Consider the following 72,089-nt stretch of genomic DNA (forward strand, 5'->3'; position numbering starts at 1 on the left):
TGAGTTTCGGCTGCTCTTGATGCTACAGCGACAGGCGGCTGCAACAGGACTCTCAAAATGGCGGCCTGTTCTTTGGATTTGGGCCTGGTCCACTAAAATGGCCCTGGGACACCTTAGAACTCGGACGCTCGATTTTTTTTTCCTTTCCTGTACATGCAAAAAAAGGTAAATGCCCGGTACGTTACACGCTTCATCTGCCACGATGAACTCTCTAGAGGAACCGAAAAAAAATATAGTTGTGGTAACTATACCATGCATCGTCATATGGAGAGGTGGCAACAATTAATTATAGTGCTGCATAAAAGAGAGATTTGGAGGAGAACCCCTGACCTGCTAGTACATTCATCAAAGAAGTGGCACTGAGAGCTTCAGAGGCAAGGGAAACGGTCCCAAATATTTAGAAGAAATTTGGAAAGATTAAAATGACATGTTTAGATTGTGGCAAATTTATTTCATGTGGACATCTGAGTGTTACTCTAATAAATACAGCATATGAACATCATCATAGTCGATGGTTGGTAGAGACATTTTGACTATATCCTGGACCTGCCCGTCCTCGCCCAAAATGGCGCCAGAATAAATGGGACTCGTAACTCCTTGTTGTGTACTGGTTGCAGAACCTTGAAATCACGAGATACGTATGCAGTTTTGAAGCACATGGCGGGCGGGGACGAGAATTGATTGAATATTTCGACATCCCTATTGATATTAAGTTCTGATGTGTTATTGATTACTGTACTGTTGAAAGTTCGAATTAACGTCACCCATGGTACTTGCCCGCAAATGTATATCTAGATAATTTTATTGTAACTGGCCCTGTCGTATTTTAATTATAAAATGTACGTCCACCGATTCCGTAACTGTTAGACACCTTAGTTCTTGCAACCTAATGGCCCGCCCGTTACGTTCCTCTACAGTGTAAATGTCTATTTATCATATACGATTACAGTTTGCTCCGTGGCCGGCCCACGTGGTTATAGGCTCGTATTTGTATAATGAAATTTTCACAATAAAGGTTTTTAAAAGAAAACATGGTAGTAGTATATACATTGGTAAAGTTTTTAATAATAGTCACTGTTTTAGAATCATTAAAAGGCAAGTGAAATAAAGCAGACCAATTACATGAAGGGTAAAAGGTATAATACGAAGGAACGCAGTAAAGATAAATGGTCAAGGGCTGTTGTGTTTTCTATTCCTGCAACATAAAGTGATCGATAAGAATCTCATATTCAGGCGTATCGGCGACTAAGACAGCAGGTCGACCCTCTTTTGCTCAACGGCTCCGTCATGGGACGAAGAAACGCTTTTTTCTCGAAAAAAGAATATATTTTACTTGCAGGACAGTTGTAAAATTTCCGGGAAAGTACATTAGCCTGGAACATTATAACATATATTTAAGAAAAAATAATGTTCGGAAGTAATGAAAAGCGTAATTTTTAGGTCATATGATCAAGCCTTTCATCATTACAATAAGAAAAGTAAAATGAACCAATGAAAAGTTTTATTAACAAGTCACATGACTTGTTATGCTTACGTTACGCGCTGCGCGCCCCGGATGACTTCCGGATGCGCTAACGCGGCGCGTCATATGACGCATTACGCGACAACGCAGGTACAGAATATAGTCAAAATGTCTCCACCAACCAGCGGTCGGAACACAACCCCTTTCAGCAGGCTAAATAGTTCTGTTAAATGACAACAGAAGGGACAGGCAACAAGAACCATCAGTCAAAGAGGGGAGGGCTAGTTCTTCTCTACCGGGTTACATTGGGGCGCTACCGGAACTGATCGAATTGGTAGTCTACAGTGTTTCTGGATGTTTCAGACTGAAGCTGGGGTTAGCATGAGAGCAGCACCATTTCGTAGCTCCGTCGTGGTCATTCCGCAACCAATCATGGCAGCCGTTCTTTATCGTTATTTTGGGCGGGGTGGGTGGCGGAGCAGAGCTGTTTTGCAGCCATCATTGTGTGGAGTTCAGTTCATCTCACTAGTTTTGTATTTGTCATGAGGGGTTGTTCCTAATGTTTCTATTTTAGCGAGGTCAAAAAGAGATCCCATTAGTGGCCTACTGATTTTGCTCGATTCCTTTTCTTTTTTTTTTACACGATTTTTCGTTATCTGCAAAGACTAAACAGAGTATTGCGACTCTGTGTTTGTTTGTAAATAGAGAATGAACCAAAGAGAACTAATTCTAAAACAGTAAATACTTGGATAACAATGAATCAAATGGAGAGAGAAGCAGGCACGACGGATTACAATGGGGGCAAAGACCTGCGTTAACTACCTTTCACTATCTGCAAAGAGAGAGTACTCCTAATAGAAATGAGGGGGGGGGGGCACCATTCAAAGCAGATCAGTGTGCATAAACACGAAAATGTTTTCACTTACCACGTACTTGACATTCGACAGCTTATGATATTTGCTATTAAAAAACCATTGAAATTCACTGAAAAAACCATAGGTTATAGACCATATATAGTTAGGAATTAGCATTTACAAAACCTTGAAAATTCACTGAAAAAACCATAGGTTATAGACCATATATAGTTAGGAATTAGCATTTAAAAAACCTTATTTTACTCACACAAAACCATTGAAATTCCATATATAGTTAGTTGCACTAACTATATATCGCGCACCTGCAATCCACTGCTGATGATGTCACATATTACATCATTCATGACATGGTCAGTGACATCACTGATGACATCACTGATGACATCTCAAATGACATCACTGATGACATCACTGATGACAACATCCAGTGACTGTATGTTTCTGTAAAGTTAAAATGTGTCTTACATATTGAAGAATGAGTGGAAGTATAAGTGTCTGGACAAAGGATTTAGTAGGTGCATGACTGAATGCATGAGTGAGTGATTAAATGTGTCTCACTGAGTGCATGGGTTAGTGACTAAAGTGTCTTAATTTGTGCATCATTATGTCTGTTGTTCTGTAAACTGCTGCATGTTTTGATCAGTAGCTATATGATTAACTATATGGGTTACTGATTGATTGTCCAAGTATTTGTATGGGAGACTGAGTGTGTGTGTGGCTGGCTGGGAGGTGTGTGACTCTGTGCAGATCAATGTGTACTTGTATCAATGATTGTATAACAAGGTAAGTATGTGTTAGTATATGTTTGAAAATGTAAGGTGCTCTATGTTTAACTGTATAGACAAGAAAATGGAAGTGTCATTGATTCTTTACAGGACTGACTAGGTGTTTGAGTAACTCCATGGATGAGTGGCAGACTGTGAGTGTCTGTATAGGTGTATGAGTGCATATGATAGTGTTGTAAAGATGAGTGATTGTATGTATGAATGATAGTATGGGTGAATGAGTGAAGGTGTGTGTAGACGTAGGAATCAGTGAGTGCGTATGTAGTAACTAGTATTGGTGTGTCAATGGTTTCAAAAATTATATTCTGTATTTAACACTGGGTGAAACAGAGGTTATATTAAAATGTGAGGAGATGCATTGTATTGTCACATGAATGATATCATCAGTGATGTGGTCATTGATGTCAAATGAGATGTCATCAGTGATGTCATCAGTGATGTCATTTGAGATGTCATCAGTGATGTCATCAGTGATGTCACTGACCATGTCATGAATGATGTAATATGTGACATCATCAGCAGTGGATTGCAGGTGCGCGATATATAGTTAGTGCAACTAACTATATATGGAATTTCAATGGTTTTGTGTGAGTAAAATAAGGTTTTTTAAATGCTAATTCCTAACTATATATGGTCTATAACCTATGGTTTTTTCAGTGAATATATATATATTTATATATATATAACAGGGATGTTATAGTTCAGCTCAGATTTCCCTCATAACCAGTGGAATTCAGCTGTTATAGTTTCATGAGCTTGCCATTACTTACGCCCTTGCAATGCACTGCTTATGACTTCACATATTACATCACTCATGACATTGTCAGTGACATCACTGATGACTTCTCAAATGTCTTAAAGTTGGTAACCCCTGCATATGTTAATATATATTGTGAAAAGAGTAGTATGACATAGTGCTTAATATTCTGAGAAAACATTTATGTTTATATGAACGAATTTAAATAGGATTCTGCTAGTGTTCCCCAGTCACATGGAGTTAAGACTCGTAAAATTATACTTCCTGTATAAGCACTCGCCATTTCATATTTTGTCCCTCAATATTATGTCCATGGTATTAGTGTGTCTTGATATTCCCGGCCTCAATATTCTGTAGTACAATCCATCCTGTTTATATTAGTGAAAATGCCACTCATTTTCCTGCCCATAACCACCGTTCAAGACCAGGAAGAGAGATTAGAAAATTGACCTGGAAGTGGAAGGGGAAAACTCCCTCTGTATCAGAAGCATTGATTTCATAATGAAGAGGCTCAGTTGTTTGGGAGGCTAGATATATACTTACTAGGGGGCCGATTCACAGAACTAACTTACGACTAAATCCTAAACTTACTAAATTTGGTATTCACAGACGGCATTTAGTAGTCATAAGTTAGGATTTTCTCTTAAGTTGGGATTTTGTTTTAAGTTAGGGTTTTGTCCTAAATTAGGGTTTTGTCTTAAATTATGATGTTGTCTTAAGTTAGTATTTTGTCCTAAATTAGGGTTTTGTCTTAAGTTTACCCCGCTCAGCACTCCATGTGCCACTGACTCAGTGCACCGCAACCCATGGACGTTACTGATTGAGTTTTGTGCTGTGGAGAGGTTACAAAGCAATGCCACCTCACGCAGTGTGGGAGACCTGCGACGTTGATGAGGAAGATGATGCAGGTGTAACACACCCCACTGCATGTGCATCAGAAATATCCCACAGGGACACAAACATAGACATTTTCTTCACATGAGCACACTGAGCTTTAGTTCCCCAAACTCAGTGCACTGTAACTCACGGACACTTGTGTTTGCATTTTGGGTGCCCTCTGTACTTGCTCCGGTGACCACCATCATGCTTCGCAGTTGTTTATCTTATGCTGGTGTTTTCTTTTTCTGTTGTAATGGTGATCACTGTTCAGGTTGTTGTCAGCAACAACCACTCCGTGAGGGCTGGCTTACACTCACCCCACACACATCCAGCACAGTTGTCACTGTACATGTGGCCCTGCCAATAAAGAGGCTGGGCGCACGTGCCCGAAGCCAGTTCCACATACTATCTGCGTGTGTCCCTGTGGTCATGTTGTATGCATGAGGGCCCTGGGCCCTATGACATTACATCGTGAAGTGTACAATGGATAAATACATGTCACCGAAGCAGCGGGTTAGAGCTTTGACATGTAGCTTTGTCGTTACCCACTCAATACGTAAGAAGAGTGGACTGGGCCGTCGTGCACAGAGTAAACGTGGGTGTGTGACTGATAATTGCGTGTCCCTGGGCGTGGTACTGTACTGGGAATGTGCACCTGCACGTGTCTCTGTGGCAGTTTGGGTCTCCTTTGTGGGGTGTAGTTGGTCCCTGAAGGGTATTAGTCACCCACGTATGCGATCTGGTTTGTCTTCCATGGGTTCGGACCCCACCCGCACCTGTTCGGCCACCTCCTTTTGGCATTCTGACACCTGGCATTGGGATGCCATGTGTGGGTCGGTGAAATGTTGGGAGCCAGCCGTGCTTGCAGGTGTTTTGCTGCTGTGTGGTCTGTTGCAGGAGCTGTGTTCTACTCTATGTAGCTTGGTTGCCCTGGTCCTGGTGGTGGGGTGTGAGGGATGTCCATGAGCTGTTGTAGGGCATCGGTGTCGAAGGTGTGGTGGTCCTCTCCGGCATCACTGATGAGTGGTCTGCTGTGCTCTGCTGGAGGTGTTGTGTGTCCCTCCACAATGTGAAGGGAAGATGCATGTTGACATTGTGTTGACATGTATTTTGGCACATTGTTCTTGTTTACATGCAGACTGTATGACAATGTAAATTGCGACTGTTTTGGAGGTGCTGGATTTTGAGCCGGACAGTGGACATTTGGCCTACATAATTGATGTGAGGTTGTAAGCGTACATTTCCATCTGACAGTTTCCAGCTCTGTCAGATGTAGTTGGCCTGTTTCTGCGCGTGTGCGGAGCCGGTTGTGTCCTCTGTTCTGCAGCGTCGGGGTTGCACATTGTACCACATTGTTGCTAATGTGGATGTGCTGTTATTGCTATGTGTGTGTGCTGCAGTCTGCCACAGGGATCAGGGACATGATCCAGAGTCATTGTGGGTGTGCAGTGTGCTACACATCGTTGTGCATGTGTGCCATTGTGGCCATCTCCCACCGTCCCCCAGTTCCTGGTCATTACTTACCCTGTTGATGTTGTGTAAGGTCCTTCCGAGCTGTGTCCGGACTCCCGACTCCTTGCACCATCTCACACTGATGACTGTGGCCTCCGCTTTCTCCAGCTCCTCCTGTGGCGCAGGACTCCCACCTCCTGTCGCCGCTGCTGCCTTCCTGTTGGCAGCGATTTTGTACCTAGTTTAGATTTTCACATCATGCCAGCGCCTCTTGGCCTCCTCCATTCGCCTCCTCGACACTCCACCTGCATTCAGGGTAATCTAATTGTGTGTCAGTTGATGGTTGTGTTCTGTCACCTCCGTGACGCTGATTTGGTTTTGCTGCGGACTGCAGCTCGTCTTCCTCTCCCTCTTCTCCTTGGCCTTCCCAGACCCGTTTATTCCTTGCTGGTGGTCTGTGGGGCTTGTGGGGTTCGATTCGGCCGCTGCACTCGGTCAGGGTGCATCCATGTTGCTACGCAGTTTGGATTGTTTTTGTTGTGTTGTTTTTGTTGCTTTTGTAGTGCCTTTCCCCGCCAGACGCGTGGGATTTGCAGGCCTGCCGCTGGTTTTCGCTGTTTTTTGTGTCGCGATTGGCCTCATCGCAAGCTTTCTTGCGTTCGTGTTTCTCATTTTTGTGGCGTCACGTTGACTTTATCACGAACATTTGGCATGTTGTCGGGGGCCTATCACATGGTGCCTCCGAGTAGTGAATACTTAGTTAACATGGCGTAATTTTCCCGCAATAGACTTCGTTGTTGAATGTTGTGTTGTTACTTGTGCAATGGTTATCACACATTCTTGAGAATATGCCCCTCAGTGTATTGTAAAATATTTGCAGTTCACTTCGAATAAAGAGACAGTTGGCAGCTATAAACAATTAGCAGTTGTTAATGAAGCAATTATATTCTGATTGCGAATTTTGACAAGTAAGGAAAACACACTTAATATTGCATTGAATGTTCATAAATGTGACTCCCACTTCTCGTTGATTTCGTAGCACAATGCACATATGCATTACCTTTTCATATGCCCAGCACGTTTATACAGGCCCTAGATTTGACTATTATGAGGCATTGAAGCAGAAATTTATCTCTGTCATTGTCCATATTTTCTGGGGCTCAGAGACTTTTCAGAGTGTAGTACGTTGAAGGCTCCTCCAGACGGGAATGTGAAATCCCCTAAAATGCACTTGCTTCCAATAACATATGTCCCCTTGCAGGTGTGTTAGGGACACATTTTCAAAGTCAGTGGAGCCATAACATAGAGAGCAGCGTGAACACAAGATGGAAGCATGACTGGAACTTTGAACGTTTCCTGGGGTTATAAAAGGTGCTTCTAAAAACATCAAGGGGCTTTTTTACAAGCCCCTTTCGCCGCAGGTGCGTCACTTTTAAAATGGGAAAAAGTGACGTACCGTTTGTGCAAGGGGCTTGTAAAAAAGCCCCCTAAAGCTAATTCCTAAAACTATTGGCGCAGGTCAATTTGACGTAAAGCAGCTTTCGTGCAAGTGCAAAAAACTACTGTTGGATATCATAAAACTTGGCTTTGAGCTCTCAAAAAAGGGTGTGCTTTTTTGTAGGAGTAAATCTATCTCCAAGGGTGCTGAGTGGGTAATCACGACCTATTGGGCCTGAAAGTGTATTCACTCAGATACATATACACGTATGGTTATTGCCAAACATTTGACTGACCCCATTCCTGTGCTGGAAAATGTTGCAGATTTATTCCTGCAAGTTTTGAACTGGACTGTCGGGCAGTCTGGCACTCTGGCGCTGCCAGATGAGCGGGTTTGAAAGGGCCAGGGTCACAGCCCATGGGAATAGAAACACCTATCTACACGCTGGCCGCCTCGTTTGGCAGTGACACAGAGTGCCTGATTGGCACTGAGAAGAAGAGGTGTGCTGCAGCGGCTAGGGCGACTGACTCCGGAATCTGGGGATCATCCGGCACAGGCGGCAGATAAACCCAGCACCCTGTGACTCTGGGCAATAGCTTGCTTAATCTTCCCGACGGCCCCCAGCGCCTAGAGACCCTAACGGGTGGTGTTGGTGCGCTTTTCAAATGTGGATTATTATTATTATAGGCCAGTTCAACACTGACTCGTGCAATGAAGGCGGGTAAATCATTTCCCTGATGGGAAGAAAACGCTCTTAAAATTGTTGTTTTCCCCCACTACAATAATATTTTCCAGACGGAGAAAAATAGTAATGCCATTGCGCAACTGTAATTACATTTCCCCATATGCAATTGTGTCTTCTGCGCAATATACATGTGTCGTTTCCTCACATTAGAAGTTGGGCAATTTTCTGTCTCTGTTCCAACCCTCCCTTCCCCCATGCGTGGACTTTGAGTTGCTAATACCATTCTACAGTAACTTGGAAGGGTGGAAGTACGTCTAGTTACGGAATCGAGTGATAACATATAGGAAATGATGTTTCTCAGCTAATTGCCGCACGCTTTTGCCTAGTATTTCATCACAAGATGTCATCTGCCTTTAACAGCCAAGTCTCTGGACGAGATACTCCTGAATTAGTGAGTTATAGCAGATTTCTTAATCTAAATGAGGCTGGTAGCTATCATTACAGGCACACTTGGGATTAGTGGGGCAGTCAGAATAAGAACCACAATCACAACTGCAAATTCCGAAGAGTATGTCTGGAAACATGGACTTGTTCCAGGTTTCTAGGCATAAACTGGGAAACTTTTGCAAATTGGTACAATGAGGAATTCTATATCCATGCAGTGGCGTTGTAAGGGTGCCAGAGATGGACACACAAGGAATATGGGCCTTCCTGACCTCTGGGTAGAATCAGTCAGCCATAATTCATAAGTAGTGGGTTCCAAAAAACTCTGGGCCTGGTGTCAATGCAGCATCTGTACTAATGAGATCCTCGGTTCTCAGTGCCGGACTGGGAACCCAAAGCAACCTTGACAAATATTGTCAGACCGGCCCACGTACGGCGCATGGCGAGCATGCCCAGCGTGTGAGCTGGACCATTCCAGGGAAGGTTTGGCGGGGGTTCTCCCCCAAGAATATTTGGTAAAAAATAGCAGAAACTGTGCATTCTAGAACACATTTTTCATTATATATTCAATTGTATTAGCTTTTAAGGTATAGTAAATCATTTCCTAACAGTCTACCAGGATATTACAATCTTTGATGGGGCTCTTCAATGATTCGATCACTTTATCCCTCCAACAGTTCCTCCCATCTCTCCATAGCTCCTCTCTCACATGTATTTCATTAGTTTTATAGCATCTCTCATACCAGCGTAGGGTATTGGAGCACTTTACATCACACACACATAGACACAATGATTAGTACGTGTGTAAATAAGTATATAGAAAACATTACAGAAGACAAAGGCGACCATGAGGTGTAGGATTCACATGTCATCCATATTGGTAGGCATTTTTGAAGAGTGCCTGGTCTGGATTAGCACAAGCTCAGGATTCAGAATGTAACACAGTGGTTAGGGTTGGCTTTACTTATTAGAATTTATTTCTACACAAACAAGCCCTTTTTAGTAACATTAGGATAATGAAAGACTAGGAAAGAATATAACCTTTTAACTTGTACCATGCAGTTTTCATGCAGCTCCTTGATGGCAGTTCATAGCTCACTCTGCTAGATAAAAATTGTAACTTCTGAACTGCACAGTAACAAAAGGATTTCTGTGATAAAAGCAGTAATCCATTGAGCTATGCACATAAAATACAGTTCTGTGATCACATGGTGCATGTCTTTTCTAGCTGGCATATTAACCCTCGGCACTACCTTAGATGAGTCAAAACTTTCACTAGACAAAACCCAGATCTCTCTCCAGCAGGAACTTTAATTATCAGAGTAATCTTGAGACTTTCATTGCTGCCTGAGAACTGCTGGATACGCAAGGATTTCAGCAGCAGGTGGTTTTAAAACAGGTTTTAAAACTACTTCACTGCTATAAAACCACCCCCAGTAACAAATCGTCCTCCATCCTTTGAGCCTCCTGTGAAAACGCCTGATGCCTGATAGGGCCAGTCTGGCCTTGACGGCTCCGTATTAATTAGAGGTGGTGAATGTTCGTGGGTTTTGTTAATATTAAGGCACAAAAGGTTTGTTTTCATTGACAATTACACTCAAAGCTGATAGATCAAGTTGAGGCTGATGACATAATTTGTCAATCATGGCACATGTCATAGGGAGCATACTCCTCACCCACCACACCAGTCTCACGCACACAATTACCACCTGCTTATAGCAAATGGAACACTGAAGCATTAATGTGAACAGAATAGGGGATACTTGGGGGTATATTAGCAAGAACCTCATTAAAATTATCGCCGTTTTAGCGGCAGAAAACTGCTGCTAAAACAGCGATAATGGGCTTGCTAATATGCGATACAGAATTCCAATAGAAGCCCAGGTTAGATGTCCTGCACATCTAACCTGGGCTTCTATTGGAATTCTATAACGCATATTAGCAAGCCCATTATCACCATTTTAGTGGCAGTTTCCTGCTGCCAAAACAGCAATAATTTTAACCAGGTTCTTGCTAATATGCCCCTAAGTCTCTGTGTTATTTCGTAATCTGTGGGGATAACTCAGAATTCAGGTTTAGGCGTGCGGATACTGGCTGGAAAAGTTGTTTCAGGCCACATGGTACCCCTCTAGCTAAATCTGCTCTACCTAGAATTGGGGTTGATGGTGTTAGCAGCAGGGATCGAGTCGGGGTACCACGCGGGTGGACGGCGTCCCCCCACTTATTTTACCGGGTGGACGCCGTCCCCCCTGCCAAACAGCTGGATTTCACTCTTTGGCCTCTCTGGGACGAGGAGCTCGAGCTCACAGCACGCTGCTCACATGCTGACTTCTCAGATGCAATCACATCTAAGGGGTGAAGGAGGTGAGGCAATGAGCCCGATGGGGCAAGCCACCTTTCGTGATGTCACTTCCTATCGTGACCTCACTTCCAGTGACAGCGCCCCCCCACTTCTTTTTTTAGGTCTTGTGCCTAGGTTAGCAGAGATAAGAAACACACAAGAGTGTTACATCACAGAGAATGTTGTGGGTGCCTGTTTGTGGTTACATGTCAGTCTGGTTCTATTGGTGATCAGTATGGTGATGTGGTAGGGAGGGCTGGTAAATAAAGTGAAAAGTGTGGGACACACAAAGATGGCCACCTCCGAAGGAACAGGGCTGGAAAAGGAAAAAACTCAAGCAAGTGCTGTTGTATTTTAATGTACATGGACATTGGAGAGTGTTATACCTTGATTCCTACAAGTGCATCTCCTCTTTAGCTGCCCAGCCAGAATTAATGTTATGTCTGCGTGGAATGTTGGAATGCCTGATGTCAGAGAGAGTGGAATATGAGTGTGCCTGCTTGTGTGTGGAGATTGACAGTTGAAGAGAGTGGGCTGAGCAGCAACCATGCAGCTTCTGGTGGGACCTCTACAGGACTTTTACAAAACCTACTCAAGACCTCTATGAAACCTGTAACAAATAACCACTAAACCTCTTACATGGAATAAACCTCCTGGCTACCTGTGGTCATCTTTGGAATTTACCATACAACATTTTGGCGATGATCTGAAGGAAACCCTGTGTGTTTTAGCCACAAGACTAAGGAAGTGAGGAAACTTACAATTTTACAGAACTTTATTTATACAAGAAACAAAGCAAAGCAACTTTAAAAAAAAAAAGGAAGAGAACGCCCTCCAGAGTCCCACCAGTGTCCTCCACCATCTGGACAGTCTACCCAGGGCGCTTCACATTCCTTGTGTTTGTGGATTTATGCTTTAGGAAGGAAATAACAGTGCTAACCTATATACGTCAAGGATTGGCATATGTTATACATGTATGGATATTCTGAGACATTTTACAAACTGTGGTGAAGAGCAGAAATTTTGGTCAATGGTTTCATCGACTGTCAACTACTGAAAACACTGGTCTAAGCTTATTTTGTCAAGTACATTGGGATGAGCACTTTGGATGAGGAGTGGTTAGAGCGCTGCTTCTACATGTACTACTAAGTTTGATAAACTACTTAACCACCAGTAACTTCATTGACTGTGTTTGACAGTGTATATCAAAGTATTTGCCACCTATTGAAGCTCATTGTGAAATAACATTTGGTACACTCGTAAGTTTGATTTCTGGAGGCATAAATACTCAGTCAGCATAAGACTCCCATACCACCATCTGCGCAGTTTCACTAAGACCGTTAGTCTCTACGATTTAAGCTGCAAGAAGAAAGTTATCATGTTGTCTTCGCTTTTGTCATCGGAGGCAATTTAGACTATTTTGTTCATTTATGCAGAGTTTTCACCGTTTTGATTTGTTAAGTCTTTATCTTTTATTTTATGACCGTTATTGTTGCCGTTACTCTATGCGCGGTGCCACGAGCAGCCAGAGTTGAATGCGTGTCTCGAGGACAGATTGAATACAAGTGCATATATGTCTTACATGAGCCTCCAGCATTCGGTGATGTATGAGGGCTGTCTCCGTCTGTTCGAGGATGCGTCATAGTGATGGCCTGCCTGACATAATAGAGGAGCACGTACGCACTGTGAGCCACCCGACCCAAATTATTCCGACGTGCCGCCATCTTGTGTTTCCACTGCTGTTCTGCACTTCAGTGATGCTGTCCTCTGTTGTTCTTCCGAGGGCGTGACATTGGCACAATAAAGTTTAACTTCAATGGTGCTCCTACGCAACCCCAATGCACCAGTTGTACTCATGCTGGCTTCCTGTCAACCTCCGTAGCTTTTCAAAGAAAGTTCCTCGTCTTAAGAAAGGCTGCAATCTACCCACCATCCCGACTTTGGACATTGCATTGGTATGGTCTCAGAGTGAGATTTCGAAGTAAGACTGGCGGAAATTAAGCAGTTCAGCTTAAACAACACTCTTGCTTATTTTAAATAACTGATTTGAATGCTGTGCAGTCAAGTGGGAGAGAGCATTGTGATGAATGACTTGTTTTAATTATTTTATTGCCTGCTTTGTTTGAATTACTATGTTATGCATTTGTAAGCCAATAATATTGAGTTTAGCAATTGGCGTGTAATTGGAAGTGCACTACAGTTGTTATTTTAGTCTTGTGTTATTTACACTGTGTTTTACACAATCCTTTGCTTTACTCTTGCTGTAATTGGGTGTTTTGTTTACGAGATATGCCTTTAGTGTGATCTTCATTTATTGTAGAATTGTCCGATCTAGCCATTTTAGGGCACTGAGTTTGATCTTTTCATGTAGGATAGTGGGGGATAGGAGCTGGTCACCATACATTTGTTCAATTCTTCAATGTGGGTGCTGCGCACACCTTTTCACTGTTTCTACTCTACATAGTTTTTTATGTTGTGCCTAACATTGGTGTTACCCTTCCATCACCCTTTACGTGTGTTCATTCAGCAAAGCGAGTTGTTCCTACCTTCTTACTTCTGCTGTGTTCACACATCAGTTTGTAATGTGCAATGGGTTATTTACTTATATCTTTGTGCCTTGTGCCTTTGTGCTATGGGTTATGTACCCTATACTTTTGTGCCTTCGTGCCTTTTTTGCATGGGTTATTTACCCTATACTGGTGTGCCTTTGTGCCTTGTGCCTTTGAGCGATGGGTTATGTACCTTTACTTTTGTGCCTTTGGGCCTTTGTGCGATGGGGTATCTACCCCATACTTTGTACAATGGGTTGTCTACCCCATGTAGTTAATGAGGTGTGTGGATCAGAGTGAGCATTTAGGTATTTCATCTCCCTTTTGTCCTTCGCTCTCTTAGTCCAGCACTATTTCCTCTATTGTGCGGCGTGTAGAGACATGGTTGGGTGTTATACCTTTTTGTGTTTCTTTTTACCTTTTGGTGTTTCTTTTTCTCAACCTTGAGTTACGCTATTGCCTTGCACCTTTTTCACATATCAAATTTTCTATTTCTCTTCTTCCTTCACTCTCATGACGCTTACTAGAATGTTTTACATGCAATGTTTTACAAGCAACATTTCATTTATTGCTTTTAATTGGGTTTTTTTCTCCAAGGGAAGCGGATGTGCCATCTTGTAACTGTTTGCACTCTTTCATCCTCCCATCATTCTAGTCACTTTCCACTACTTATTAATTTCTTTCTTCCCTATCACTGTACTTATATTCTTTCTTTAATATTAATTTGTGCAATATTGCAAGCATCATCATTTTTACTTTCTAGTTGCAATGTTGCAAATTATTGTAGTTTATTGTTGTCCAAGGGAAGGAGATGTGTTATACTTTGATTCCTACAAGTGCATCTCCTCCTTAGCTGCTCAGCCAGAATGAATGTTATGTCTGCGTGGAATGTTGGAATGCCTGACGACAGAGAGAGTGGAATGTGAGTGTGCCTGCTTGTGTGTGGAGAATGACAGTTGAACAGAGTGGGCTGAGCAGCAACCATGCAGCTCCTGGTGGGACCTCTACAGGACTTTTACAAGACCTACTTAAGACCTCTATGAAACCTGTAACAAATAACCAATAAACATTTTACATGGAATACAACTCCTGGCTACCTGTGGTCATCTTTGGAATTTATCTACAACAGAGAGCTTTAGCAATTTCTGTGATTTGTTTTCTAAATATGCTTTTAGTCCCGTCAGAATTAGATCAAGTTATTATGACCGCTTCTTGATTTTCAAAATGTGACCAAGTTCCTTTCCTGGAGCTCTGAGTTGAGTCAGAGCAGTGCTTCTTTTCTCACCCAATAGTGGTGTGAATGTTGATGCTAAAATAGAATAGCAGATTTACAAGTTTCATTTGTTAGTTCAACATTAGTGGCACAATGATCACCAGGCCCTGTCCTTCAGGCAACAGTTGGGGTGTTAACTTCACTAAACCATCCTCTTTTTTTCTGAAGGATGTCATACCATCTCTCAAAATACATTTATTTGGTTCCAGGGGCCTTCATTTCTGTTTCCGCCTTTCTTAAACTGACAGCTTAGCCTAGGATTTTATTTTCAATGAAGAATAACCTTTAACTACATCTCTTAAAATGACAAAGTAATGGACTACACTGTTGACCATCGACTTAGCAGACACAGGGGAACAACACATTTACAACCCCCTTGATACATGCCCGCTGTCATGAAGGGTTTGTAAGGTGCACCCAGCCTTTCCATTCAAAATGCTGTTTAGCCCATGTCATAGTCGGAGCAAAACGTCAATAGTAAACGTAGTAGCCTAAATGAAGAAAGTGATCAATTGACTTAAAAAAACATAAAAAACCATTGATAGACTTAGAAGCCTCGAATACGATGTGCATGTTACTGGTGTGGCGCAAGATCCGCATATGTAATTACCATTTGGGATCACCCCAAGAACTCTGCGATTATGATTTCAACCCCTTAGAATGGGGAATAACCGCGTGGCCACGGAATTACCATACACTATTGCAATGGGTCTAACACACACATTTATCACTTGCGCTTAGCAGGTGTAAATATGCGTGGGGCTTCTGTCTCGGGTGGGTGTGGAAAAGTGGGACATGGAAGTGGGGAGTAGGAAATAATAGTGTAGCCTGGGGAAAAGTATTGCATGGTCTCACCTTGCCAGAGAAAATGGTCTGTTGGCACTGAGGTGGAGGCCTGGCTGCTGCAGCAGCAGAACATGCAGCACTTTTCTGGCCTGAAAAATTGGATATGGTGTTCCTGTGCCCTGGTGCTGGAACACTAACACTGTCGAGAACGGGTAGTGTGTAGTCCACATAATATGATCTGACCGACTTGTAATAAGGGTCAAAGAAGATTAAAAAAGCAAAATGTAAAAAAACGTATCTTTAAATTTATTTCTGTCGAGCCCAGTCTGTTTTACCTTCAGGCTCCCCATTAACAACCACCGAGCTATCAACAGATTTATTTTAGAATACTGTGAATATAAAAATCATGCTACAAAAATGTAAACAGGACAATTATTGACTACCAAATATTGTGAAGATAAGTATTTGTATTTAAGTTTATAGGCACTATTCTTAACTACACATCTAAGTACCTTGAAGCTATATTAATTTTCATGGTACATATATGTGGATTTAATTAAAGTAAACATACTTATAGATTTACTTACCTCGATGATATTTTAGTAGTCTTTATTTTTTGCTATGAGAACTTTGTATCGTGGGACTAATTCACAAAGGTATACTGACACTTACTGTAGGTTTACTCATTTCGGTATTCACAAACAATTTTTTAGTACGTTTAAAACTGTGGAAACTCCGCAGTTGGAGCAGAGAACTGCGCACGTAAAAATATAGGTCTGTCCTATCTTTTTATGTGTGGAGTTCTCTACCATGACTGAGGCGTTTCTGCAGTTGTAAACTTACTATTAACTCATAGTTTGCGAATACTAAAAAAAAAAAAAAAGTTATACAAAAGTGTAAGTTTACCTTTGTGAATCAGGACCTATATTTTTTCTCTGAAATTATAAAACTACACCGTATCAACATATATTATTAGTGCATAAAAGGAACAACATGTCTATGCCAACCAAAATCACCCAGTGTATCAATTCTCAGATTTTCCCACAAGTTTCTGCTTTGAGGCTGACTGCTGTTTCTTTTACACACGCCCTCATTGGCCCTAGAGAGCACTAGGCATTTTCCTCAGTAGCGGCTGCTCCCGGACGGGATTGCTGTGGTGGGGAGGAAATAACAAAAAAACACATACCTGGCCTGGCTGGCCGCCATCTCTCTTCAGTCCTCTTCCATCTTCCTGTCTCCGCCGGCAGCAGGAAGCACCCGGGCTCCCAGTCTCCCAATAGCTAATCACAATGCAGCATTGTGATTGGTCTGAGAGCCTTGGTCCGGCGCTCAGACGGGTACTGGGAGACTTTGAATGTTCCTCACCAGGCTGTGTAAAGCAAGCCTGCGGGAAAGATGCAAAGTGCACATGACTGTTTGGACGGCCGAAGAGGGTCAGGCAAGCAGTCATGTGCTCTTATTAAGTGCACACCACTCCTTTCCCTGCTCTGGCCAGCCCCGCCCGAGAGCCACTGACTTCCATAGGAAAAATAAAACGATAATAACGATAAGTTATTATCATTTTATTTTTCCTTTTGAAGCGTGGGGGGATGCTTCTCCGCCTTAGTGGAAGAGCCGCCACTGGCTTCCCAAAAAGGTGGGAAAAGTGAGGACAGTTTTATTGCTGTGAAGAGGGCAGTGTCATTGCTGGGGTTTGGTCTGGCCCGTGGACGATTCACAAAGGTTAAGTATGGAGAAAAGTCTGAATTTAGACCAAAAATCTAACTTTACTACTTTTTGTATTCACAAAGGAAAGTTACGAGTAGCATCTTTACGTTTGTGGAGGTTCTGCTCTCGGGCAGAATAGCTACGCTCGGGGGGGGGGGGGAATTCTGCCCTGAGTGTGGAGCCTCCGACCGAGTGCGAAACCTCTGCAGTTCTAAAAATCTTACTTGTAACTTATCTTTGTGAATACCGAAAAGTAGTAAAGTTAGTCTTTTATTCTAACTGTACCTTTGTGAATCAGGCCCCAAGTTTTTTGCAGTGCATCACTGCTTTAAAAAAAACGATTGAAATCAAATGGTTTTAAATTAAGCCCTTCCAAAACAATTTGTTTTTGCACTTGGCTGGTTCCGAATTTCTGAGCAGTGCCTACTGAGTGCAATATCCTATATGATAAAGGCGATTCAAAATTCAAAACAGTGTATATCTTTATAATGCAACCATTTGAGTTTACTAACTTAAATTATATCATCGTTTTGAGTGGCAATTGTTAGAAGTGATATATGCTAAACATGAATTAGAAACATTCATGCCACCAACCCACTGCCCTGATGACAAGAAAGTCAGTTGGCGGTTCTTACTACATATAGAGTAAGATGATGGGCCTGATTATGAGTTTGGTGATGTGGGCGTGGGACATCCCCACCGCCGGATTGCCAAATTGTGTGCACACCACCAACCAGATTATGACTTTTTCGGTCACTTGCAGGCAGCTTTTTGGTGTTCCTGCGGCAGTGCCTATAAAATAGGCCTGCATTGGAAACGTCAAAGGCAGTATCTGCATGGCATGGACTGCTGCAGTCCATGCTGTGAAGGTACTGGGATGCATGCACACAAGCGGACACATCATGTTCCCCGCTGTATGAACCCCATGGTTCCAAGCCTACATGGGATCCTGTACATCCCCCTTTGATTCCTCTCTGCCACCCTTTTCATGGAGTAATACGCTTGGAGGGACTGTGGTGGTCCTACATAGCATGTTGTAGCCTCAAGACCACCACACCACCGTCAGGGATCTCCCGGCGGTTGGGGTGGTGCAAAGGTGGTCCGAACACCCTAGTTGTAATAGGGCAGTTGCTAGATCGTGACCGCTACACCCCCATGACTCTAGCAGTCCGTGAACCGCCAGCACTGTGTTGTGCAGTTACACTCAGAAATTATATATTTCTAGTTGCTTTCATGTGATAATGAAGGAAAATGAGGTACTGTGAAAAAAAGAAATTGCCTAAGATCACATAATGTGGTCATGTGGATGCCAGTGTTGGTGCAAGGTTTCAGGGTGTCAAATGCAGTCAGTAGAGGGTCATATATTTCACTCTCCCACTTCCGATCAAAGTTTAATATTTTGTGTTTAATTCTCTGAGGTGGAAAATCAGTGACCAGTGTCAAATAATCTGCCCTAAACGTAAGACCGATTGCTCCATGTAGCTAAAATTCTTTATCCATTGTTATCCATTCTTGAGTTATTTCATCCACTCACTCCTCACTCATCCAACTATATGTTGCAGCCATGCCTCCTTTCTACATCCATCTTTTGAATGATTGTGAAAAAGTCTCTAATGAAAAATGTTTCGTAAAGTGCACCATATTTGCAATTTCTTTCAAACATTTCTTGGTAAGAGAACTTCCCAATCCCCTCTGCTTTATGGCTGCAAACAGTTTTAGAGCTGTACATATGCACATACTTTGACATAAGAAAAGTAAGCCTGGGTGGTGAACTCCGCTTCGTTCACGGAGTTTGCAGAGTTTCCTGCACGTGGAGTTTTGAAAAACGTTATTCTAGGTCACACTCCCCAATGTCCAGTTGGCCAGCGCGTGTAAGGAAAATCCACCTCCAGGTGAGATTTATCTTGCTCGCGCTCCCCAATGTCAAGTTGGCCAGCAAGAAAAATCCACCTCCCGGCGAGATTTTTCAACGCGGGTGGTTGGATTTCTCAATGAGGGCGGTCGGATTTCTTAATGTGGGTAGTCGCAACCACTCGCGATGAGAAACCCTTGTGCACAATGCATGGTGCCATTCACATTGATTTTCCAGCGCAGGACAAACACCCAGCGCTAAAAATCAACACAAAGAGGCATGACCAAGCACACTCTGCCGCTTGCGGAGCTCCTCGCAGAGTGGCGAAGTTTTTGGGTCACTTCGTGGAGTTCCGCTTAGCGGAACTCTGGAAACTCCACCCAGGCTTATTCAAAAGTGGGTGAGTTTGTGTTGGTTGTTTAGAGAACTTATGTTATGCCAAATGTAAACATCTCTTAAAACCTGGCTCGAATTCACTATGCCAAAAGTAAGCATCTCTTGACCCCAGGCTCAAATTCACTGCACCGAATGTATGCATCTCATTTACCAGGCTCAAATTCACTCCACCTAAACGGAGTACAGAGGACTGGTGTGAAAAAAAAGCTCTAAAACTGTTTCTAGATTACGTATTTAGTGCTATTACAGAGCTTAGTTTCATTTTATGCATGTGTGTTTGCTGTATTATTTGCTCCTTCGTGAGGGTGTATAACATCGTTCCTGCAAGCTTAGCTAAATTTCACAGACTCTTAATTTCTCCTGTTAACGTTTCAGTTTCTCAACTCGCTCCCCCCTTTCCTGAATATTAAATGAAACAACAAACAACCTCTGGAGGTGCCGTTTCATTTCTTAATTAGCCAAGGAGCATCCTCACCAGTGGCGCAGCTGTTTCTTTCCGCAGATGGGTAATGACCCACGGGTGCAGCTCATCAGGTTCAGCGCCATGCCATGGTTGTAAGTGCTTTCGGATACTTATAAACTCATTTGGGGGCAATCACTATCTTCTAAGCTAAGCCTGTCCTCCAAAGAATAAATGCCCCAAATATGACAGACACTGGCAGGCTACCCACTCTGTACCTTACACCACGTATGGCATGTCTGGGTGTTATCTAATTAAATGCTGTATACTGGATTATTTCTCAGTTATTTCTCTGGATTTCAAAGTTAATAACTTAAAAAGTGGTGCATGTTGAATTTAAATATTCCTTAGGTACAAGTATTTGCAGTTTGCCCCGAGGTGAACCTGTTTCCAATTACACAATTGCTAACGTAAGCTTTTCTTAGAACAACAAGAAACTGAACAATTAGTTTTTGCACATCAAATTTAATTATTGAAGTTGTATTTTTTTTAGAAAAGTGGTGATGATTGGAACATTCATTCTATGTACGAAAGGAAAACTCAGATGCAGTAAGAATTTAAGTAATATTTTGATTCTTTGCAGCTAAAGTATGACTTTCCCCAGGTAAAGGGTGAACCTGTATGCATGAAACAGGTTCCTTACAAATCAAACTTCTAGATTCAAAATGCAGACTGACTTAGCAACGTTTCAGTGTTCCACAGTCAAAGGTCTGTGAGGGTCTGGAAGAGGCTGTTGCTGCCAATTTATCTTTTTCTAGTAGAAAAGCATTTAACACAAAAAGTGCAGTGAACGTATATTTGAAAGCAAATGTTGCAGTAGGTAATCATACTTAGACATTATAAGCAATGAATGTATATTTGAATGCAAATTTTGCGGTAATCATACTTAGACATCATAAACACATTAAAGAAAAAATGATGTATTGACTTAAGTTAGCCAAACTGACGATCCAAATTGCTTAATAATAATACTTTTGCATTGAAAGACCTGCTGCTCATGTTGATTTGATGTTTTGCACAAAACGTTTTTCTCTTCTGCTGCAGATGCTGTAACTTTCCAGAAGCCTACTCTTAGCTAGTGAAAAGACTCTTGTTTTGTATTAGACAACTGATAGTGAGGTTCTCACAAGAAGCAGAGGAGTCAACAGGAAGGATGATTCATGAGAAGAACTGTCTGAGCTGCAAAATGTGGACGAAGGACATATGTCTATGGACTATTGTGCAGACACGAGAAGTCAGGGAGTTTGCCTATTGCTAGGAGGTTACTAAAATACTATTGAATGTTGTGGACGATGAAAAGTAGCAAGTTGCCATCTAGAATATTGGGACCCGATTATGATGTACGGCAGCCCCCAGCAACAGGCCATCAGTGGCATCCGGAGTATCAGTCTGACCGCTGGATTACAATTCGGGCTGTCAGAGTGATTTGGGCTGGGGAAAGACCACTGCCTCAGATACACTCAAGGAGCCTGTTGAAGTGGCAGTTAGACTGTAATCCCTTCGATGTTGGTGGTGTATGTGCACGCACCACAGTAGGGTTTATGATGTCCATTTCCCTCTGCCTTAACATGGCGGTTCGACCACCATGGAAAGGTAAATGGAAAGGGACTTTGGGGGCCCCAGCAGGGCCCCTATTCCCTGTAGGCCTCCTCTATGGGGCCCTAGGGGCACATGTGCTGCTCCCCCAAACATCCATGCACTGTGGGCCATGCACTACATGTTGCCTGGCACACGGCGCATGGATGCTCAAAAACATCCTTGTTCCATTGCGGCTTGTGCTACGGCCCTTTTATGGGCCGCAGCACAAGCCGCAATGGAAAAAGGGATGTTTATGACTCTCTGAACAGCGGTCGCATCGTAATTGGGCTGTCAGGACCACTCACTCCTTGTTGGACAGTCTCTAGCTTGAATTGATATATAAAGGCTTTATGCATTTGCATTCATTTCCCTCATTGATACTCTTTATTGGGTATCTAAACTAACACCTTATTCTATACTCATTCCAATTTAATTTAGATTAGAGAACTTCCTTCATGGAACACACTTGCTGTACCATTACAATATCAACTGTAATTGAACAAATATTGTATTCTTCCGTATACTGAAATATTGAATATTGCATTATATTAATTTCAAATGCAGATACTTAAAAGACTAATTTTGATTGAACAAAATAATGAAAAACGCAATACATTGAAAATAAAACCCTTTAACTCACATAACTATCTTTATTGAGTGAACTAAAAGTCTTTAGTGTATTATTGCCTATATGTTTTGGTGTAGATGCTCACTCCTGTTTACTTAAAGTCCATATGATCAATGACAGAGATTATCTAAAGATTACCCTCACAATTACGGTATAGGAAACCTCAAGGGGGATTTCTAATGTCGCCAGAAATCATCAGAAATATTGAACTGCCACAACTATGAAAGTGATTCATCGTCAATTATTACATTAACTAACTGTAAATGTACTACCAGGACAATTACAATCACCAAGCTACAGGTGTGACGGCCATTCCATAGCTTTTAAAAATTGTTGAAGGAAAACTAGAATATTTTAACAAGCTAAGCTCTATAGAGATTTACTGAGGGAATTAATTTAAAGACAAATCAGGCCACAGACAAGTTACAACAGATGCCATTGATCGAACCATACAGAAATGGCTCAAATAAACTTTGCCAAATCGTAGTTAGTTCAAGAAAACACACTTGAATCAATCAAAAAAATAGATGACAAGGTTCACTCATTCCACAATGAAAGCTCATAAAGACACCTGGAATCATGTCCATCAAAATACACTATGAAACAGCACTCCCACATCTATGGCATAACATCTGGGGATAAGTTTGCGAAAATAAACCCATTTACCAGGAAAAGAAGGACAACCGAGAATGAACCATATTCAGAAAAACAGAATGAACATGCACAAACATGGAAACACACCACAATCAAAACACATTTATGAAAGTAAAGTCTCGAAAACCAAGCCACAATGTCTAAACAAAATAATGATGGACATTCCATTTGCAAACACATTCACACACTTGGACTGTCAAGTGAACGTTCACACATGAAATTCACAAAATGTTTTGGGAGGAATGCTTGCAATAAGTCTAACCACTGGCAATCACTTGAGGTAGTATTCCAACCCATCATTCATTTGATGAGCTCTAACTAGGGCGAAACCAGTCCTGGGTTGCTTGTGTACAGGTTAAGGAAGGACCTGGCCTGGCAGTTCGGCTGGACTATTCCAATTGTAGCAAGGTCAAGACTGATTTGCACACGGCTGGGTCCAAACTGAGGTGGAATGGTGGGTGAAAATGATGGATTGGGGTGCAGCCCAAAGTGATCACCAGTGGCTGTGAATCAAGCATTCCATTCCTCACTCTGTTTTCTTAATGTCTATTATTTGACGGGTATGCTTAGATGTGGGTCCCATGCTCACTGTGCCACTGGAACCAAGCTATACTTGGTTGATAAGCACTGAATAAAGCAAAAACATTTCTGGGTTGCTTGTGTTCTGCTTCAGGGAGGACTTAGTTTGGCAGTTCTTGCTGGCCTTTTCCCACTGGAGCAGGGACAAGAATGATTTGCATATGGGTGGGTCTAAACTGAGGTGGCGAGAAACAATGGATTGGAATGTGGCCCGAGCAATTGCCAGTGACTGAGATGAATTAAAACATTCCATCCATCAAATTTTTTTAATGACGTATTGACACATTACCACAACATTTACCCCTAGCTTCACGATCACATGGGTGGCACTAAATCACAGGATCGATTCACTTTGGTAGACTCATAAGGCATATTCTATGGCTGGTTATAAAATACTCAATTAAATTGATTGCTTTTCTGGGTGTTCTGCCTAAATATTGCATAAAAAATAACATCTGCCTTTAATATTATTGCTCTAACATTGTGATGCCATTTATATCATGGAATATTTTATCGCAGGCAACAATATAGTTAGAATTTGTGGGCATATAATCTATGTCCGGGGTTAAAAATATTGCTGCTTTTGCATCCGTTTGCGAGCGAAAAACACGATAATTTGAACGCCCTATCAGCATGGACACACTAACGCGTGAATCCATTCCTAGCGGCCATAAACTTATCGCCTCGCATCGCTAATGAGATGCAAGGTAGGCGTTCCCTAGTGAAATACAGCGATTTCCATTGCTAATAGAGGTTCTCCCTATCAGAAGGGAATCGCTAACCGGCTTAGCGATTTAAAAACAAGCGCTAACTGGCTATATCGCAGGTTTCTTACGCCTGATAATTTTCTGACTTGGCTATGTGTGTAATGGGAGGTAGATCATTTTGCTGAAAAATCATCTCGCTATCAGCAATGTTTAGCTCAAACTCTGTTTTTTTATCGCAGGTATTCCTGCGTTATTGCCCCTTATTGCTGATATTGCCTGAATTTCTATAGCCTCGGCGATGCGCGTTGCTGACAGTGCGCTCACCGGGCGATAGAATCTGGCGATAGAATCCGGCGATATGCGGCGTTATTTGTCTGCACGCTAAATACGGCCAGCGATAATTATCGCTGGCCGTTGATGATATGCCCCATAGTTTTTTTTATTAATTTATAATATTGTTGTAATTAATATCGAGATATGTTGTTGTACATCATTAATGATATGTTTTGTTTTAAGTAATTTTTTTGTATAGCTAGTTTATTGGATATTTTATTATGCACACTATTTTGACTGCTGATATTATAGGAGTAGGTTGTAGAATTAGTGGTGACATTAGGTTTTGTAATTGTTTTTATAATTTAAAGTCAAACACATTCTCCAATATTGTTATATTTGAGTAGCAACAGTAAAAACCTAACTGCTCCCCACCCAAAGTCCATCACTTTACCCAGTATGATTTGGTTTGAGAAGGAATAGTAAATTTAGGTCCCACAAAGTCCATCACTTTCCTCAATGTGGTTAAGATTGTAGTGGGAATAGTAAATATAGCTCACCCTAAAGTCCTATGCTTTCCTCAGTGTGGTTAAGGGGCTGATTTTGATTCTGGTGGAACTGCCACCGACAGGCACTGAGCACACCCATGCACTGTGTGCCACGCACCACGTGGTGCATGTCACACAATGGATGTATGTGCACAAGGTGTTCTTTTACACTGCAGATTGGGCTGCCGCCCTTTTCCTGAGCTGCAGCACAAACTGCCATGTTAAAGCTCACTTTTTCTACTGCCAGCACGGTGGTCGCATCCTATTCAGCAGTCGAACGACCAACTTCTTGTCGGGTGGTCTCCTGACCGTCTTTATAGAGGGGGGTAGTTTGACCGCCGCTATCATAATTGGGCCCCAAGTTTGGAGTGGCAATCGTAAACCTAGCCCCAGTCCCCAGAGCCCAGCCCTTTATCCAGTTTGATTGAGTTTGAAGTGTTATAGTTAACTATAAGCCACTTCACTGCAAATTCGAACAGTTAGTCTAATTTGTCTAAGTTTGGTGTGGTCATACTTACAAAAAATTGTATACATTTGCTAAAGTGTATTATTTTGTGGTCAAAATTATTCATATTTTATTTAGTAGAAATACAAATATTTCCACAAATATGTGTTATTGTTTATCAATAACATTTAACTGTTGAAGTCATATCTAACATATGTTTCTTTGCATATTCAATTTATGTGGATTTTTTATTGCATACTTCCAGTAATGTTGTTCACATTTTTTAACACAGTTTTAAAAATGTTTCTTTTCTATGCTTATATTTGTATTTGTTTATTCTTATAAATGCAAAAATATTTTAAATACATAATTTTACATTCAACTATATTTCTTTTTAAAATACTGTTGATACAGTTACATTTTTATACCATGCTTTTCAAAAGTGTTTATATATATTTACAATGTTTACACACTTTGCAAATTTGTGAGAAACTATAATCATTTGGTGCATGTTTACATTACATTTTTATATTTTAATATCCCAGACAGTTCCAAGAATAAAGGGATGCTGGGAACAGCCTGTGAATTTTTAATCTTTAAAACCCCCTGGCATTATCTTTCAAGAGCTCCCTGAAAATCGGTTGAGCCCACCCTGACCTTTAGGAGACAGGGTGACCCGATGATGAAGCATGACACCACTAGGGTGTGTGAGGGTAATATAAACAAAAGGAATTATTTCCTTCACCACAATCCAGTGGGTAACAACTAGGATGCTTCGTAGAACACCTTCCCCTACCTAACCAGGGTTAGCTAATGTTAGTTGTATAATTGTAGGGTACTTTTGGTGACTCAGTATTTACCACAGGAGTATGTACTCCCACCAGAGATGTCCTCTCTGCCCTTACAATGCAGGAGAAGTTAATCTCCTCTTAGTGTCATAGTTTTATTGTACTTTGAGCAGCGCACACTGTAGGGCTTTTGGAATAATTTTCCAATTGGAAAACGTCCAAGAAATATTAAACATGTAGTTGGAAAACACCTCTTGACTCACTTACTCACTGCACGGTGCAAAATCATTGCCAAGTACACATAACACACATAACAAACCCCATCAACATAACAATAATGGTAGAAGCATTTGGCATTGCCTACTCAGATGAGATGGCATCAGCCATGCTAGTGGCCCCATCTCTTCTACCAGACACTAATATCAATCAAAGCCTTAACCAAGCCCAGAATTGGGACGAGTTAAAGGAACTAAAACGAAATCAGATGAAGGTACTAATGCATGGTGCCATAATGATAGGGTACCTGCACGGCAAAGCTGCACCCTCAGGCCTGTGGGTCACGAAAGCCCCCAGGATATTCCCTCAGTTTAAAAAGGAATGGTCGTTCATTGAGTGGTGATATACAAGCGATTGGCTTATTTTGATAATAAACATGGCAAATCAAATGTCAGAGGCGCTCATGGTAAAGATCAAAACCAGGGAAGAAGCTCTAATAACTGAGATTAAGATCACCCTCTGTCAAAAGAAATTAGAGGAGGTCAAGAAAGAAATAGGAGAACATAATGATTACCTCATGCAGAGCAAAATTAGCAAACTCCAGAAGGACCTTAAAAAGTTCTACCATGAGAGAGTTTATCCATACATAAAGGATGATTATAAAGGACAGCAGGATTCGGACGGTGGATCCTCTTATCAAGGAGACTCAGGGACATTGGACTCAGAATATGATGATTGGTCTAGTGATAATTCATCATCCAAAAATTAGAAGGGCAAACAAAGATGACCACGGAGAGGGGGCTTCAATCAAGGTTACCAACCAGAGTTTGCCAACTTCCATTGCAGGGCCCTCTTCAATATCAAGCACCATCCTTTTTCAAGCCCATCTTTAATCAGAACCGTTATTTAGCCCAATGAGGAAGGAGAGGCAGAGGCGGACGGAAAGTAAACAGAAGGGTCCAAGGGGAAGAAGACAGGATCAGTGTGAGTACCAGGAGGCAGACCCGGGGCCAACTACCCAGCACTAGCATGACAAGGGACTAGTGGTAAATCTCGCAAGTATAACCCTAAGTCCGGATGAACAAAATGTTTTGAACAAAGACTTGTGTTTTTTCCACACGGCCTATTTGGATAAATTCCAACTGAGGTGCGACGGCCTATTTGGATAAATTCCAACTGAGGTGCGAGCTCAGTGAATTCTTCCGCAAAGTAAGGATTAAATGATTCTTTGTAGGGACACAGGAACCAGAGAACGATAACAGACATACCACACTTTGACTAAAATCTACTTTCTGCCCCCCAGCCTCACTTTTGCCATCAGAAATAGTTACTTTTGAAGAAGCAGTAACCAAGAAAGTAGAGGAACTCCAACCAAAGAGAGAGATCTACAACAACCTGAGAAAAAAGGAACAAGATGCCCTGAAAACATTGAGTATGAGAGATGACATCATCATAAAACCGGACGATAAAGGCAGAGCCACTGTTATACAAAGCAACAGTACATACCGAGAAGCGTGTCTGATTCTTTTGGCAGATGAAAAACATTACAGAGGAGTTACAGCAACCCCACCAGCCGTCTCAAAAAAACCATTGAGACACTTACAAAAGATGCATTAGAAGACAACTGGATCACCAAAAAAGAATGCAACTTTCTTGGTCTCAGAAGACCCGAGAATACCCCTCTTTTACACAATACCAAAAATATATAAGAGGAAAACTCCCCCACCAGGGTGGCCCATTGGGTCGGGGAACGGGTCCCTTCTAGAGTCCCTATCAAAATACACAGACTGGTTCTTGAGACCTTTGGTGACCAGAATTAAGTCTTATATACAGGACACAAAACACCTGCTGAATCTCCTGACTGACATGGAATATGATCCTGAGAGGAACATCATGATGTGTCTAGATGTAGAGGCTCTAGAAACCAGTATTCATCAAGAGGAGATCCTGCGTGTCATTGAAGATCTACTACGCAAGGAGTAATGGCAATGGGAGGCACCAGTAGATCGGTCATAAAACTGATGAATTTGGCCCTCACTGAGAATTTCTTTAAATTTGAAGACCAGATGTTCCTCCAAGTCCATGGGACTTCCATGGGCAATACATGTATGCCAAGTATAGCGTGTCTGAGCCATTTTGAAGAGAACACATCTGGTCTGCCAATCCATTCTCAGACAAGATACAGAAATGGGTCAGGTACATAGACAACATGTTTGTCATCTGGAAAGGGGACCAGAGTAGCATGACAGAATTTGCAGTCTGGATTAATGAACTCAACCTACATTTACGGTTGACAAAAACATCTAATTGTGGACAAGTATCCTTCCTCAACATAAACATCATTGCAAGCGGAGGCAGACTAGTGAGTTCACTATACACAAAACCTACAGACAGGAACAGTCTTTTGCACTTTGAGAGTGCACATCCACGGGCTCTGAGGGAGAATCTACCGGTTGGACAGTTTCTCAGGGCCTGTAGGAACTGGACCGAGCTGAATGACTTCTGAAAAGAGTCAGAGAAATTGAGCATTAACTTGCAACAGAAAGCCTATCCTAATAACATCATTGATAGGGCACGCAAAAGATCAATAAACACGCCTAGAGCAGCACTCTTAGAGACAAATCAGAGGCCAGAAACAGACTCATTGATATTTGTCACTACATATAACTCCTCCTCAAACGAAATCAAGAAGATCATTAATAAGAAATGGCCTATTCTAACACCAAATAAATTAACATTTGAAAAACCAATGTTCTCCTTCAAGGGAAATAGGAGTCTTAGAGATTCCCTGGTTCACACAGATACATATAAACCTAAGAATACCACTCAAATGACACTGTGGAATCAACCCCCTGTCATGGGCCACTATCCATGTGGCATGTGCGTCGTGTGCCCATTCACTGAGTACAAGAAACACATTAAGCTAGGCTTAGGTTACCCATGGGAACAACGATCACATACAAATTATAATTCTGACAATGGGGTGTACCTGATTATGTGCCCCTGACGGCTTATGTATGTTGGCATGACCAGAAGGAAGGTGAAGGTATGCATTAGTGAACATCGCAGCACAATAAGGCAGTCTGTAACTGCAACCAAATTGACATCCACCTACTTAGAGAAAATCACACTGACATAGACTTAAAGTGGACAGTGATTGAGCAGATAAAGGGAGGTGGAAATTTGACTGAGACTGCTTGAACGTGAGCAACATTTTGTTTCCCTGAGGAAAGCCCAGGACCATTGACCCTTTATATGCTTTTTATATTTTAATATCCCCGACAGCTCCAAGAATAAAGAGATACTGGGAACTGCCTGAGGATTTTTAATCTTTAAGATCCGCTGGCCTTATCTTTCAAGAGCTCTCTGAAAAAAGGTTGAGCTCACCCTGACCTTCAGGAATAAGGGTGATCCGATGATGAAGCATGACACCACTAGGGTGTTTGAGGGTAATATAAACAAAAGGAACTATTTCTTTCCCCACAATGCAATGGGTAACAACTGGGATGCTTCATAGAACACCTTCCCATACCTAACCAGGGTTAGGTAATGTAATTTATTTAATTGTGGGGTTCTTTTTGTGACTCAGTACTTACCATTGGGGATGTACTTCCACTAGAGATTTCCTCTCTGCCTTTACGATGAGGGGAAGTTCATCTTCTCTTAGTGTCATAGGTTTTTTGTACATTAGGCATGGAAACCATGCCTGAAACCATGCATTGTAATCCAAAGGGCATAAAGGCCCGTACTTTGGCATTATGAACCGGTTCCGACTCCTTGAGCCCATCAGAAGCCAGCCGGATTAACCGACCAGTCTAGTTTCCAACCAACAGCCTTATAATGAAGCGGTCGGCAAGTAAAATGAGAAGGCAGTAACGATGCGGCCCGGAGGGCTCCGACCATCGGTTGGAGCCTTTACAGGCCGCATCGTAATCGGCTCCTAAGTGTGTCTACTTTTTTAAGGTTGGTTAGTTCTATGTTTTTCAATTTTATTCTTCTTTGCATTAGTCCTCTTTTTTAATTGTACTGTTGAGAAAGAGAAATGTTTTAGTTAGTGGTACTTATTTATTTTTTAGCTTGTACATTTTTTGGTTACTTCTAAATTAGAAAAAAAAGGATTTGTTATTAATGAATTGTAGGGATCATGCTTCTTTTAGGTCTTTGTATAGTTAAAATCTCACTTTGTCTTTGTTATGAATATATTTTATAATAGTTTTGTATCTAGGTTTTCTTTTTGTGGTATGTGGTTTCAGTCAGCCTTGGTGCCTGGGTTTTGGAGACATAATTTTGAGCTAATGAATATTTTTTTTGCATCAAAATATTTTAATTAATGTTGTAGTTAAGTCATGTTATAATTCTGTGTTTACTTTCTGAACTCAGGGGATTTATTTTTGCAGAGTATTGCAGCCTTTGAGGTTGTAGTTTTAGGTTAGTGAGTGGTACTCTGAAGCAGTTGGTTGCACGTTTTTGTTTCGTTCTTATGCTATTTTTTTATTTAGGTAAGAGTTTCTGTTTGTTAAATGCTTTTAAGTTCAAACATATAAATATATCCGTTTGGGTTCACAGTATTTTTGTTTTTGTATTTTTGGTCATATTTCATATGTTTTAATATGTTGACAATATTCAGTATTTCTTTATTTTTGTTTTCAATATTTAGGTATTTGCATTTTGGCGTTGTTTTGGCGTTATTTTCTTAACAAACTTTTTGTATGTTGATAATATTTATCTTAATATTGTCATAGAAGCCTATCCTTGTAAACACCTTCTTAGGTGTACGCTATGTCTTGTTACAAGCAAGATCGCAGCTACAGAGAGAAGTGCCCTTCACCTATGGGAACATCCTATTCTTCATAATAAATACAGTTTAAACTGTATGATACAGGCCATTCCAAAAATTATAGATATGCACATGTGTAACTGAGTGTTTTCTCTCAGTTTACTTCTATAACCCTGTTTATTCACAGCTAAATGCATTTTGCAACACCGTTTGAGAAGTTTCCAAAGCAATGGCAAAACATTTCCCTAATATTGCAGTTTGAACTCACACACTTCCTACTCTTTTAGCATCTAATGTTTACGTGTTGTTACTGTCATTACATGCTAGCATAGTTTGGTAACCTCAATGCAAAAACAAGTTGAGGAACACATAAAGAAGTGGTTGACATAAGTACAAGCCGAGACAGATCACGCAAAATCCACAGGTGTTCTTCAACACCACACCCCCTGTTTTCACACAACCAAGGTTCCAAATTTCCATGGACTTTATTCTGAAATTTCTCAGTTCAGATGGCCCAAACACTCTACTGGTGGTTGCTGATTCTTTTTCAAAACTCACCTAATTTATACTGCTTAAGAAGCTTCTATCAGCCAAACAATTACCTGAGGTATTAATAAAAGAAAGAACACTTAATATGAAGGATAATATTTTTTTCAAAAATATAACATTGGATGGGGCTGGCCCTCCTGGCATTTGGCTACACTCCCCAACCTGGCATTGGGTCACACCCTCCACCATGAAAGCCACAATAGTCTTTTTACCTCCATCACCATGAGGTAGATTGAAACATAAAGTAAGAAGGCGGCTGGCCTCACCCCATTTCATGAAGTCCGAATAGTCTTCATGCTTGCCCAGGGAGATTCACGGCCATTATGAGCTCTCCGGAGGAGTAGAAAGCATATTAGATATCAGGGATAGGTTTGGTATTTAAAAAAGGAAGGAGAAGGGGTCAATTAGTCATGGAATTGGGCTACACCATACACACCTAAAGCGCTAACAGTCTTTTTGTGTCTCTGGAGAGCACTTTGAGAGAGTTACATACAATCTGACCTCCCCAGCGCAGGAAGAAAGCACATTAATCACCATGGCCCACATTATGTAACAGGAGCAATGTTTAAAAGTGCGCCTTGAGCAAACAGGGTCAGTACCCCCTATTACAAGTAATCCACTGCTCCAGTGCAGCTGCGAACCTGCACTGCCTACGAAATAAGGAGCAGCTGTTTAAATCAGTCACTCCGCCTTTCTCTGTGCAGACAATTTCCACTTATACACTTTTAAGAGGGGACTTAGATTTCTCTGTAGACAGGTGCAGAAGGAGGGAACGTCCCCTATCCTGCCTTCAGGTCATACCGAACTCCAGAGCATCAACAGTCTTTCTGTTCAATTTGGGTGGTTAGAAAGCCAAATACATTACAGGGATTGACATTTTCTTTCTAAAAATGAATGGGATGTGGCCATTGGCATTGAGGCATACCCAGCACACTAAAGACACAGCTGTACGTCTGCCCTCCAGGGGGCAGATTTTGGAATTAACCCCCTCCCCCAAATTGTTCTCCCATCAGTCTGAAATTACACTAAAGACCAGGGATATTTTGTTTATTTAAAAAAAAAAAATTTGTTTGGAGACAGCCACACTGGCATAGGCTGAATCTGCATTCCCCAAATGCCTCACAGTCCTTCTGCACCCAAGTGCAGCAGATTGGGGGGTTTAGCCTGCCAGGGGGGCAACCAGCACACTAGGCAACAGTGATATATTTTTATTGGAAAAAAAGAACGGAGTGGTGCTTGCCACCACCTTTTCTCTGACTGCACCATCTCTCCCTCTGCCTGCAGCCCTGCACCATCTATCCTCTGATTGTACCAGTTTACTCTCTGTCTGCAGTATCTCATTTTCCGTCTGCACCAACCCTCTCCCACTGCCTGCACCCTCTCATGTGCATCTGCAGAGGCCTATTATGATATGGCTGCTGGTGTGTGTTACACATCGCTTACATGTTAAATCTTTTCCTTCTCTGCCTGTAGTCTCGCACCCTCTGAGTGTACCATTTTATCTCTGTCTTCACTATCTCCCCCTCTGTGTGCTCCAATTAGCCTCTTCATGTAACATTTCTCTCACTGTTTCCAGCATTTCTTCTCTGTTGTACCATTTTATCCTCTGTGTGTACCATGTCTGTGTCTGCTTGCACTATCTGTGTTTCTGCTTGAAACATCTCACCCTTTCTCTGCACCACCTTTTCTCTGACTGCACCATCTCTCCCTCTGCCTGTAGCCCTGCACCATCTATCCTCTGATTGTACCAGTTTACTCTCTGCCAGCAGTATCTCATTTTCTGTCTGCACCAACCCTCTCCCACTGCCTGCACCCTCTCATGTGCATCTGCAGAGGCCTATTATGATATGGCTGCTGGTGTATATTACACAGCGCTACCACATTAAATCATTTATTTTTCTGCCTGTAGTCTTGTACCCTCTGTGGGTACCATTTTATCTTTGTGTTCACTATCTCCCACTATGTGTGCTCCATTTAGCCTCTGCATGTAACTTTAGATAGATGGTGCAGGGCTGCAGGCAGAGGGAGAGATGGTGTAGTCAGAGAAAAGGTGGTGCAGAGAAAGGGTGAGATGGTTTAAATTCAAAATGTATTTTCTGTCTGCACCAACCGTCTCCCTCTGGCTGTACCCTCTGCCTGCACCCTCTCATGTGCATCTCTAGAGGCCTATTATGATATGGCTGCTGGTGTGTATTACACAACGCTACCATGTTAAATCTTTTCCTTCTCTGCCTGTAGTCTCGCACCTTCTGCCTGTACCATTTTGTCTCTGTTTGTACTTTCTCTCCCTCTGTGTGCTAAATCACCTAAATCATGAACTGAGTCATGGTTTAGGTGATGATGTAGTTGTAGAAAGTCCTATGCAGTATGTGTTTCAGGCCTCTTAATTTTCAAATTGTGTTTATGCTGTGCAATTTAGATGCTGGGTGTGCTGTTGAAATGCAAAAGCAACTGTGTCTGTAGCATGTAGAAATCATTTCAGTGAATTTTTATTTGTACATTCTCAGTCCCACCTTAACTCACTACACTGCTTGAAGTTCACTTCATTGTCCTAAACCCTGAAACTCCATTCCTAGAAACATATTCAAAACTCTTGCAACACAACTGCAGTGTTGTAAACCCTAAAAGAATATTCCCAGCGAGACTCCCTTTCATTGTAGTAATCATTTTACTGAATTGGAAGGGATAGTGTTATCTGTTTAAGATCACAGTTTGAGTCAGTTTTCATTTCAGAAGAATGTGGCAGAATAATTTGTGTAGTTGTTGTGTTTAAAAATATGGGAATACATGTACTTGAATGAAATTGATAAAGGTAGTTTTTTTATTATCTATTAGTGAAAATGATATAATTAAGTGTTTATATTTTTTTGCAAGGTACAGCAAAATTATCATATATATAAAATGGATCAGAATCAGGAGAACTTTGCAGTCAAATTTGGCATTTCGTATGAAGTAATAGAGGACTTAAATGGACCTTTTGGAGAGGACATTGATGAAGAAAATGAAGTTTTCTTTGATCAAAGTTTGGACAAAGTTATTAGAAGCAGTGGAAGAAATTGAATTTCAAGATGCAAATTTGGAAATTTAGTACAATGTTAATGAAATACCAGAGGAAGTGATGTTTGAGATTTTATTGGAGTATGAAATGTTTGATAAATTTATGATTTAGAATTCAAAATTATTCGAGTGAGTCTTTTTGTCTTTTTGTACTATTGTAATAATTTGGTTTGTTGATGTGTATAAAAATATAAGAATACATGTTCTGATGAAGTGAGTCAGGGTTTAGGATATGTAGTACTAGAAACTGCTATGCAGCACGTCTGTCTGGCCTCTTAATTTTCAAATAGTCTCTATGGTGTGTACTGAAGATCCTGGCTGTGCTGTAGAAATACCATACTAACTCTTTCTGTAACATGTAGTAATCAATTCAGTGAATTTCAAGGCATATCTTTTTCTTTTTTCATTTAGAATGCAAGTGAGTGTGTTTTTTTACATATTGTGTCAGAATCACATGCTCGGTGTATGTGTTTTAAGACATGGGAAATATTTGTACTCATGGAGTGAGTTAGACTTTAGGACATCCAGTGCTTTTTACTCGTAGGCCTTGCTTGATACCATACACTGCGTACACACAACTGTATTGCTGTAAAGTCAGAAATAACAATCCCACCATGACCCCCTACACTGCCTAAACACCACTGCTCTGTCCTGAAACACCATTCTCAGCAAATTCCCCTATAATGTTGAAACACAACTGCACTGCCATAAAGTCAGGAACAGCACTCACTGCATGATTTCCTACACTGTTCAGACACTCTTGCTGTACCTTAAACTTAATTATGAAGTGAAGCAGTGTTTACATCATATAGTTGTTCTAATTGCTATGTAGTATGTTAGTAGTGGTCTATAACATGTTTTTTTTCTTCACAATAGATTGTTATTATCTACAGAAAGAAAAACCAACATGCCTACAAAGGATGCCAAAACAAGAAAATATAAACAGGCTTACACTTCCAAGAAAACACAATTACAAGATTTATCTAAACAACATTGTACAGAGAAAAAGAAGAATGCTTCTGGTAAGACAACAAAGGATTTTATAAGGAAATTAACTGAAAGAAAAAAAAGTGTGGACAATGTGGAAAAGATAAAAAAAGTATCTGTAAGAACAAAGAAAAAGCAGATTAAAAAGAAGAATGTTGGAAAAGTGTGTGGCGATGAAATTGTCTATAGTAATAGACGTAATAATCTGTTTCTTCAAATTCGCAAGAGAATGTTTTATAACAGAGATGTATTAAATTTATTTAAAATGTAAAGACTTCTAAAAGGAAAACAGCTTTTTATAAGTAAAACAAAAGAATAGAAAGTATTGTTGATCAGGCTTTTGAATTGAAAAATAAATTGTTTATTTTAGTAATCAATAGACTTCGCACACTAGACAACGCAATCAATCTTTGGAAAGCGAAAAGTAAGTGGAAAAGCCTAATTAATAGAACTAATTTCTGTAATGTTTTTTCTGGAGAATGGAAGCATTGTTCAAGTTCTGAGCCATTTTTTAATGAAGAGAATTACTTTCAGACTAATGATTTGTTGCATGCAGTTGACACCAGTGGTCGAGCATATGAGGTGAAGGACAGTTGTCCGGTTAAAAAAGAGAAAATTGTCCCAAGAAGTGCAGAAGAGGTGTTAGCTGATGAAGTTTTAGGGAGACGTCCTAAGGCTCCAGTGTACACTTGGAATTGTAGTAGTATTTGTAGTGTACGACAGGATTCAATTGATTTGTTTCGCAATTTCTTACGTAAGTATACTAAGAAGAGTCTTAAACAAAAGATTAAGATGTTGCAAGAATTAGATCCTTGCAGACTGAGAGAAAAAACGGGTTTGCAAGGGCATTCTCTGGCTTGTCTTTCTAAAAAAGTATGCCAGAGTGTTTTTCAGCATTTTAGGATGTTAGCAGTGCATCATACTGAAGTGAGGAAATTAGTGAGAAGGTTGTATTATGCTAAAAGTCCAGCACTTAAGCTAAAACAGTTAAACATTGCTCTTTTGCATGGATCTGTATTAGATGTAAAGAACATTTGTGAAGAAATTGAGGTTAGTTACTTTGGTGAAAAAGAGGACAGTGCAGAAACTGATACAGTAATAGAAGGAAATGTGGAAGAAAATGTACAGAATTTTAGTACAGAAAATTTTGACCAAGAAATTACAAGGTTTAAGGTCATTTCAAGAGAATGGCCTAATTTTTCTTGTATTTGTTGTAGAAGAATTCATTATAAAAATCAGACCAGGTTAGTTGATCTATATTTAAAAAGTGAAAAGGAAAATAATAATGAGTAGAAGGATTTTGCAACTTATTTGTTGGTAGAGGATTGTTTTGATTTGGGTTCTGATCAACGTATTTGTAAATATTGTTATTATAAATTAAATGATAACAAAATGCCTGCTAGAGATGTACATAATAAACTTGAGTTGGTAAATATTCCATACTGAACTGATGGATTTAAATCACTATGAGTCTATTCTGATTCAATGTGTGCATCCATTTCAGGCTATTGTTCGCATGGAGCCTAAGACAGGGAAATTGCGTCCTTCAGATTTACAGAGAGGATTAAAGGGAAGAGTTGTCTATTTGCCTCTAGATTTAAAGAAAAATACTGAAACAATTGGTGTTGAAAATGTGAAAGAGGAACCTCTAGTTATTCTTGTTAATGGCGTTCCTACAAAGAGTAAGAAAATCTGGCAAGAATTAGTGGATGTTAGGAAAGTCAAAAAGGCAACATTGTATTTGGTAAAACACCATCAATACTACAAAAATGTATAGGTAGGAGAAGAGGAAACAACTGTAGAAGAGGACAGTGAAATGTCAGCTGAGCAAATTGAAAAAGTGGATGTGTCCAGAAGTGAACAAATTTATGAACATTATAGTGTTTATCCTCTGCATTCCAAAGAAGTAATGGGGAATGCTATCGAGTTCTTCCAAATGAAAGAAGCAAAAGGAAGTCCCATTAGTGTATGGGAAGAAAGCTTGGAAGCTTGTTGTTTTCCTCAGTTATTTCCAACTGGTCAAGGTGGACGATATGATGACCGACCTGTGCAGATTCCTGCATCTGAATACCGAACATCAAGATTATATGCAGAAGATCCAAGATTTCGCCAATGTATTCCATATTTGTTTCATCTTCTGTTTGAGAGTGACTTGTCTGGACTTTCTTATGCAGTGAACCATATACTAATAAGTGGAGTACATCTGCAAAATGTTTCGGCAAGGGACTTTATGGATAAAGTCCAACAGAAAGACACTGTTTTGGAATCTCATCTCATTAATCTCATGGCATGTCAGCGTGGTACTAAAGAGTATTGGTACCGTCGTCATGGGGAATTGAAATGTATGCTAAGAAACTTAGGAACTCCTACAATGTATGCAGGTATTTCAATCATAGATTTGAAGCTATGATGTCTTTTATCACAAGCAAAAAAATCTTCCTCTTGGAGAGGTTCTGGATTTCTTTAGGAGAAAGGAGTATCAAGCAATAGGTGCTCCTCACAAACATATGCTGCTATGGATCAAAGATGCCCCCAAATTTGGAACAGATTCGGATGACACAGTGATGAGTTTTATTGAATAGTATTCTACATGGGCTGTTCCTAAAAGTACAGAACAAAAGAATTTAAAACATCAAGTCTTACGGTTTCAAACCCATCGTTGTGAAAAATACTGTAGTCGAAAGTACAAATCAAAGGACAAGTTCTACACAAAATGTCGTTTTGGATTTCCATGACCAGTAATATCAAAAGGAAGAGTGAACAATTTTATGTCTTCTTTGCGACATACTGTCACAAGAAAATCACCGAAAAATACCTACAACTTAAGAAGAAATGAAGAGTCAAAATACATAAATGACTATAACCCAGTCCTTTTGTCCATGTGGAATGCAAACATGGATATTCAATATGTTGCAGACAACTCCATTGAAATCTGAAAAGACAGAACTAAAGGAAATGTGGGAGCAAATTTCTCATGAAAAGAGCCTAAGTAAGAAATTGTACAGCTACAGTTTGAAGATGTTGTCTCATTGAGAAATCGGAGCATATGAATGTTCAGATCGCTTATCATCTGCAAATCTATATGCCAAATCTAGAACAATCATTTGGGTGAGTTTAGGTCTTGCAAGAACACGAAACCGAGTTTTGAAATCTGTACGAGAAATTGAGTATTTAGCAGAGAGAGAACCAGACAGTACAGATATTTTGAAGGCAAATATGTTGGATACATACTATCCAAATAGAAGTAATCATCTTGAGAATGTTTGTCTCTAAGAGGTACTGCAAAGCTACACTTTTAAGAGGAATATTACAGAAGATATCAATAAAGGTGTCTATGCTGTGATTGGATCTGAAGGATGTCTGGTGAAACAAAGAAAAGGACATTTGATTAATCATCGAAAACTGAGTTGCGAAACTCCTGACAAAAGGGAATTTTACTATTTAGCTCTTTTGCAACTCTTTAAGCCATGGCGTACAGAAGAAGAACTACTTGGAGATTCTCTCAGTTATGAAGATTCATTCAACGCAACCAAAAATAATATAGAATGTCCTGTTTATACTAATTATCTGAAAATGTTGAACGAGGAAATACAGCAAGAAGCTACAATTGCATCAGAGATTGCTAGAGACAGTTCTCAAGATAGTCAAAGTTCTGCTTCGTTGAGTCAGAATGCACTAGGAGGACGAATTATCCAAAATGAAACTGCCACTGCCATGGATGAGGTGGAAAGAGCAATGGAACAAGCTCAGGAGGATGTAATAAACTTGGAAGAATTGGAAAAACAGCTAAATGTTGAGCAAAAACAAATATACGATAAAGTGATAGAGCAGTCTGAGCATGGTTGATGTCATGAGAAAAAAGAGTGTTCATGTACGTCATTTAAACCTGTCTGACTGTACGTGAGTGGAGAAGCAGGAACTGGAAAAAGTTTTCTAATTAAAGCAATTGCAACTTATCTACAGAAAAGAACAGAGTCGTCACTCTCTTGTGTTGTTACCGCTCCAACTGGGCTGGCAGCACATAACATTAACCACATTAGTGCTAAGGCAATTCCCCCTCTGTGCTGACTTTTCATTTACTCCATTGTTCATGACGAGCTCAGCTCGTCATCAGCACAGGAGCAGTGTACTGCATGACGAGCTGAGCTCGTCATGAGCATGGAAGGGGTTAAAGGGATTACTTTACATCGTTTATTGATGCTGCCAGTAGAGCACGAAAATAAATTAGAATACCACAAGCTATCTGGAGAAGCTTGTTGTGAAGTTTCCAGAGTCCTGAAAAAAACTGAAACTTCTCATTATTGATGCGGTAAGCATGGTATCAAATTTAATGCTTGCCTTTGTGCATTTAAGAATGCAACAAATTCTTAAAACAGAGTATGATGTGTTATTTGGAGGCAAACACGTCATCATTTTTTGGAGATCTACTACAGCTAACTCCTGTGAAAGGACAACCAGTGTTTAAAACCATTACACATGAAGACACCAGAAAGTGCCTGGGAAGCATTGGAAATGTTAATATTTGGTCATATTTCAAATATTCAGAACTCATTCAAAATATGCGACAAGCAAAGGATGGTGATTATAAAAGTATTCTTCAAGATATTAGAATTGGAAAAGTGAGTGAACAGGGCAAAGAAGCTTTACAGGCACGATTACTTTCAAATTTGTTTCCAAATGAAAATGTTGGTGCAGAGAATATATATAGAAAAATTGCTGAAAATAAATCAGTGATATGCTTGATGCCAACTCTGCAAGAATGTTCAATCTTCAATGAAAAAATGTTAAAGTTAGAAAATCAAGAAATTATAAAAACTGGAAGCTATTGATAGAATAGATCATGAAGGAGCTACTATTATTTTGTCAGAAAAGTTGAAGTCAAAATTGGATTCTTTAGACAAATCAATATCTAAAATGGCTGGTTTAGAAAAGAATCTATATGCATGTTTAAATTGTCGGATAATTTTACGACGTAATTTACATGTGGAAAGAGATTTAGTAAATGGAGCAATGGGTCATGTTGTTGATTTTGTGAATTACCCAAATAGAGATGACATTGAAATTTTGAAAATCAAATTTGATGAAATTGAAGAATTACAACAATTGAGTCGTTGTTCGACTCAATTTTTGCTTGTAAAAGATTTATATGTCTGCCGAAAACAGTTTCCTGTTTGTTTGGCATATGCGGTGACTAGTCATAAATCTCAAGGTTTAAGTGTAGATAGTGCTTTGATGAATATTGGAAGTACTGTGTTCAAGGAGGGTATGGCATATGTTGCTTTATCTCGAGTCAGAACTTTATCTGGATTATACTTGATTGATTTTGATGAGACAAAGATTAGTGCAGATCTAAATTGTGTGAAAGAGTATAATAGGTTAAGAAGAGAATATGCTCCAAATTTACCTCAATATCCTTTATTTGAAAAGCTTGTGGTAGGTCTAAAAAGAAGATATGAGAAAAATTGTTGCGAGGTTGTAGAGAAAAGAAAAAAACTAGATGAACCAGTAATTGTAAGCAAAAAGAAAAAGGATAGTATTGAAGAGGTTGTTGGATTTCAGTTTGAAAACCGTTCTAGTGTCAACTGCTATGCTAATGTAGTGGTTAATGTTGTTTTTTTTCTTCAAACTTTACAACAATAGATTGTTGAAAATCGGGATCAAAGATTTTGTTGTTTGTTGAATTCTGTCATTGAGAAATGTAGCAGTGAGAAAACAAAAATAGAAAGTGTTTCTGATATTGGAAATGTTTTAGACATATGTTCTGGTGTAAATCAATTTTCACAGAATATTCAGCAAGATTGTCAGGAATTTCTACTGTATATGCTTGTTGTATTGCAAGATGAAGGTATAGATATTGAAAATCTTTTTGGCCTTTCTTATAAATGGCAACATGACTGTGACAATTGTTCATTTTCAAGTAGTACTAAAATAGACACTGAAAGATTTATATATTTAACGTTACCAGACTGCAAATCAGTGTCTTTTAATAATCTAGTTAGGGAAGCAAGTCAAAACATGGTCTGTACCCAATGTAACTCTCAAATGTTATCAACATTATTTATACAAAGATATGGACAGTATATAATTTTGATCCTCCAGCGATGCAGACCAGATGGAACAAAATGGACAACTTTAATTAAAAATGTTGTGGCTTTTCAGTTATCAATTTCAGGAAGGACTTTTGTAACTGTAGCAATTATTTTCCATGATAGTCCTTCTACAACATCAGGACATTACACCGCTTACTTAAAATGTGCAAAGGCTGGACTCGTTGTAATGATACTCAATTGACTTTTAAACAACGTTTGCCTTTTGACTTACCAAATTTTTATCTAGTGTTTTTACAACCCAAATTTTAGGAAAAATAATTGGCCTAGGAAGATTAGTGCTGTAAAAAAAGGTTAATCTGCTGTTGAGAATTACTTTGTAAGTGAGGGTGATCAAGATAAAAAAAACTTTTACTTGTTATAGAGGTAGTGTAAGTGCTATCACATAGTGAGTGATATAAGTATTACAGGAAATGTTGATCATGAATGAAGCAGAGGTGTTTTAGATTTGTTGTAGTTGTTAGAGATGTTGGTGACATGTAGAGGTTTCTTTTAATAGTATACAGCTCGTTGGTAAGATAAAGGATGAGCAGAGTGGGATCAGCATTCCAGATGATGTTGAGGTTTTGATAGCATGCTATTTGTTTAAGGTTCTATGTTCATGATAAATAGCATCGGGTGGAGGTATAACCATTGTTAGATGGTCTAAAAGATGTGGGTGCTTTTGTTTCAGAAGGTCGGGAAATGGACGCTTAAGACTACTATTAAGTAACTCCCAAACTAAGGATTTCACAGATACTATTTGGCCATGAGGAATAGTATCTCAAACAAATACTATTTCAGGTAAATGTTATTAGCATATGTTTGGACATTACTTTATTTAGAGTGTATAAGAAAGAAGTAGTAATGTTTTGTTACTTTGTGATTGTTGTTGACTTTCCTTACTTACGTAAGAAATTACTGTTCGAAAAAGACATTTAAGATGTTTTTTCTAATTGTTACATTGTTAATGAAAATGTTGAATGGGTTTTTTCAACACAATCTTTTTGATTGTGTTTTTTTTGCCCGCTGTCATATGATGAGTTGTATTGAATTCACAGTTTTTTAATGAAATTCAATATATTCTGAGAACAGCAAAATGAAATATATAACATATTGTACTAAAAATATTTTGTATTTTGTATTGTGAAATATATATTATAACTCAATTGTTTCTTCTCTTCCACAGATATTATATTTATAAGGTAAGTACGACAAACAAAAAATACTTTTTCATCAATTTCTTACTTCTCTTTCTCTCTATCCTTTCTTCACTGTCTCTCTTACTTCTTTACCTTTCATCATCTTACTCCTCTTCCCTCATTCTACTTCCTCCCCTTCATTCACCTTTACACTCCTTCTCTCACCATTATTACTCTTCCTTCACCCTCACTCATCTTGTCCAACTCCCTCTTACCTCTGTCTGTCCCTCACTTGTCTTTCCTATCTTCATCCATCACTACCCTTGTCTTGCTGTATCAATCAGTCTCTTCTCACTGCCTCCTTACTCTCTTTCCTTCATATCATCACTCAGTGACCTTCACTCACTCACCTTCTTTCACTTCCTCACTCCCTTTCGCTCACTGCCCTTTTCTCTATTCGTCTCTAACTCTCTTCCTCTGTGTCAGTCAGTGTAACTGATTTACTCCTTCACAGTCCGTCACTCTCCATCTGTTTGTCTCTTTTACTGTCTCCCTCTGTCTGCACCAGTCTTCCTTTTCTTTTCTCTCTCTTTCCATAAATCCTTCTTTCTCACTTACTTCTTTTTCCTTTATCTTAATATGCTTCTTTTTCCATCACTGCCCTTCCCTCACTCGTATATCCCTTCCCTCACTATTACTGCCCTTCATTCAATTTAAGTCTTCTTCCTCCACTTCATGTTCTCTTCTCTCTGCATTACTCTCATTCCATTTCTCCTGGACCCATTCCCTCACTCTTCCTCACACTCTTTCGCTCACTCCATCTGTCAATTCCCTTCCCTTATTCCTGTTTCCTCAATCCCTTTTGGTAACTCTCATTCCTAGAGTCTCTCACTCCTTTCACTCCATTACTCAGTTCCTCTCTCCCTTTGTGTTTCTCCTTCACCGTTCCTTTCTTTCCCTTTCTGTTTTTTTACACTTCTACTTTCTTTTGTATTATGAAATATTTATTATAACTAAATGTTTTCTTGTCTTCCACAGATACTATATTTATACAAAAGAATTCTATTAAGTTGTTATTATTTATAAGGAAAGTTTGACAAACAGAAAATACATTTTCTTCACTCTCTTACTTCTCTCTCTCTCTTTCCTATTCTTTAATCTCTCTTTTAATCTTCTTCCTCTACTCATCTTCCTCTCCTTTTCTTATTCTCATTTTTGCCCTTCATTCAGTTTTATAGTCTTTCTGTGATTATCAGTACTCTCTCTTCACCGTCACTCACCTTGTCCAACCCCCTCTTTCCCCTGTCTGGCTCTCACTTCTCTTTCCTATGTTCCTCCATCACTACCCTTGTGTTACTGTATTGTTTAGTCTCTTCTCACTCCCCTCTTACTCTATTTCCATAACATCAACCATCACTCACCTTCACTCACTCCACTTCTCTCACTCCCTCACTCCCTTTTGCTCAATTCTCTTCCTTTATTCCTTCCCTCACTCTTTTTTCCTTCATCTGTCTATAAATCTCTTCCACTGTCTCAGTCACTATAAGTGATTTACTCCTTCACACTCCCTCACTCCCCTTCTGTTTGTCTCTTTCACTGTGTTCCTCTCTCTTCACTACTCTTCCTTTTATTTTCTCTTTCTATAAATATGCTTCTTTGTCAATCACCCCCTTTCCCTCAATCTTATATCCCTTCCCTCACTGTCACTACCCTTCATTTAATATGAGTCCTTTCCCCCCACTTCATGTACTCCTCACTGTAAATCAGTCCTGTTCCCTTTCTCTTGCTTTTATTCCCTTACTCACCCTCACTCTCTTTCATTTACTCCATCTGACAATACCCATCCCTTATTCCCCTTTCCTCATTCCTTTTTGCTAACTCTCATTCCTTTAGTCTGTCACTCCCCTTCACCCCTTTTCTCTCTCTCTCTGTCTCACTTAGTCTAACTATTTCACTCCCTGTCACTCACTTGCTCTCCCTCTCTTACTGTCTAACCCTTTCCTTTTCTCTCTTCCCTCACCCTTCCTTTCTTTCCCTTTCTGTTTCTTTCACTTCTACTTTCTTTTGTATTGTGAATTATATATTATAACTCAATTTTTTCTTGTCTTCCACAGATACTATATTTATAATATAAAGTACTAATAACTTGTCAATATTTATAAGGTAAGTATGACAAACAAAAAAAATACCTTTTCATCACTCTATTATTTTTCTATCTCTCATTCTCTTTCTTCACTCTCTCTTTTACTCACCTTCCTTTTCTTCATCTTACTCTCCTTTCCTCATTCTCCTTACTCCTCTTCATTCACCTTTACACTTCTTCTTTCACTATCAGTACTCTTCCTTCATCCTCACTCACCTTGTCCAACTTTGTATTTTCCCTCTCTGTCCCTCACTTCACTTTCCTATCTTCCTCCATCACTACCCATGTCTTGCTGTATCGCTCAGTCTCTTCTCACTCTCCCCTTACTCTTTTTCCTTCATATCATCCCTAACTCTCTTTCACTCACTCCACTTCTCTCACTCCTCCTTACTCTCTTTCCCTCACTCCATCCGTCACTCCCTTTCCCTTACTCCTCTTTCCTCATTCACTTTTGCTAACTTCCATTCCTTTAGTCCCACACTCTCCTTCACTCCATTTTTCTCTCCCTCTCTCCCTCTATCTCATTCAGTCTAACGGCCTTACTCCCTCGCAGTCACTTGCTCTCCCTCTCTTTCTTTCTCACTCTCTCTCTCTCTCTTTCTCTCCCTCACCCTTCCTGTCTTTCTGTTTCTGTTTCCTTCACTCCCACTTTATCCCTCAGTCCTCTTTCCTCTCTCTTAATCTCCTTCCTTAAATCTCCTTCCCTTTCGTCACCCTCATACCTCTTTTCTCACTGTTACTGCCTTTCACTCATCCACAGTACTTTTTCCTCAGTCACCTTCCCTCACTTCCCTTTCCTCACTGCCTCACTGCATCTCAATTATTTTCCTTTGCTTATTCCTTCCCTCACTTTTTTCATCCATGTTTCTCTCCCTGTTTCCCTCTCTGTCAGTCAGTCTCACTGGGTCACTCCTTCTCAGTTCCTTACTTTTCCTCTCCCTCTCTCTCACTCTGTCCCTCTCCCTCCCTTAGTCTTAAACTCTTTTTCTCTCTCTTTCTATGAATCCTTTTCTATTCCTCACTTAGTTTCCCTGTCTCTTAATTTTCTTCCTTCTCCCTCACTCATCTTCCCTCTTCCTCATACTACTTCCCTAACTGTCACTGCTCTTCACTCACTGTCACTCCCTTTCTCCTTCTGCACTTCATCATATCTGTATTTTTCACCACTTCACTTTCCCACTCCTTTTTCCTCACTCCCCCTCACTCTGCTTCTCTCACTCCCCTTCCCTCACTCTCCTTCCTTTACTCCTCTTTCATCACACCCTCACTCCATCTCACTTACTCCCCTTCATTTATTCCTTCACTTACTTTTTTTTCATCCTTGTTTATCTCCCTGTCTACCTCTGTCTCACTCACTCTAACTGCTTTACTCCTTTTCAGTTAACAGATAACAAAGAATCTCATTGCAGAAGTTGCAACGGAGGTGGACATTGCCGAAAAGTGGGCGGATATTCAGAGCAGTCGATGAAGGAGATGCTCCTGCAGATGAAGTGCTGAGAACAGCAACTGGAGAGTTCGCTGCAAGGGTTTGGTTAGATGCTGTTGAATAGTTGTTAGAATGTACATTTTTACATTTTTTACGTGCCTAATCAATGTGTGTATACTAAAAGACTAGTTTTCTTTCGGTCTCCTCTAGATAGCACACTACCACAGATTTTGCAGGTGAACTTTGGTGTATTTACTTTCTTGTGCCCCTCTAGAAAGGTGAAAAACTTCCAGAGAAAGGACTCCTTGGTCTTCTTACCACGTGGCTGCTCTTCAACAATCTCTACATCTGAGTCAGATGATGAAGTTCCTTTACTCACCCACTCTCCTTCACTACGTTTCTCTCTCCCTCTCTCCCTTTGTCTCACTCAGTGTAACCGCTTTACTCCATCTCAGTCAGTCACTCTCCTTCTCTTTCTCTCTCACTCTATCTCTGTGTCTCTCTCTCCCTCACTCTTCCTGCTTTTCTCTTTCTGTTTCCTTCACTTCTACTTTATCCCTCAGTCCTCTTTCCTCTCTCTTAATCTTCTTCCTTCTCTCTCATTCCCTTTCATCACCTTCATACCCCTATTCTCACTGTTACTGCCTTTCACTCACCCTCAGTACTTTTTCCTCAGTCACCTTACCTCACTCCCCTTTCCTCACTCCCTCACTCCATCTCACTTACTCCCCTTCACGTATTCCTTCCCTCACTTTTTTCCATCCATTTTTCTCTTCTTGTTTCCCTCTGTGTCACTCAGTCTCACTGGCTCACTCCTTCTCAGTTCTTTGCTCTCCCTCTCCCTCTCTCTCACTCTGTCCTTCTCTCTCCCTCATCCTTAAACTCCTATCCTCCTTATTTCTATCACTCCTCTTCTATTCTTCGCTCACTTTCCCTGTGTCTTAATTTTCTTTTTTCTCCCTCACTCATCTTTCCTCTTCCTCATACTACTTCCCTAACTGTCACTGTTGTTCACTCACCATCACTACCTTTCTCCCTCTGCACTTCATTCCATCTCCTTGGTCTTCTTACCACGTGGTTGCTCTTCAACAAACTTCACATCTGAGTCAGATGATGAAGTTCCTTTACTCCCCCACTCTCATTCACTCCATTTCTCTCTGCCTCTCTCCCTCTGTCTCTCTCAGTGTAACCGCCTTACTCCCTTTCAGTCACTTGCTCTCCCTCTCTTTCTCTCTCACTCTCTCTCTCTCGCTCTCTCTCTCTCACCCTTCTTGTCTCTCTTTCTTTTTCCTTCACTCCTACTTTATCCCTCAGTCCCTTTTCCTCTCTCTTAATCTCCTTCCTTTTCTCTCATTCCCCTTCACTCACTCTCATACACCTTCCCTAAGTGTCACTGTCCTTCACTCACCGTCACTACCCTTCCCCACTCCACTTCCTCCTGTCTGTATTTTTCACCCTTTCCCTTTCCCGTTCCCTTTTCCTCACTCCCTCTCGCTCTCCTTCTGTCACTCCATTCTTTACTCCCCTTCTCTCACTGCCCTTTTCTAAGTTCCTCCATCCCCTCCCTCCACTTTTCTCCCTCTCACTCCCCATCTCTCACTTTCCATTACCCCCCTTCCCTCACCCTCATACCACTTCCCTCACCGTGACTCCACTTCTCTTACCTTCACTCCCTTTACTCTGCTCTACTTCTCCCTTTCCATCTCTTACTCCCCTTCTCTGTCTCTGTTCCATGCTCCCCTTTTCTCACTCCTTGTCTCTCACTTTTCTTTCCTTACTGCCCTTCCCTTACTCTTTCTCTCCACTTACCTCACTCCCCTACCCTTAGTCCCCTTGTTTCAGTCACTCTTTGACTCCCCTTTTCTCACTCACCATACTACCCTTCCCTCACTCATTCCAATGTCCTTTCCTGCTTTTCCCTCAGTCATTTCAGTCATTCATTTATACACTACACTTTCATTCAAAAAAAGTATGACACAGTATATAAAAGATATAGCTCTTCTTTAAGAAGTGAGGTTAGTTCTGAAAAGAACTGTTTTTTTGTCTTTTTTTTAGTTTTTTAACAATTTTATATTTTTTGGGATTTTTCTTCAAACAAAAACAGTAAACAGGTAATAACAAATTGTTCAACTGGAACAAAAATAAAAAATGAAAAAAATTATTTGCGGCTGCATACGTGCTGTGAGATTCTTATGTCGATCAAGTCAACACTTTGTTCACCAAAACATATAATTTCATTGCACTCATTACAAGGAATATGAACTTTGGCAAAATTTGGACGGAGGTCCAGCTGTCTTGTAGTGTGCGATTGTACTGCCAAAGAGGTGCTCGGTACAGCAGGTGGAAGCTCCCTGGCCGCGGCTCTAGTTGCTTCACGTGTGTAATTCATTGGATGCACGTTCTTGACATGTCTTATTAAAGTATAGATGCTAAAAGAGTACTTCTTTTTGGGGTCCCCTCTAGATAAAACACTGCCACAGATGACACAGGTCACTTTGGGGGCATTAACTTTTTTTTGCCCCTCTGGGATTGTAAAAAATTGCCATATGAAAGAATTTTTCTTCCTGTCCTTTGGAGGCTCCACAAGAAAGGTTTCCACATCACTATCCGAAGAAGACTGCTGTTCTGCCGTCTTCAAATTGGATTGCAGCACAATTTCTGTTCAGGACCTTCTCCCAACAAAGTAAAAGAGATAGTGAGGGAAGTGGGTGGGGTGTTTGTAGATTCTAGAACAGAAACTGCCATGAACCAATCAAAAGTGTTATTTTCAAGTCACATGACTTTACGTGTGCGCAAAGTGCACGCACGCATGCGCGCACGGTGTACGCACCTCGCTTCAAAATGGCATTTTGTCCGATTATCGAGAAAGTTTCAAAACGTGAAAAGAAGGCAGGGAAGAGACTCCCTGACCCCCTAGGCTTTCCCAGGGGGTCCATGAAAGACTCCGATGGGCAAAAAAACTATTTATTTAAAAAAAACAAATCACGAGGGGCGTGCACGTGGCGCGCACCCACGAGGCAGAAGTTAGTCAAAAACAATAGTGGAGAACGTGAAAGGGAGGCAGGGTAGAGACTCCCTGACCCCCTAGGCATTCTCAGGGGGTCCTTGAAGGACCGCAAAAGGCAAAAAAAACAATTTTTGTGTTAAAAAGAAATCGTGAGGTGCGCGCACGTGGCGCGCACCCTCGAGGCAGAAGTCACTCAAAAACAATAATGGAGATCATGAAAAGGAGGCAGGGTAGAGACTCCCTGACCCCCTAGGCATTCTCAGGGGGTCCCTGAAGGACCCCAAAAGGCAAAAAAACCATTTTTGTTTTAAAAAGAAATTGCGAGGTGCGGGCACGTGACGCGCACTCTCGAGGCAGAAGTCAGTCAAAAACAACAGTGGAGAACGTGAAAAGGAGGCAGGGTAGAGACTCCCTGATCCTCTAGGCTTTCTCAGGCAAAAAAAAAATAATTATAAAAAAAAAAAAAAATTGCTGGTGCGCGCACGGTGCGCGCACGTTGAAAAAAATAACAAAAAAAAGGTAAATAACAAATTTGAGTGTTTATTGTTGATTGAAGATGTAGACTATACTGTTCAACTTTAACCAAATTATAAAAATTAGCTGTGCCATTGCATATTACTGGATACAGTCAATCTATTATAATATACAAAGGCAGTTTGTGAAAAATAAGTATATAAAAAATATAAAAATAATACAGTAATGAGCATGTTAAAAACTTTGGAAATTCACTGAAAAAAACATATGTTTCAGACCAGATATAATTAGAAATTTGCTTTTTAAAAACCTTGCAAATTCACTGAAAAAACCATAGGTTTCACACATGTTATAGTTAAGAAATAGCATTTAAAAAACCTTGCAAATTCATTGAAAAAAACATAGGTTTCACACACGTTATAGTTAGGAATTAGCATTTAAAAAACCTTAGAAATTCACTGAAAAACCATAGGTTTCACACACGTTATAGTTAGCTGGACATTTCACTCATACAAAGCCTTTGAAATTCCCCCGTTATAGTTAGTGCAGCTAACTATAACTCGCTCGACCGCCATGCACTGCTGATGACATCACATATTACATCACTCATGACATGGTCAGTGACATCACTCATGACATCACTGATGACATCTCAAATGACATCACTGATGATATCATCCTTATGAAAGAGTGGCAGACCTCCTCTCACCCTAATATAACCTTTGATACACACATTCAAAAATGGAAACTACAATTTTCAAAAAAATGGACATACCAATACCAGTTACAACAACCTATTAGGTAATTCTAACATCTACATACACATGCACTCATTCACCAACAGTTCTATATAGCCACTCATACATGTACTCACTTATTATATGTACTCATACACCTATACATCCTGTTACACACTACTACTCATCCATATAGTTACTCACATACATATTCACACATGCAAATAAACTATCAAACATCCATTTGTTTGCATATACAGCTATACACACACTACCACACTTACTTCTACGGAAACGTACACATACTTACTCTCTTAAACAATCAATTATAAAAACACATACTTATTTATACAGGAACTCTTCCAATCTCTCACTCTCACATATACTCAATGATATACATCAATACTCACATTTACTAGTTTAAAACATATGTACTTACTCATGAATACACTATTGAGACAGTCATTCACTCACTAGCCCACGCATACACACAATCATCCACGCATACAGTCTGGCACACATGCTGTCTTTAAAACACATACAAACAGTGAGTCACTCATTCATGCATCTGTGCGCTAAGTAATATCCCCCACCAAACCATACAGACACTCATACTGATACTCAAAAAAACAACTAATAACCCATACACACACTCATGTAGCTACTCACCAACCCATGCAGCCACTTATACTCAAAGTGAGACACAGATACAGATATTTAAATATTTAAACATTACTCGCTAATATATGTATTCACTAAAATACACTTAATAAGTCAGTTAACCAATCAATTTTACAAAAAAAAACATCAATTTACCCATTTAGACACTTATTTAGCCATTTATTCTTCTATCAACCTTTAGGTATACATATATAAAAAATATTTGTTTTTCAGAAAGATACACATTCACTGGATGATGTCATCAGTGATATCATTTGAGATGTCATCACTGATGTCATGAGTGATGTCACTGACCATGTCATGAGCGATGTAATATGTGACGTCATCAGCAGTGCATTGCGGTCGCGCGAGTTATAGTTAGCTGAACTAACTATAACGGGGGAATTTCAAAGGTTTTGTATGACTGAAATGTCCAGCTAACTATGACGTGTGTGAAACCTATGGCTTTTTCAGTAATATATATATATATATATATATATATATATATATATATATATATATATATATATATATATATATATATATATATATATATATATTACCTACTGGCGATAGCCAGTTGGTATATATAGTTAGGGCCTAGTTTCCATTGGAAATCCACAACATTCTATTAAGAATAACTTTGGTGTCGATTGAGGAAATTGCGTGAAATTTTCCCAAATATTTACAAGCTCAGTTCTGCCCCTTCCCTGAAAGTTTTGGGGGGATTCGTCAAGCGGGGCCGAGACAAAAGGGGGGTCCCAAAACCTGTTTTCCCCATGTTAATTTCCTTAGGACGATTAGACAAGGCTACAGCCCGCACCGCTAAATGGAATTACACCACACTTTGCAAAATTGTAGGGACTGGTACGCAGAAGTGCCTTTTCTATATTTGGTGAAAATTGCTCCAGTGGTTTTTATGAAAATTAACTTCAAAAACACATATATATCTGGCGGAGCCTAACCACACATCTCATCGTGAGATCTGATTGGCTGTCAGCACTTCATCCAAGAAGTGTTGGCAGCCATCTTGGGACCAACATACATGATAGCACCTCATTAAAAAGCATTGTAGTTAATAGAGGGTTTTAGGACTTTAGTTACATTATCAATCATTTGTTGATGGTTCCATACTCATTTTAGGAATTGTGGTGTGTTCTAAGGTGATTTTACCATGTGAAAAAGCCTTCTGCTGGGATATCATGAATCATGTTTGAAAGAAAACTATTTTCTCATGCTTTTCCCACAGTGGTTTGGAAGGGGATCTATAAGCTAAATTGAAAGCATATTTTCTATAAATTCACATTATCTTTCTCAGTCATGTGAGAATGAAGTCTGACATTCTCAGTAAAACATGTACATCCAACAAGGACAGAGACTGTCAGTTGATTCCTTTGTGTTCTACTGCAGCCTCCTAGAGTGTTCTAAAGAACAATTTTTTTTTCCTTGTTCATGGGGGCGCACCAAAAATAGAAGTCCAAAGTAAAGTAAGTAGAAAATATTCTTTATTTATCTTTGTCCATTAAAATACACATCATCAGTAAAAAATACCACAAATTCAGCCAACGCGTTTCACTCCGACCAAGGAGTTTCTTCAGGGCTGAAACAACAATAAAAAACAAATACTCCCATCAGTTTCCTGCATTTCAAAGTATTTGCACCTTCATCATTTTATACTACATCAAAAAAAAAAATATATATATAAATTTTATGTACAACGCTTATTTCACAAACGGAGGCAAATGTATAGTCACCAGGTATTCACCAAAAAAACGGGAAAGACTGATAAATAGATATTGTTGGTTATTTAACAAGACACACAATTTTCACACAATTTTTTCAGTTTTTTTCGGGTTTTTTTCTCTCTAAACGGTTACCACCACGGAAGGGGGAAAGGTTGACATGGAAAACCGTGAAGAAGAGTACAGACATCATTAAGAAATGACATATTGTGATATTGTAAGCCTACAGAGGTTTTTATGCCTCAACAGCACAAGAACCGCGGAGAGAGGCGTGTGTCACACAGTAGGTAGATAATCACACAAGTCTCAAAAATTACAATAACATAAACATATATATAGGTTTTAGGACCACTACTTCGCATTCGTGGTTAGAAGTGAGTTTCACTACCAGAAGCTGCAACTAGGTACATCACATTTCTATAGAAGCTTAGGTCCAATTTGAGCCTTATTTCGCCCATGCAATTAGAAAACACAGTTCAATGGGAGAAAGAAACATTTTCACGAATTCAAGACATAGTATATCATTTCTTATTTGACTCTCTGAGATTCATATCCTATCATTACCCTCTTGTTTGTATTTCTAAGAGTTTAACCCACATCAATACTACATAGTACATCTTCATATCCACTGTTTCCATTTGATTCCAACTTGGAATTGGGCAAAACAATTCAGAAAGTGTTGGGACTAATTTCGACATGAAACCCCCATGTGTCAATTAAGCGGAAAAGATAAATTTTTTAAGACTATAATTCTTACCACTGCAATTCTTTGTAGTGTTTTATGTTCAGGAGTTTCCACTATTAGCACGCTAATTTTTTCATTCCTTTGTTCACTCAGACATAGTTCTATTCAGTAAAGGAAAAATAGTTTTAGAGTATCCATATATATATATATGTTTTGTTTGTAAGGATTTTAAGAGATATTTTTTCGTTTTACTCCCTTTTAAGCATACCTTAAAGGACTGTGGTTCCTGTCTTCCCTTATCTCGTTGTCTCCTGCCCATAAGTCAATTCGGGTAATCCACTGTCGTATTGGATCAAGGTTTGTTGCGGTACTAGGTAAAGGAAAAGGCAAATTGAGACTCTGTGCCCATCGCATAGTCATGTCTATGTAGCTGTGTAACATTATAGTTATGGCATCATAGCGATTTTGATGCCACCAAATGCAAGGTCAAACTAGCCCAGTTTCACAGTTACCGGGCAGTTGGTTAGATACAGAACAACTAGAGCACTGACAGTCCTACTTATTACAAAGGTATGGCACACCTGAAGCCATCTTGATTGGAATAAAGTGGTAACTCTTAAAACATTTAATTTAAAAAGGAACAAAATGAGGGGTATATTTTGCCATAGAAAGTATGATTAGTGCTGCAGAAAGAAAAATTAGGGCACATTTTGAGTGACTTCTCAAATCCTCTTCTATTTCATTAAAAATTTCTGACATGCAGTCTCCCAAGATGGCCACCAGAGACAAAAGAGCCCAAATGTAGCCCAAATAGCACCCAGATGTAGCCCAAGTATAGCCCAATGACAGAATGTCCCAGAGTGTTCTAAAGAACAACTAGAGCGCTAACAGTCTTACTTATGACAAAAGTACGGCACACCAGAAGCCATCTTGATTGGAATGAAGTGGTAAGTCTGAAAACATTTAATTTAAAAAGGAACAAAATGAGGGGGTTCATTTTGCCATAGAAAGTATGATTAGTGCTTCAGAAAGAAAAATTAGGGCACATTTTGAGTGACTTCTCAAATCCTCTTCTATTTCATTAAAACATTTTTGACATGCAGACTGAAACATGCACTTTGAATACCAGCAGCAGACTTCCCTGGTGAGCAGTAGCTTTACTACAGTGATCTAATGAGCAACTAGAGTGCTAACATTCAGAATTTATGGCAAATGTGTGACACATCTGAATGCCTTCTTGATGGAACCAAAGTAAACAAGCATTGAAAATGCAATAGATCTCACCCTCGTTTAAGTTAAAGCCATTCTGTTTGTAATGAGGTGGCTTTTCAGCTTTGCTTTTATTAGTGTTTTTAAAACTTTCATGTAAATAACGTGTATATGTATGCACATATGTATATGTATGCATGCATTTATATTTGTATTTATATAGATATGCAGATTATATATGTTTATATATGTATGTATATATATATATATATATATACATACATATATATAGAGAATAGTAAAGAGTAGTAGAGAGTGAATAGTAGAGAGTAGTAGAGAGAGAGTAGTAGAGAGTGAGTAGTAGAGAGTAGTAGAGTGAGTAGTAGAGTGAGTAGTAGAGAGTGAGTAGTAGAGAGTAGTAGAGAGAGAGTAGTAGAGAGTGAGTAGTAGAGAGTAGTAGAGAGTGAGAAGTAGAGAGTGAGTAGTAGAGAGTAGTAGAGAGTGAGTAGTAAAGAGTGAGTAGTAGAGAGAGAGTAGTAGAGAGTGAGTAGTAGAGAGTAGAGAGTAGTAGAGAGTGAGTAGTAGAGAGTAGTAGATAGTGAATAGTAGGGAGTGAGTAGTAGACAGAGAGTAGTAGAGTAGTAGAGAATGAGTAGTAGAGAGTGAGTAGTGACTTCTCAAATCCTCTTCTATTTCATTAAAAAAATTCTGACATGCAGACTGAAACATGCACTTTGAATACCAGCAGCAGACTTCCCTGGTGAGCAGTAGCTTTACTACAGTGATCTAATGAGCAACTAGAGTGCTAACATAGAGTAGTGGAGTAGTAGAGAGTAAGTAGTAGAGAGTAGTGGAGAATATTCCAAAGTTTGGCACAGCACCACTTGCACAATAAGTCCAATCAAATCATAACACTTAGCACTTAGAGTCCTTATTGAAGCGCTGAATCTTGGTGTATATTCAAATGCTTTTATTTTCCTTAAGTTTATGTACCACAGCCAGCCGACGCGTTTCGTTCTGTACAACAGAACTTCTTCAGGGCGTTCCTATTTCCTTCAAGTTATGTCGGTATCCTTTTGTCATATAACTAGATATTTCTTCCAAATGTTAAACGAGACGTAAGTACATTCTTTTTCAAAGTGACTAGGTTTCAATCAATTTTACCCACACAATTCGGGCAGACTTGAGTAATTCATAGCATCCTCAAAGTCAGTCTTTCAAAAATTCCAAAGTATAGGACATGATAATCCAAATCCAAATGTTTCTCAAGAAAAGTCATTTTCAATTGTTCGTAATATCGGTGTTTGGGCAGATATGACCCATGGACCCCCAGTATGCAAGGGGAATTAGTCCCCCCTCTGCAAACGCGCCAGTGATCTGCGTTGCAGAGAGGTGTAAAAAGGGGCATAGCCTCATTACACCTCTGTGCAATGCAGCCCCCTGGCGCATATTGGAGGTTCCAGGTGGGCTAGTTGGCCCCCAGGGCCCCCCAGTATGCAAGGGGAATTAGTTCCCGCTCTTCAAACATGCACGGGGGCTGCGTTGCAGAGAGGTGTAAAAAAGGGTGTTGCCTCATTACACCTCTCTGCAATGCAGCCCCCTGGCGCATACTGGAGGCTCCTGGTGGGCTAGTTGGCCCCCAGGGACCCCCAGTATGCAAGGGGAATTAGTTCCCCTCTGCAAACACGCCAGGGGGCTGCGTTGCTGAGAGGTGTAACAAGGGGCATAGCCTTATTACACCTCTGCAATGCAGCCCCCTGGCGCATACTGGAGGTTCAAGGTGGGCTAGTTGGCCCCCAGGGGCCCCCAGTATGCAAGGGGAATTAGTTCCCCCTCTTCAAACATGCACGGGGGCTGCGTTGCAGAGAGGTGTAAAAAGGGGTGTGGCTTCATTACACCTCTCTGCAATGCAGTCCCCTGGCGCATACTGGAGATTCCTGGTGGGCTTTCAGGTCTTATATAGTTAGGAATTTGAATTAAAAAAACCTTTGAAATTCACTGAAAAAAACATAGGTTTCAGGACTTATATAGTTAGCAATTAGCATTTAAAAAACCTTGCAAATTCACTGAAAAAACCATAGGTTTCAGGCCTTATATAGTTAGGAATTAGCATTTAAAAAACCTTTGAAATTCACTGAAAAAAACCATAGGTTTCAGGCCTTATATACTTAGGAATTAGCATTTAAAAAACCTTTAAAATTCACTCAAAAAACTATAAGTTTTAGGGGTGTTATAGTTAGCTGGACATTACACTCATTCAAAACCATTGAAATTGCTCATATATAGTTAGTTGTACTAACTATATTTCACGCACCCGCAATCCACTGCTGATGATGTCACATATTACATCATTCATGACATGGTCAGTGACATCACTGATGACATCTCAAATGACATCACTGATGACATCACTGATGACATCATCCACATGACAATCACATACACCTTTTCATACACTAGTAAAATCTTTCATCACTCTTTGTAAAATACAGAGTATCATATTTGAATCCATTGTTACAGCAATACAAGTATCTAAAAACCCACTCAGTGATTCATAGATGTATACACACATCTAATCACTTACCTGTAGATTCACTCATACATGCTGTCAATGAACAATAGAACACTATCAAAAATACTTATACACCTAAATCGACATCACACACCAGCACACATCCTATTCACATATGAAGTCATCCTACTCACTTATGCAAACAATGGATCATACTTACATTTTTACTTAGCTACACACTTATACAAACACAACGTCATCTATTCATTTAGATAGTAAGTCTTTCTTAGTGAATTATAAAATCATTATTACAAGTATAAAGGTATCCATACAGTCACTCACACAATCATTGAGTCTTATGTATACTTATTTATATACAACAACTGACACATACACTGCCTTATATTTTTCTAGTTTGTTGGACATGTACCATTGAGAAATATATTTGCTCATCCCCATACCCATAAAGATATTCACTCACCCAAACAACTGTTAGAACATGTAGTTTTAGCTTCATATATCTAGTGAATCAACTATTCACACATCTTTGGGCAGTCACACACCCCCCACCGAACCACACACGCATTCACTTTCCCATACAAATACTCAGTTAACTAATCAATAACTAATATAGACTTTCACATAGCTAGTAACCAACTGGAGAACCAGTTTACACAACAACTGACAAAGTGATACAGATATTCAAACAGTTTAGTCACTATCCACTATATTTAGTGAGACACTATAAATTGGTCAAGTAAACAGTCAATTACACTGGTATTAAATCCTCCATCCAAACATTTATTTTTATATATCCACTCATTCTTCAATGCAAATTGCTATATATATAATGCATATTTAAATAACAAAGTAAACCGCATTCACTGGATGATGTCATCAGTGATGTCATCAGTGATGTCATTTGAGATGTCATAAAAGATGTCACTGACCATGTCATGAATGATGTAAGATGTGACATCATCAGCAGTGGATTGCGAGTGCGCGAAATATAGTTAGTACAACTAACTATATAGGAGCAATTTCAATGGTTTTGTATGAGTGAAATGTCCAGCTAACTATAACACCCCTAAAACCTATAGTTTTTTGAGTGAATTTTAAAGGTTTTTTAAATGCTAATTCCTAACTATATAAGGCCTGAAACCTATGTTTTTTTCAGTGAATATATATATATATATATATTCATGAAAAAACCATAGGTTTCAGGTCATATATAGTTAGGTATTAGCATTTAAAAAAACATTGAAATTGCTCCTATATAGTTAGTTGGACTAACTATATTTCGCGCACCCGCAATCCACTGCTGCTGATGTCACATATTACATCATTCATGACATGGTTAGTGACATCACTGATGACATCTCAAATGACATCACTGATGACATCACTGATGACATCATCCACATGACAATCACATACACCTTTTCATACACTAGTAAAATCTTTCATCACTCTTTGTAAAATACAGAGTATCATATTTGAATCCATTGTTACAGCAATACAAGTATCTAAAAACCCACTCAGTGATTCATAGATGTATACACACATCTAATCACTTACCTGTAGATTCACTCATACATGCTGTCAATGAACAATAGAACACTATCAAAAATACTTATACACCTAAATCGACATCACACACCAGCACACATCCTATTCACATATGAAGTCATCCTACTCACTTATGCAAACAATGGATCATACTTACATTTTTACTTAGCTACACACTTATACAAACACAACGTCATCTATTCATTTAGATAGTAAGTCTTTCTTAGTGAATTATAAAATCATTATTACAAGTATAAAGGTATCCATACAGTCACTCACACAATCATTGAGTCTTATGTATACTTATTTATATACAACAACTGACACATACACTGCCTTATATTTTTCTAGTTTGTTGGACATGTACCATTGAGAAATATATTTGCTCATCCCCATACCCATAAAGATATTCACTCACCCAAACAACTGTTAGAACATGTAGTTTTAGCTTCATATATCTAGTGAATCAACTATTCACACATCTTTGGGCAGTCACACACCCCCCACCGAACCACACACGCATTCACTCTCCCATACAAATACTCAGTTAACTAATCAATAACTAATATAGACTTTCACATAGCTAGTAACCAACTGGAGAACCAGTTTACACAACAACTGACAAAGTGATACAGATATTCAAACAGTTTAGTCACTATCCACTATATTTAGTGAGACACTATAAATTGGTCAAGTAAACAGTCAATTACACTGGTATTAAATCCTCCATCCAAACATTTATTTTTATATATCCACTCATTCTTCAATGCAAATTGCTATATATATAATGCATATTTAAATAACAAAGTAAACCACATTCACTGGATGATGTCATCAGTGATGTCATCAGTGATGTCATTTGAGATGTCATAAAAGATGTCACTGACCATGTCATGAATGATGTAAGATGTGACATCATCAGCAGTGGATTGCGAGTGCGCGAAATATAGTTAGTACAACTAACTATATAGGAGCAATTTCAATGGTTTTGTATGAGTGAAATGTCCAGCTAACTATAACACCCCTAAAACCTATAGTTTTTTGAGTGAATTTTAAAGGTTTTTTAAATGCTAATTCCTAACTATATAAGGCCTGAAACCTATGTTTTTTTCAGTGAATATATATATATATTCATGAAAAAACCATAGGTTTCAGGTCATATATAGTTAGGTATTAGCATTTAAAAAAACATTGAAATTGCTCCTATATAGTTAGTTGGACTAACTATATTTCGCGCACCCGCAATCCACTGCTGCTGATGTCACATATTACATCATTCATGACATGGTTAGTGACATCACTGATGACATCTCAAATGACATCACTGATGACATCACTGATGACATCATCCAGTGACTGTGTGTTTCTGTAAAGTTTAAATATGTTTTACATATTGAAGAATGAGTAGATGTATAAGTGTCTGGATGAAGGATTTAGTAGGCGTGTGACTGACTGTATGAGTGAGTGATTAAATGTGTCTTATTGAATGCATGGGTTAGTGACTAAACTGTCTGAATGTGTGCATCAGTATGTCTGTTGTTGTGTAAGATGCTGTATGTGTTGATCAGTAGCTATATGAGTGGCTATATGGGTCATTGATTGGTTGCCCAAGTATTTGTATGTGAGACTGAGTGTGTGTGTGGGTGACTGGGAGGTGTGTGACTCTGTGCATAGATGTGTGAGCAGTTGATTCACTAGGTGTATGAGTTCAAGAGTGCATATGGAAACAGCTGTATGGGTGGTTTACTGTGTGCATTGGTGTGTTGGTGAGTGAATGTATATCTCAGTGCTACATGTCCAAGTAAGTGCATATGTAAAACACAGTGCATGTGAGAGTTGGTATTTATAAATGACTATACATGAGAGCCAGTGATTATGCAAGTGGCTGTATGGATCAATGTGTACTTGTATCAGTGATTGTTTAAGAGAGTAAGTATGTGTTAGTATATGTTTGAATAAGTAAGGTGTTGTGTGTATAACTGTATAGATGAGGAAATGGGAGTGTGATTGATTCTTTGCATGACTGACTAGGTGTGTGAGAAACTCCATGGATGAGTGAAAGTGTGTGAGTGTCTCTATAGGTGTATAAGTGCATATGATAGTATTGTATTGATGAGTGACTGTATGTATGAGTGATTGTACGGGTGAATGAGTGGCTGTGTGTGTAGACCTAGGAATCAGTGAATGCGTATGTAGTAACTGGTATTGGTGTGTCAATGGTTTCAAGAATGGTAGTTTGTATTTAAGACTGGGTGTATCAAAGGTTAGATTACAGTGTGAGGAGGTGCATCGTATTATCACACGAATGATGTCATCAGTGATGTCAATTGAGATGTCATCAGTGATGTCATCAGTGATGTCATTTGAGATATCATCAGTGATGTCATCAGTGATGTCACTGACCATGTCATGAATGATGTAATATGTGACATCATCAGCAGTGGATTGCGGTTGCACGAAATATAGTTAGTCCAACTAACTATATAGGAGCAATTTCAATGGTTTTTTAAATGCCAATACCTAACTATATATGACCTGAAACCTATGGTTTTTTCAGTGAATTTGCACGTTTTTTTAAATGCTAATTCCTCACTATATATAACCTGAAACCTATGGTTTTTTCAGTGAATTTCCAAGGTTTTTTAAATGCTAATACCTAACTATATATGACTTGAAACCTATGTTTTTTTCAGTGAATTTGCAAGGTTTTTAAATTGCTAATACCTAACTATGTAAGGCTTCAAACCTATAGTTTTTTCAGTGAATATATATATTTTTATTTTCAAGTTTTTTTTTATATGATTACAGGGTCCGCGCACCGTGAGCGCTCCGAAAGCACACCGTAAACGCTCCGAGCTCTTACCCCGACAATTAAAAAAAAAATTCTAAAACATAATATCTATGTTTTTAACGTTGATTTTAAAGGTAAACAATATTTGCTTTAATGTAGAAAATGTTTTTTTTAAACTTTTAACAACAGTATATTACTTTTTAAAGTAGTAACAAATCTCGTGATGGTGCGTCGCACGTGCACACAACGTAAGAGCTCCGTCCACGCAACGTAAAAGCTCCGAGCTCTTACCCCCGAAAGTTTTATAAACTTTAAATCGTTATATCTACGTATTCATTGCACAATGTAAAGGTACACATTATCTGGGATAATAAAGAACATGTTAATTTAAACTTTTAAAGACCATATATAACTTTATTAAAGCAATTATAAATCTCGAAATGGTGCGTATTACGTAAGCGCATCGTAAGATGGCGTAACCGCTCCGTAAATAATACGTAAACGCACCGTAAGCTTACGTAAGCGCTCCGTAAACGCTCCTTAAGATTACGTTCAACCATGTGACCTAAAAACAAGATGTTTTATTGGTTTATAATACTTCCTACTCCAATTGTAGAAAGACCCCTCCCATGTTCATCATTCTTCTTTGGCTTTCAGAGAAGCAACATCTACTTTCAACAGCTCCTGGCTTGTTTGGAAATGGCTGAACGTGAGGAATCAGAACATTCTTCTTCAGAAGAATTTGTGAAAGAGGACCCCCATCCATCTAAAAAAGAGTCCATAGTCTGGAAGTTTTTTTCATTCCCAGAAGGTTTGAAGAAAGTCAATGCCCCGCATGTCACATGCAAAATCTGTGACACAGTATTGTCAAGAGGCAATCCAAATAAAAAATACTCTTTTGGAACCTATAGCATGGAACGCCATGTTAAGAATATGCACCCCAACAATTGGGCTAGAGCTGTGGTGCGTAGATCTGAAGAGCAGGGCTCTGCTCCTAGTACTTCAACAGCACCACCAATGCCAGCTTCCACGATTGCCAATATCCAGCCGGAATTAAAAATCTAATGATGCAGTGCATACAGTGCAATAAATTCGTTGCCTTTGGACAACAGTCCGTAGAAGTTATTTTGCAGAAAAACAGGAGCCACAAGTGCACCAAATAATTTTTTTCTTTATTTTTCATGGTTTGTTCATGTTGAACAATTGTTTTGGTTATAAAGTCCATTTTTTACACCGTTTTTCTAGCAACCAAAAAAAAAAAAAACAAAAAAAACAGTTCTTTTTAGAACTACCTCTACTGGTCAAAAAAAGAACTATATTTCTATGTTTGTATGTAAAAGTTTGTTATAGTAAAAGTGCAAAACTATAAGGATGTGGTACAGCATAAATCTATAGGGTGTTTACCTATAGTATACTGTAGTACTTCCAAAGCACTGAAATGTAACATATGTATATAAATATGTTACAACCCAATGGGCCACATGTATGTAATCTCCATTTACCTACTCTTAAATACCAAATCATACCTGTTCAACATTTAAGAGTAGGTACATGGGATGTAGTTAATTTCTCTTTTTAAATTACCAAATCTATATAATTCAGTCATTTTACCTAATCGGTATTTACCGATTCGGTAATTGCCATTGATTCCTATGGGCCTTGAGGCCAATAAGAATCAATGGCAATTACCGAACCAGTAAATACCGATTTGGTAAAATAACTGAATTGTCAAGGGGGACAGGTTATCACTTTGACACCCTGTTGCACCCCTGATTCTAACTTGTGTGCCATGTCACACACATACATGCTCTTATGACTTATATGTGTGCCACATGGCACAAATGTACATGCACAGATGTGCATATACACAGGAATTCGTTATTAACCACCGAATAGTATTTGGTGGTAACTAACGAATACTTAAGGGCCTGTGGCACTGTTTTCAGTGCCACCTACATCTAGATTTACCAAGGAAGTGCACTGGGGAAAGTGGAGTGCCAATAAATGAAGGCTTACTAACAGGTAAGAAATGGATAACAGAGTGAAGGAAGGAAAATAAGATCAAACACAAAAAAATAAAGAAAGAGGGAAACTGACTGAGGTAAAGAGGAAGAGTGGTAGAAAGAGAAAACATACAAGATTAAGTGTCATGAAGAGATATGTAGAGAGAGAGAGAGAGCAAGGGACTGAGAAAGAGTGAGGCAGTTATTCTGTCACAATAACAGAGTGATAACAAAACTATTTTTCCTTCTCATACTTACCTTATAAATAATAAAAACTTAGACACTATTGCGAAAAAGGTTTTTTATTTGTTATACTTACCTTCTAAGATATAAAAAAGTTAAGGAAATTATTTTTTAAAAATATAATATCTGTTCAACACAAGAAAAAAATGAATTGTAATGCATACATGTATATTTCACAATACAAGAAAGAAGGAACAAGATTAAAAGATGGGAAAGTTAGATGGCATAGAATAAATGCCCACCAAGGGGTATGAGGCGCACTCAGTTTAAACTCTGTTTATTACTAAACTAATCTTAAACACAAGGGTTCTACACTATAAATACGTGTTGGCTTCACGTGTGAATAGTAGTCTGACCATGAACAGGAATAACCTGCTCTAGTGTGCACTGTTCCTATGGAACTAACCGTTCACCAATTTTCAACAGTGTTCATAATTTTCCAAACACATCATAATCCAAATCAACTGATTAAATTCATTTTACTTATTTTACCATTTCACGAATACATTTTTTTACTCATTTGCAAGTTCATAAACAATTTATATGTTGTTTCATCACATATAATAATTAACTCTTGTTAATATAATTCAATACATGAATGTTATCACTTTTTTACTTCATCCTTTTTATACATTGCATCCAAAATTGCTGTGGAACCACATATAATGTCTGGCCCAATGCATTTCGGAACGTGAGTTCCTTCCCCAGGGGCAATGTTTCTGCAAATGAAAATATTCCAATTACTTAACATATATACACTCATCACTATATGCAATCAAGTATTGTGTATCTGTGGGGGCCACCACTCAATAATTTAAGGTTATACAGTGTTACATCCTCCACTTGAATCTCTAGAGTCATTTCTCATAAACATGTCCTAACGGTCATCACCCACTAAAAGTACACATGTCAATGCATTTTAACCACAACCTGTGGATCGTATCATTTGTTCCTAGTGTCTATTTAAAATGGTAGATAAAGAGCACCTGTAATACTCGAGTTAGTAAGGAAATTTACCTCGTGAGAACTATCATGCAAGTCATCACAACACTATTATCCATATAGACATCGAAAGTTAGATGGCACACGCAGAGGGACAGATGCCACAGGTAGAGGGTAAAATGGTGCAGGCAGAGAGTGAGATAGAACAAGTAGAAGGTGAGATGGTGCAAGCAGAGAGTAAGATGACACAGGCACAAGTATATATTGTGCAGACAAAGGGTAAGATGGCACACACAGAGAGAAACATGGAACAGCCAAAGGAAGACATAGCACAGTCAAAAGAGAGATGGCAAATGAGCATGAGACAAGGGGACTGAGGACACAGAGGGAGTGAAGGAAACAGTGAGAGAAGGGGACTGAGTGAGGGAGCAAAGAAAGACAAGTGATGGAGTGTGGGTGAGTTAAAGAGAGTGAGTGTAAGGGAAGGGCAGTGAGACAGTGAAGGGACAGAGGAAGTGAGGCTAACAGAGAGACAGTGAAGAAAAAGAAGTGAGGATGTCAGAGTTCAAAGTGAGTGACAGAAGGAGTAAGTGAAGTGGAGTACGGTGAGTGAGGAAAGGTTAATGAGTAAGGGAGCAAAAGAAGGAAAGAGAGGTGAAGGGGAGTAAATCAGATGAACTGAGAAAAGGTAAGTGAGGGAAACAAGAAAGCAGAAGGGGAATGAAGGATAGGAATAAAGGGTACTGTGGGAAGCAGCCCAACGAAACAAGGTAGAGGTGAGTGAGAGAAGGACAGTGAAGTTGAAGAAATACAAATGATAGAGGGTGGATAAAGTCGAGTGAGTGTGAGACAATGGGAGTGAGTGATTGACTACACACAGAGAGTGAATGAAGGAGTGATAGAAGGACACTCAGTGAGGGATCAAAAAAAGGAAAATGAGGTAGTGTAGGTGAGAGAAAAGGAGTGACAGAATGAGGTGATAAAGAGAGTCACGCTAAGAGACAGGGAGCGATGGAAGGATAGACAAAAAGAGAAATACATTTTTTTTGGGTCAGTCGTACTTAACTTTTAAATGAAATATCTGTGGAAACGAAAAAACAAATCAGTTATAATACATTATTCACAATACAAGAGACAAAACAGGAGAAAAAGGAAAGAGGAGTTAGGGAAGCAAAATGAGGGAGAGGGAAGGGGGAATTAGTGCAGGTGCGTTAACAACAGTGAGTCTAAGAGAGAGGGAGTGATGGAAGAGTACAGAGAAAGTAAGAGGACACAGGGAGTTTTATGAAGATGTGTTTGAAGTGCAGTTAGGTGAGTGACAGAAGAGGAATTAGTGAGTGAGCAAAGGAAGGAAAGAGAGGTGAAGGAGAGTAAAACAGAGGGACTCACTTAACATGAGTGGGTGAGAAGACTAAGAAGAAGGGAAGTGAAGTATAGGGAATGAGGATAAGTAAGGGAAGCAAAATAAAGGGACGGGGGTGACGTAGGGTAAAAGAATGACAGTAAGTTTGACGAAACAGAGGTGATAGAGGATGAATTAAGGTAAGTGAGCATGAGACAAGAAAAGTAAAAGAGTGAGGAAATAGAGGGAGAGAAGAAAAGAGTGAGAGAAGGGGACTGAGTGAAAGAGCAAAAAAAAGTCACTGACAAAATGTGGACGAGTTAAAGGGAGTGAACATAAGAGAAAGGGAGTGAGAAACTGAAGGAATGAAAGCAGTGAGGTTAAGAGAAAGGCAGTAAGGGAAGGATAGAGAGAAACAGAAATAAAAAAGTAATGAAAATTAAAAATTTTATTAGTCGTACTTACCTTATAAATGTAATATCTGTAGAAGAGAGTAAAGAAATCAGTTATAATATATATTTCACAATACAAAATGCAAATTAACTTGTACAACATGTTATATGGTTTATTTTTGCTGTGCTCAGAATATATTGATTTTCACTAAAAACAGTGAGTTCAATACTACTCATCATATGACAGCGGGCAAAAAAAACCACAATCAAAATGATTGTGTTTAAAAAACCCATAAAACTTAGAAAAAACATATCTTAAATGTTTTCTTCCAAACAGCAATTTCTAAGATACAGTATCTCATTATTATACTCTCAAACTAAAGTGATATAGAAACATATATTAACCACATTTACCCGAAATACGTAATCTTCATTTACATACCTTTCCACATGGCCAAATGGTATACAGAAAGTCCTCTTTTTGGAAATTACTTATTAGTAGTTTTAAACTTCCATTTACCCGACTTTCGGAATGAAAAGTCCAACATCTATTTCATCATCTAACAATAATTATATTTACACCTCTGACTTACTCTTGATAAACATTTCCTATAATACTGATATCACTCACTATGTGATACACTTATACTACCTCTGTGACAACTACCAGTTTACTAATTATCTTGATCACTTTCACTCACAAACTAATTTTGAACAACACACTTACTTTTATTAACTGCTCCAATCTTCATTGTCCAATTACTTTCACTAAAATTTAGGTTCTAAAAACACTAGATAAGAATTTGTTAAGTCAAAAGGCAAACGTTGTTTGAAAATCAATTGAGTATTATTACAAAATTATGTAAAAACATATATTATCAACATTTACCCGAGAAAATCATTTTTCATTGATGTACTTTCCCACATGGCCAAATAGTACATAAAAATCCCATGTTTTGGAAAATACTTAATAATACTCTTGACCTTCCATTTCCCGACCTTCTGCATGAAAAGCTCCAACGTCTTTCGTAACACCTAACAATATTTATATCTCCACCCAAGGATGTGTATCATGTCCATAAAACCTTAAACAAGCAGTAAACTATCAGAATCTGAACATCATATAGTATCCTGATGACTAACTTTTATTAATTGCTCCAATCTTTCTAGGCCAATTACTTTTCCTAAAATTTAGGTTGTAAAAACACTAGGTAAGAATTTTTTAAGTCAAAAAGCAAACGTTTTTTGAAAGTCAAAACAGTATCATTACAATAAGTCCAACCGTTTTGACATTTTAAATAAGCTGTATAATGTCCAGATGTTGTTGAAGGACCATCATGGAAAATAATTGCTACTGTTACAAAGGTTCTTCCTGAAATTGATAATTGAGAAGCCACAAATTTGTTAATTAAAGTTGTTAATTTAGTTCCATCAGGTCTACATCATTGGAACATTAAAATTACGTACTGTCCATAACTTTGTATAAATAATGTTGATAGCATTGTACAGTTACATTGGGTACAAACCATGTTTTGATCAGCTGCTCTAACTAGATTATTAAAAGACACTTTGTAGTCTGGTAAAATCAAATATATAAATATTTCGGTATCTACTGTTGTACTACTTGAAAAGGAACAATTATCGCAGACATGTTGCCATTTATAAGAAAGGCCAAAAATATTTTCAACATCTATACCTTCCTCTTGCAATACAACAAGCATGTACATTAGAAATTCCTGACAATCTTGCTGAATATCCTGAGAAAATTAAGTTATACCAGAACATATGTCTAAATCATTTCGAATATCAGAAACACTTTCTATATTTGTTCTATCACTGCTACATTTCTCAAACACAGTATTCAACAAACAACAAAAACTTTGATCCCGATTTTCAACAATCTGTTCTTGCGAACTTTGGAGAAAAAAAACAACATTAACCTTTACATTAGCATAGCAGTTGACACCAGAACTGTTCTCAAACTGAAATCCAACAATATCTTCAACAGAATCCTCTTTGTTTCTGCTTACAATTACTGGTTCATCTAGTTTTCTTTTTTTTGCTACAGCCTTGCTATAATTTTTCTCATTTCTTCTTTTTCGGCCTACTACACTCTTTTCAAATAGAGGATATTGAGGTAAATTTGGAGCATACTCTCTTCTTAACCTATTATATTCCTTTACACAATTTAGATCTGCACTAATCTTTGTCTCATCAAAATCAATCAAGTACAATCCAGATAAAGTTCTGACTCGAGATAAAGCAACATATGCCATACCCTCCTTGAAGACAGAACTTCCAATATTCACCAAAGCACTATCTACACTTAAACCTTGAGATGTATGAATAGTCACTGCATATGCCAAAGAAACAGGAAACTGTTTCCTGCGGACATATAAATCTTTCACAAGCAAAAATCGGGCAGAACAATGACTGATTTGTTGTACTTCTTCAATACCATCAAATTTAATTTTTATAAATTCACTTCCATCTCTATTTTGGTAATTCACAAAATCAACAACATGACCCATTGCTCCATTTACTAAACCTCTTTCCACATTTAAATTCCGTCGTAAAATTATACGACAATTTAAACATACATATAGAGTCTTTTCAAAACCAGCAGTTTTAGAAATTGTCTTCTCTAAAGAATCCAACTTTGATTTCAACTTTTCTGATAAAACAATAGTAACTCCTTCATGCTCTATTTTAACAATAGCTTCCAGTTTCACAATCTCTTGATGTTCTAACTCTAACATTTTGTTGTTGAAGACTGAACATTCTCGAAGAATTGGCATCAAGCATATTACAGTTTTGTTTTCAGCAACTTTCTGATAAATAATCTCTGGGAGAATATTTTCCTTTTGAAACAAATTTGAAATTAATCGTGACTGTAAAGCTTCTTTGCCATGTTCAGTTACTTTTCCAATTCTTAAGTCTTGTAGAATATTTTTATAATCTTCATCCTTTGCCGGTCGCATGTTTTGAAGCAGTTCTGCATATTTAAAATATAACCAGATATTCACATTTCCAATGCTTCCTAGGCACTTTCTTGTATCTTTATGCGTAAGCATCTTAAACACTGGTTGCCCTTTCACTGGAGTTATCTGCAGTAGATCTCCAAAGACAGTGATGTGTTTGCCTCCAAATAACACATCATACTCTGTTTTAAGAATTTGTTGCATTCTTAAATGCACAAAAGCAAGCATCACATTTGAAACCATGCTTACCTCATCAATGATAAGAAGTTCCATTTTCTTCAGGACTCTACCAACTTCACAACAAGCTTCTCCAGATAGCTTGTGGTATTGTAATTTATTATCATGCTCTACTGGCAGCATCAATAAACGATGTAAAGTAATCCCTTTAATGTATGTGCTGCCAACCCAGTTGGAGCAGTAACAACACAAGACAGTGATGGCTCTGTTCTTTTCGGCAGATAACTTGCAATTGATTTAATCAGAAAACTTTTCCCAGTTCCGGCTTCTCCACTCACATACAGTCGGACAGGTTCAAATGACATACATGAGCACTCTTTTTTATCATGACGTAAACCATGCTCAATCTGTTCTATGACTTCATCATATATTTTTTTCTGCTCCACGTTTAGTTGATTTTCCAAATCTTCTAAATTAACTACATCCTCCTGAGCTTGTTCCATGGCTCTTTCCACCTCTTCCATGGCAGTGGCAGCTTCATTTTGGATAATTGGTCCTCCTAGTTGATCCTGACTCAACAAAGCAGAACTCTGACTGTCTTGAGAACTGTCTCTAGCAATCTCTGCTGCAATGATAGCTTCTTGCTGTATTTCATCGTTCAACATTTGCAGATAATTTGAAAAAACAGGACATTCTATGGTATCCTTAGTTGCATTGAAACAATCTTCAAAACTTAGAAAATCTCCAAGTAGTTCCTCTTCTGAACGCCATGGCTTAAAGAGTTGCAAAAGAGCTAAATAGTAAAATTCCCTTTTATCAGGAGATTCGCAACTCAATTTACGATGATTAATCAAATGTCCTTTTCTTTGTTTCACCAAACATCCTTCACATCCAATTAAAGCATATACTCCTTTATTGATATCTTCTGTCCTATTCCTCTTAAAAGTATAGCTTTGAAGTACTTCATAGAGACAAACGTTCTCAAGATGACTACTTCTATTTGGATAATATGTATCCAACATGTTTGTCTTCAAAATATCTGTACTATTTGGTTGAAACTCCGCCAAATATTCAATTGCTTGTGCAGACTTCAAAACTCGGTTTCGTGTTGCAGCAAGACCTAGACTTACCCAAATGATGGATCTCCATTTGGCGTACAGACTTGCTGATGATAACCGATCTGAACATTCATATGCTCCAATTTCTCGATGCAACAACATCTTCAGACTGTAACTGTATAATTTATTACTTAGGCTCTTTTCATGCGAAATATCCTCCCACATTTCCTTCAGTTCCGTCTTTTCTGATTTTGTGATGTAAGACGTTACATATCGAGCCACAGCAAAAGAGTTGTCAGCAACATATTGAATATCCATGTTAGCATTACACATGGACAAAATGACTGGGTTGTAGTCATTTATGTATTTGAACTCTTCATTTCTTTTCAAGTTGTACGTATTTTTCGGTGATTTTCTTGTCACAGTATGTCGCAGTGAAGACATAAAATTGTTCACTCTTCCTTTACATATTACTGGTCATGGAAATCCAAAACAACATTTTGTGTAGAACTTCTCCTTGGATTTGAACTTTCGACGACAGTACTTTCCACAGCGATGGGTTTGAAAGCGTAAGACTTGATGTCGTAAATTGTCTACTTCTGTACTTTTCGGAACAACACATGTAGAATATTGTTTAATGACACTCATCACTGTGCCATCCAAATCTGTTTCAAATTTGGGAGCATCTTTGATTCATAGCAGCATATGTATGTGAGGAGCACCTCTTGCTTGATACTCCTTTCTCCAAAAGAAATCCAAAACCTCTCCAAGTGGAGGATTTTTTTAGTTTGTGATGAAAGACATCATAGCTTCAAATCGATGATTAAAATACCTACAAACA

The sequence above is a fragment of the Lissotriton helveticus genome, chromosome 4_1 (assembly GCF_964261635.1).
Source record: "Lissotriton helveticus chromosome 4_1, aLisHel1.1, whole genome shotgun sequence".
NCBI classification, from domain to species: domain Eukaryota; kingdom Metazoa; phylum Chordata; class Amphibia; order Caudata; family Salamandridae; genus Lissotriton; species Lissotriton helveticus.